Source organism: Zingiber officinale, chromosome 5B (assembly GCF_018446385.1).
Source record: "Zingiber officinale cultivar Zhangliang chromosome 5B, Zo_v1.1, whole genome shotgun sequence".
Taxonomy (NCBI): domain Eukaryota; kingdom Viridiplantae; phylum Streptophyta; class Magnoliopsida; order Zingiberales; family Zingiberaceae; genus Zingiber; species Zingiber officinale.
Window position 1 is genome coordinate 99,818,006 of NC_055995.1, and position 72,089 is coordinate 99,890,094.

Here is a 72,089-nt window from a genome sequence, read left to right on the forward strand (position 1 = left end):
TACGAGAAAAATACTCATAAAAATCATAAAATTAGTAAAATCACAGAGACTTACAGAAATGAAACTTTTTCATAAAACAAAAACAGAAACAAGTACAAGTTCGCACGTGGCTCTGGTACCACTGTTAGCGATTCGAGCCGCAAAAATCGCTTTTTGCGTTACGGAAACCCCGAATTCTAGCCACGGATCCGTGCGAAAAATTAATAAAATTCTTGTACTTATTTCCTACTCTAGATCGATCTACTTTAGATCTACATGGTGAGTGTTATACCTTTGAAGCGAAGCCCTTCGCAAATCTCGCTCGTCCAAGGTCCTTCGGATCTTGAGTGTGTTCAAGTGTACACACCTCTAGTAGTATCCACACGAACAAAAAGTGTTCTCTAACACTCAAGGATGGAGAAGAGAGCACCACAAATGTGCTAGCACTCCCTAGGGCTCTCGGGTGGGATTGGAAGAAAGGTAGGAGAAAAGAGAAAGATATAATCTCAAACGCTCCTCTTATTTTTCTATGTGGCTATCACTCTACCTTTCTTCTTGGATAAACTCACTAACTTTCTTGTCTTGCTTGGAGCTCTCGACAAAGAGAGGAGAAGGAGCAAGGAAGAAGTAAGTAAGATGATACAAAAATGAATGAATTAATTCAATGCCTATGAATCTTCCATTCATATGGCCGGCCACACAAGGAATGCAATTAATTGCATTCAATGAATCTTAATGCATTCATTTGGGCGGCCAATGAAACTTCCATTCATGTGGCTAGCCACACTAGGAATGCAATTAATTACATTCAATGAATCTTAATGCATTCATTTGGGCGGCCAATAAATCTTCCATTCATATGGCCGGCCACACTAGGAATCTTGCTCTCCCTTGATGATTTGGCAAGGATGTGTTGGCTAGCCATGCCATGTAGGATAAGTTATCCTTCATGAGGTGGCATCAAGTCAAACTTGATATTTCCACTTTCATATGGTCAAGTCAAACTTGATCACTCATCTTTCTTGGTGAGTTAAATCCAACCTAATTGAGTCTAACTCAAAAAGCCTAAATTAGATTACTCTTAATCTAATTTTTGATTCATCACATGAACCTAATCTAATTGGTTCATCATATGAACCTAATCTCCATTCACTTGTTCTTTGTGTGTGACCCAATAGGTTCTTGCAACATTAGCAATATTTCTAAATCTTATTTAGAAACATAAGCAATGAGCGGCATCTAGCAATACATCATTGCTACCCAAGTTGCAAGAATATTGAGATCCAACATTACCTTCGTGACTACTAATTATGACTCTCACAATATGTGGCAATGTCGTTCTAACCACGATATCTAGATTGATCAAATGAGGCATAGACCGTGTCATCCTCTAATCAATCTATGTCTTGAACTCCAAGTAGACTCATTCTAATCAAATGAGCTCAATATCTCATATCGACTCATTTGGACATGGTCATGCACTTAGTGGTCTCACTCTATCAAGAACCAAGATATCACTCCCGTCATATAGGAGGGATAGATCCCATCTACATTACTCACATCCCTCCGCATAATTTGTTACATACCAAGTAATCGCCTTTATAATCCACCCAGTTACGGGTGACGTTTGACGAAGCCAAAGTATGTAACTCCTTATGTAGGGAACCATGGTGACTTCAGGTCCAAGGACTAATAGTCATACTAATAACCACATGAGAAAGTATATGACACTCATATAACGATCCATGATACTTTCTCATGGCGAGTCATTCAGTATACATTCTCCAATGCATACCCATGTGTCAACTTGATATCTCCATATCCATAACTTGTGAAATCAAGTCATCGAGTTGACCTACATTCTAGTCTCGTCGCATTAACATTGTCCCTGAACGTTAATACTTGACTAGGAATGATTAAGAATAGTGTTCTCTATGCCATCTCACTATCGATTCAACCAATCGATTGATATAGATAAGAATATTCTACTCTAGGACGCTATTATATTTTGTTATTTGGCACCAATATAAGTAAGTATAATAACCAAAAACAAATGTCTTTATATACATAAGAATATGATACAATGAGTCCATACAACAATCATCATATGATTGGCTGTAGGGCTCTAACTAACAACAATATCAATATTAATGTTAAAAGTGTTACAATTTAAAAATATAACGATACTTAAAATGTCAATAAAAATCATATTTTAAGGGCATTTATATATGTGTTGTTATTATCATAATAAGGACAAGTTAAATGCCACTAAAACTCATTTATTATGAAATTTATATTTTTATGAAGATAATAAAAAATGCCAATAAAAATTATTTAAAAGATGATTTTAAAATTAAATGCCACCTTAATTAATTTATAATGACATTAATAAATATTACTATAATAATTTATAAATATATTTAAAATAATCATTGATATTTATTTAGAATATATAATATGAATTCAATATTTACACATTATCACAATTCATCCATCATTTAAAATAAAAAAAACTATAAAATACAATCCATTATTTAAAATAGAAAAAAATTATAAAATACAATTTAAAGTGCAAGTACATAATTTAAATTTATCCAACGAATATTTAAGTCAAAATTGTAAATACAAACTAATAACGAGACATCTACATCCAAAACTAACTAAATACTGTACTTAAAAATTAAGTTTTAGAAGTGAATCATATATCACCTCTGAATATGAGGCAGCACGTCTAAGGACTTTCATGTAGTTGGCTTGAACACTAAGAGCTTTGTCGTAATTCATGAGTCTCTCAAGCCTAATTTATCTGAAGCTATACTCTATCATTAAAAATTTAGAAGTGGGAGTAGTATTCCTGAACTCTGGGGATAATAAAAAAAAATCAATACCTGATGCCGAACTTCTGGGATCAAACTCATCAAAACCATTGCTATTACCGTTGTTTGTTAGATAGAGCATATGAAACATTGCCTGAACCATGGTTTTCAATTTTGACAGTGGAGCTAGCAGCTGGCACAGGTGGTGAACCCTGATTCAGAGTTTGGTGGAGGAGAGTTTGTGCTTGGTACAGAAGAAGGTTCTGTTGGTGCAGCTCCTTTAACTCCACTGATATTTCTACCAGTGGAGTTGTTAGAAAAAAGAATTTCCATAACAGGATATGATTGTATGCAAGGTGTACCTATCTCCTTGCACATGGTTGTGGACATCTCTTGTGGCTTCTTCATAGCTTGGTGGTGCACCACTACTCTGCTCAGAAAGTCTGCGGTCCAGCTCTCTGGTGTTTTATTAAAATTTGTCAGTCGAGAAAGGCACATAGATATAAGATTCACAACTACAATACAAAAGAATTCGAACTGCTCACCTTTCGTCCCGAGGAACATGGTCAACTCTGCCACCCACACTTCAACATAAAAGACAACATAAACAAACATGATTTTTAAAACATTCTTTAATGAACATGGTTAAAGAAAGCTTACTCAATGGAAGAGGACAATACAATATTTACTCAGCAGACTAGCATCAACTCATTAACACATAACAATGTAACTAAAATCCAGATTGATACGGTGCGTATTTTGTGGGGTCAATAAGATGACGTGGCTCGGAGTCAAGGCCACAAGAGGATCAGAAATCAAGCTGACCTGTAGGATAGGAAGGTCATAAGTCAAGCATTCGGGGCCGGTCAACAGCCCAGCTGACGGGGAGGTCAAGAAGGGAAGAAGTCAAGCCAACGTGGTCGGTCAGTAATCGCGCTGATATGGACGGCAGGGAAGTCAAAGGTCCAGCTTACGTGGCCAAAGTCAAAAGGGAGAATTATAAGACCCAGCCCTGATAGTAAGTAGTAAATGAGCTCGTGGGCCAAGTATAGCTAAGGATGGAAACTATCAGCAGGTCTGTTTACAGACCCAACATGCAGGTCGGGACGGACATGCCTTGGATAGCAGTAAGCAGATGAGGGTCGGGAAGCCGACCCAGCGTGCAGGTCGAGACGTACATGCCTTGGATAATCAGACAGATGAGGGTCGGGAAGCCGACCCAGCGTGCAGGTTGGGACGTACATGCCTTGGATAGTCAGACAGATGAGGGTCGGGAAGCCGACCCAGCGTGCAGGTTGAGACGTACATGCCTTGGATAATCAGACAGATGAGGGTCAGGAACTAGACCCAGTGTGCAGGTCGGGACGTACATGCTTTGGATAATAGCAGACAGCAGCAGACAGGCGGGTCAGGAACCAGACCCAGGGTGCAGGTCGGGACACCCAAGCCAAAGATCACTGGTCTGGACACAGACCCGGAAGGTGGATCGAGATAGCAAACGACAAAGGCAGATCCGGGCACGAGCTTAACACAGATCGGGACATACAAGTCGAAGGCAACAGTATATAAAAACAGGGCAAGTTCAGATCCTGGATCGGTCAGGGGCTACAAGATAAATCAGCCAAGGAATCGCAACCGCTTGTCAGAGGGAATAATCAAGGTGTCAGGGAATATGCCAACAGTCGGGGCCCAACACACCTTTGGTTTTGCCGTCAGCCTATTAGGAAGAGCCGCGTGTCAACCACCGCCAGACAAAGCCTGACAGACGATATTCCCTGACACCCGTCAGACCCAAGAATCTTCATTGCAGTATAAAAAGGGATGCCTTGTCCCTTATGCAGGTACGCTCAGTACTCGTCATTTTCTACTAGTCCTTTACTTTTCGTCCGTTTTTCTGCGATTTCTGGGGGAAAAGTACTTGACTTGAGCGTCGGAGGACCTGACCCCGGGACTTTTTCCCTGATTTTTGGTCTCTAACGACCGGTGGACTCGTCTGAGTGTACGCAGAAAGAGATAGCGTCATCGTCTTGACCACCCCTCTCCGTCAACCACCTGTGGGAACCTTTCCAGGTGGGCACCCGGTTCATCCATCACTTGAACGACTCTCCGTCAACTTTCGACACAACAAGACCCGTCTTCATCCGACTTAGCTTCCGGACGGGATCATAAATGATTTACTGATTATGAGAAGCAATACTACAGATGTAGTAAGAGCAAAAAACTAACCTGATTGAGCGGTCATCATCATCAAAGGAACACTTTCTACTGAAGCCTGTATTTCTTGAACCATAATCACCTTCCTGACCTCCTTTATGCTCATCATCCTTATAACCATCTCTGCCATAACGTTCATCTGAGTACCTACCATAATGATCTTCCTATCGACCATATGGATCGCTAACCCTGACACTTCTATCATCATCTTTGTAACCCCAATCTCGTTCCTTCCAATTACCATACAGGTCATCATCTCTGCTAGCATAACGACTATCAGAATGATCATCATCGTAACGGTCACCATAATGCCTCGGGCTTGGATATGAATCAGGCCTACTTGAATGTGTACTTTGAAATCTACACGAGAACAGAAGAACTGTTAATAGACAGAGTGAGTGAACCATACCATAATTATTTTAGAATTCAGTAAGATTGCTTGTCCCGGTTAGCTGCTGCTTTTTGCCTAACTTCCTGTATCCTTTCTTTATCATTAATTAGAGCTACGAGGGCTTGGGATTTCCTTCTAACATTATGTCCCTGATCTCTTCCACTTGAATCAATGTACTGGAAGTCGGATAAAATCTGAAAGATAAGCATCATTTCCAGTTAAACAAGCACAATGTACAACACTATAACATCAAGGCTATGTACATTATTGTGGAAGAAGAATAAGATTATGAATATTGCACTACCAATATCTGGTAAGCATGCTCCCTCATGTCGTCAATTACTCGCTCAGATCCATTTCCAACTAGGTACTCCAAAACAGTCGATGCCTGAATCTCACAATCAAAATAAGCATATTAACTAAAAAAAATATTTCATCAAAACAAAATGAAAAAAAAAAAAAAAAACAATGGTGCATTTCATGGACAGTATAAAAATTATTGAAAGAAAGATTTCCACAAGATCCAATCGAATAAAAAGAATTGTTTAAAACACCTTGTAAACATGACGCCAGTTTTTCCAGTATCATTGATCCTCTTCCAAAAATTCAACAGGATCAGGCTGTGGGCAATAACAATGTTGTTTTTTTATCTTCTTATTGAAGGGGAACCTGAGAGAAGATGAATGTCGGGAAACGAAAGGTGGATCGCTCAGCTTCGTGCAGCGCATGGCTACGTGCGGAAAAGCGGAGAAGGGAAGACCAGTAATTAGGTTTAGCCATACATTTATTAATAGAATAATACAACATTTATTAAATATGTGATAAACCATCTAATTTGATATTTACATTTTTTAAATGGTAACCTCAACCCGTTTGATGAGAAGTTATTCTTAATAATCTTAATTATTCATTTAAAATTATAAACATAAGTTCTATTTGATTTAAGTAATTGATGATTTTTAAGTAATTTTTCATGTCCGATTCTTAATACAGTAAAAGAGACATGTAACCTAGAATCAGAAAATCTTGGAAAACTAAGATTTTTCTTTATTATGAGGTTAACAAATTTTCTTTACCAAAAATACCTAGAGAAAAACGTAAAAATAATAAAAATAATAGAAAAAAGTAAAAAAAAATGGAAAAATTAGAAAAAACATTAAGAAAATAAAAAAACGTTAAAAATAAAAAAAATGTAATAAATTAAAAAATGTTTAAAAATAAAATATAAAAAAAGTTTAAAAAGTTAAAAAAATAAAATAACGTAAAAAAATAAAAATAGAAAAAACGTTAAAAAACCAAAAAATAGAAAAAACTTTAAAAAATAGAAAAAAAATTGTAAAAAATAAAAATAAAAACTTTAAAAATAATGAAAAATAATAAACAATAATAAAAAATAAAAATTAAAAAGTTAAACAAATTTAAAAGTGTAAAAATAATATATATAAAAAAAAATTTAAAAACGTAAAAAAATAAAAAAAATAAAAAAAAATAAAAAAATAAAAAAAAATGTAAACAAAAGGAAAAAGTAATAAAATAATAATAAAGAAAAATGTGAAAAAAAATTTTAAAAAGCACAAAAATAAGAAAAAGTAGAGTTTAAATAATAATAATAATAATAATAATAATATATAGTTGATTTTATAGCATAAGTAATACAGTAACATATTAAATTAGATTATTCATTAAAATCTTTAAACAAATAAATTTTTATTACATTACTCAGGTTGACCAAATAACATTTAGTTATGTTTTAATCTTCATAACATTAATTATTTAGTTATGTTTTAATCTTCATAACATTAGTTATATGATTATCTGGTAATCATATAACCAAGATTATACATGATAATTTGAACGAAACTCACCTCCAATTTGTAGTTTATCCTTCCTTTATCTGACTATAGAATGGATGTTGAAGAGTACTTAGCTAGAAAGGTATCATGTTTTTGCATCAGTCAGGAGGAGTTCCCATCGCTTCTCAACCGTCTATATTTATTGAAAATGTGGGGTCCCCAGGCGTATGATTTCGTGGTTGAAAGGTTCAGGGTTTGATCCTTGGGGTGTCATTGCTTGGGGTTAGCATCCCGGTTATGCGCTTTTAGCTGTGTACTTGCATTTACCTTCCTTCATATTCATGGGACCGGCTTAGGGGGGTCGCTGATGTGACGATTTCACTTTTTTTTTTTTGAAAATATGGGTGTGAACAAATACGAAAACAAATAAAGAATATGAAATTAGAAAAGAAATTTAAGTTTTTTCCTTTTTTAAATAAACAATTTGAATTGGAATACGATGAGTAGAATCTTCAATCACAAATATAAAATGAAAGGAATACTCATCTTCAATCACAAATATAAAATGAAAGGAAAAAAAAAAAGAGAAAATTTGTTAAGAGCTTTGAGGTGTGGAGGAGGTAGGGTCATGCTGAGCTTATGTGATTGAATAATTTTTCTTTCGATCACAAATACAAATGGAGGTCGGTCATGGATCTAGTATGCAAGCTGTTGAGATCGTGCCACAACAAATGAGAAGAATCATCGGAGAAGAAATCGAAAAGGAAGAAGAATTGAGAGAGGAGAGAAGACGATAATGAATTATCATGATTCGATAGTGTGCCTATTCCACAAAGGACTAAGAACTCTCTATTAGAATTAGGTTTAGAGTTACAATAATTATATATATACAACCCAAGTCATACATGGTATTTTGGACTAAAAATATCAAGTAAACCTAAAATCCTGATCAAATCGGCACCTCTAGCACGGGGCACGTTCATGTCTGCACCTCCAGCACGGGGCATGGCTAGGTTGTGCCCTGGGACACTCCCATGCCTAAGTGTGTCGACTTTCCTAAAATAGGGCATGACCATGTCGTGCCCTTGGGCATGTCCGTGCCATGGGCATGCCCTTTCTCTCAGATTCGTACATGGTCAGGTTGTGTCCGATGTCACGCCCATGCCCATATTAGTTGACATGACTAAGTCGTGTCTCTTGGCACGATCGTGCATGTGCCCACAATGGCTAACACGGATAGGCCATGCCTCCTGGCACGCTCGTGCCCTATGTCAGCCCAATACGAGTCATTTCAATAATTTCCACATTGACAAGTATCACCTCTTAGGAGAACAACAGGCATCTGAGAAGAACTCCGCCTAGAACATGTCTCTAATATTTTTAGAAGTGTAGTCCTTCTTAAATATTATTTTCTTGGAAGAAATCAACTCCTTGAACTTGTAAAATCTCATATCAATATGCTTGGCTATCACAATACACCTTGACTTAACCTTATTGAACACCCAGTTCTTTGACCAACTTGCAAGCCACAATGCTTCCTTGATTGTTTCAACTACTACTATATACTTTGACTCAGTGGTGAACAATGACACTATATGTTGTATCAAGGACTTCCAACAAATAGGTCCTCTCGTCACAGTGAACACATATTCTGTAGTAGACCTTCTGTTATCCATATCCCCTGCATAGTCTGCATCAACATATCCTATAATTGAAGGATTATCATGTTATATGTCAAACTCAATGTTAAATCTATCTAACACCTTCTTAACATAATTCCGCTGAAATAGCCATAATCTTCCAGAGACTGTCTTTATGTATCTACATCCCGAGAATCTTTTAGACTACACCTAAATATTTCATGTCAATTTTCTTACTCAACGACTTCTTCAATTTATTGACTTCATTCATACTCTTCACAACAATTAGTATATCATCAACATAAAGTAGTAAGTGTTGGTGCAAGTTGCACTAACAGTCTGGTTTTGATGTATGACAAAGGGTTAAAGTTAGATGAGTTGTTTGTCTAACGTTTCTACCAAGTGTGCAGGAGTTGACTGATCTGAAAGACCTGACACCAGGCTGAAATCCAACTAGGTCCGCGGGGTCCGATCGCTGGTGCGAAGTCCAGATAGGTTCATGGGGCCCGATATCTGGTGGGAAGTCTGGTTGGGTCCACGGGACCTGACAACCGGCCGAAGCCCAGTTGGGTCTGCGGACTTGACAACTGGCGGAAAGGCCTAGTGGATCAAAGGCAAGTAAAGTGGCTGTAAATGGTAAGTAAAGGTAAGCAACTGGAGGAGAGATCCAGTGATGACGCATTCCCTATTGAGGGAATTGTAGGTGTCGGTCCAGCTTAGGTCCATTTGGAAAACCTAAGTTGAGACCTTGACTATATCCTGGTTTCGGAGAGACAGGATCTAATTACTACTCATATTCTATTATATTGTGCTAACTATGTTTTGCAAAGAAAAATCTATTTTTAGGCTGCCCAGGACTAACCCTTTATGCAGGGGAAAGCTGCTGAAGAAAAGGGGTCTGGGCTCTCGGAAGGAGTCCGGGCGCCCGAAGTTGGTCCGGGCACCCAGACCAAGCTCGCTAGGGCAGGCCGCAGACGCCCAAGTGGTCCGAGCGCCCGGAGTCAGTCCAGGTGCCTGGACCTAAAAACTCATCCAAAAGTTGATGTGGAGCATGTCAATTGGTCGAGCCACGTGGTTCAGGCTCCTGGAGGGGTTCCAGGCGCCTGAAATTGACCTATTTAAAGGCCTTCGACCTGAAGCTTTAAAAACAATAACTACTACAAATTTTATTCTTGTTCGGTGCTTCGAAAAAGCTCTCGCAACGTTGCTACACTCCACTGATAAACGACGACCAAGACTTTTCCATTTTATTGTTGTTATTGGTAACCTTTGTTTCCAGTTCTTGTACTTAACGCCCGTAATCTTTTGCGAACTGTTAGTAGATTGTCCAACGAAAGCACTCGACGAGTGCAGACCTTGGAGTAGGAGTCGTCGAAGGCTCTGAACCAAGTAAAACTCGGTTTGTTAGCATTGGTTCTTTTTTTTTTGCTGCGTACTTCGATTAATTCGCTATTAATTCTCGCGATCGCTATTCACCCCCCCCTCCTCCTCTAGCTCATATCTCCGAGAATTTTCGCGATCCTACAATAAGATGATAAATGAATCGTCGTCAAGGCTCTTCACATAAATGTAGTAGTCATACTCATATCTCATTTGTAGGATCGAAAAGAATTTAGATATCTCCACAATGGTATGATATTATTCACTTTGGGCCTAAGCCCTCATAGTTTTGCTCTTGGGCTCTACCCAAAAGGCCTCATGCCAATGGAAATATCTTTTTCTTATAAATCCATGATCTTTCTCATGTATTTTTAATATGAGATTATATTTGCAATCTTACAACTCTAACATCATTTACCCGTTTTAATTATATAGGAGTTAAACACTTGTACCTTGAAGATTACTTTAACCCATAAAGTGACTTCTTCAATTTACAGACTATATGCTCTTGCCTAAGTTGACTAAAACCTTGTTGTTATGACATTTAAATTTGCTCCTCCAAATTACCATAAAGAAAAGTTATCTTCACATCTATTAGTTCCAATTGCAAATCATAATGTGCTACTAATGTCAACACGATCCTGATAGATGCATGTCTGACCACCGGAGAAAATATCTCATCATAGTCAATCCCCTTCCTATATGAATAACCTTTTGCTACTAGCCTGTAAAATACCGGAAAAATAGGGAATATTAATAAGGGATTTTTCCGAAATTTTTGGACATTTTTCGGGAATTTTTCGGAGCTCGTACGGACGAGTTGACGGGGATAAAAACGAGGCCCGGAAAAACCTGTTTAGGCTACCCCATTTAAGTGAGGAAAAGTTGATTTTTCCTTTTTAAATTCTTTTTCCTTTTCTCTCTCGCCGAACCCGTGCCGCGCCCCTTCTTCCTCACACGCGATCACCGTGCCCTAACCGGCCGCACGGGCGGTTTCTCCTCCCCGAGTGCACAAAAACCCTCGACCTCCTTTCCCACTTAGCCGCCGGTGACGCACCGAGCCACCCCGAGCATCTTCTTCTCTACCTGACGCTGCCGCCGGCCGCCGAAGCCTTAACCCTCGGCCACTTCCCCTTCTCCACGTTTTCTTCCTCCTCTCCTCTGCCGACGCCGGCGACCCATTCTTCCCTAGTCGAGCACACCGCCGACTGCCCCTATGCCTGGTTTCACTGCCCGGTGTTTACTCCGATCGCCGGTGCCCTAGCCTCTGCCTCCCGATCCCTCTTCCCTGCAGCGACGCCAACTACTCACCCGTGCTCTAGCACAGAAGCCGAACTCTAGCGCCTAATGCCATCTTGCCGGCCGAGGTTTAGCTGTGCCCTAGCTCTGAGCATTTCTTTCTCCTCAGAGCATTGGTGATACGATATTGTGATAGAAAGGTGAGGGTTTAGATCGTGATCTAGTGTTCTGTTCTTGTTCTATAGCTACTGTGGATCATATCATTATATCTGTATCTTTTGGTTTTTTTTTCAGATCCTTGATACAACAGATCGGCGATATTAGAGGTAAGTATTGTGTCTAGCTGTGAATTGGGGTTTGATTTCTGTTTGGGTGTTGTTGCTTAATCGCACTTCGACCCGGAATCACAGCGGATTGGCTCACTCTGTTCTAATAGCTGCTTACCTTGAATTACAGCAGCAAACAACCCTTCATTGGCAACAAGAATGGTTGTGAATTGAGGTAAGGTATTGGGTTTTGATCATTTTGTCGATGATTGATAGATAGGTTAATAACTAATGTTAACCTAGGTATATGTTTTGAATTAAGGAATGGATAAGATTATTAAATAGGTTTGGAGATTTTTATTTAGCTATATAGCTAAATACATTATCTATTTGATATTACAGGACTTTGACGCGAGACGCGTATCTCGACGTCGTGTTTGAGTCAGATTGGACCTTTCTATTTTCGGAGGCGGGTACTTTTGACTTATGTCATTTGATATGCTTAGTAATTAAATTAACATGTTGCATTAATTGTGTTTCTTATCTGTTTCGGTTAATCACTACCCAAATCTTACATGCTTGATTGATTGATTGATTTTTTTGCATCTCGGGTATATTTTACCTGTTTATACATGCTTATAGGGGTAGTGATATGCCATGTTTGACCATGTTCAGGACCTAGGTTTTATACCTTCTGTATACCTTTGGATTGTTTTGGATTCGTTGACCTTTGATGCATTTTTTATATATATGTGGATTAGGTCAGGATATTCTTGTGGTTAGTGCCATGCACCATTTGCATGATTGCATGCTGTGCGATAGTCCGCTCCATTATTGTTGAGCACATCGTCAGTTACATGGATCTGCACACACCACCACTCATGGGTTAGTGGTCGATTCAGGCTGAGTGTGTTGCAGCAGGGACTCTGTTAGGCACTCATGGGTAGTGTGACACAACGTGTTATCCGGCAGGGATTCCTCCCCGTCTTTGAGTACCGGGAGTTGAGAGCATTGCGCTCCCCCATCTATGATTTGGGGTAGGAGGATAGGTGTACTCCGACAGCATCCCGTCCACTCGGTCACTCATCAGGAGTAGTGACGACAGAGTGCACGGTTGTCACAGCCCTACCCACTCGGCCTCACTATGTGTGTGAGATGATCGACTGGCGTCAGGGGTGACCAGGACGCATCATTGGCATCATATGCATGATGCATTTATTGCTTGTGTTTGTGTATGCTGCATATTGTTTGGATACCTATGTTTGACATGCATACAGGATTTCCTTATCCCTCGGACTGTTTGACCTTATACTCAGGACCTGGTTGGTACAGTATTCTCCTGTTTATTTCAGATGCATTCTTATCTTTCTTATCAGGAGACTGTACGCATAATTAGTGCTAGGTGTTGTTTTCTTTACTTTGCATATCATCTGTACCTGCTGAGTGTTGGACTCACCCCGCCTCCATTGTTGATATTTTCAGGTTGATGCTGTCAGGAGGGAGTTCCAGTCGCTAGTCCTCACTGCACGTAGTGCTGGTCCTGCAGACCTCCAGGATATGTTTGGTTTTCTTTGGTTTCTTTCTGTTCTAGACTGTTTGAACTCGTTATATTCTGGATTTATTTGCTTATGGATATGATATAGATTTTATTATATCGATGGATTTGGATTTGGTTTTTATTCTACTACATGCCTGCCTGGATGGCAGAAGAGGTGAGTTCGTCGGTTTTGAGCTTTACGAGTGTAGTTGAGTAGGGTGGTTTTTGAGTCAGAGTATTATTACTGCGTGGTTGTGTCAGCCAGAGGCTGAATATATATATAAACTGCGTGGTGATTGATTTTTATTATTGTTATGATTCCAGCCGCCTGTGGCTGAGTATTTAGTGCTTGTAGAAAATTTTTGATTGTTCGCCGTACAAGGGAGATGCTGCCGAAATTTTCTCGGACAGGGACTCTTCTGGGGCGTGACAATTTAGTGGTATCAGAGCACAGGTATACGATCTTTTGTTTTCGTATTTTTGATGTTTGGGATAACCTGATACCAATTTATTTACTTGGTATCAGAGCGCCACGTTTGGCGATACTTGTTGGATTTTTGTATTATGGATTTTCGGAAATTATCTGATACTAATTTATTTGGTATCAGAGCGGGTTATGATACCTGCTTTTGGTGTTCTGGAGATTTATCGGATACCTGTTGTTGGTATTCTGGGTATTTGGTTAGCCAGGTTTGCGAGTCAAACTGGGCATTTTCGGATTTTCGATATGGTTATGTTTCGGATTTCCGTTTCGGATTTATTTGGATTTCCGGCGATGTTTCTCGTTCGGAGTTTGAGGTCAAAGGTTGGGGACAGGACAGCGACGGAACATCTCCAGACGGCATATAGGTATGATGTTTATTTTATGATAGTTAGGACATCTATTAGCACTTTATCTTTATTACCTGTCTGGATGTTGTCGCTATATTATATGTGATGGGTTAGCCATTGATCTTGCTCAACCCTAATAGAGATCAAGGATTATAGTCTCTGGTGATTTTATATATCTTACCACTAGTAGTTTTAGCTTTTGTTACTACTAGATGGTTAGGAAATGGAGGCACATACCAGCCTCTGCTATTGTTAGCTGGCTAATGGATGATACCTACATATTTATGTTGTTTTAGCCAGTGGAGGTTTTATACTCATATCTTTTGGATATTAGGATACCCGATATGATGAAAAATTGTTCATTAGGGGAGTTACCATGTTTGATCATTGTTGAGAATGGTTTGAGGTTGAGGGATATTGTGAGATCAGATATTTTGATGTATTGATTTCTAATGATTTAGGAGAGTAAATGTTATGTGGTTGTTGATGATCTTTTAGTGGATAACTATTTTGATGATCTTTTATTTGGGTTGTCATTGATGGTGATATAGTGAGTATCATGTATGGTGTTCATAGGTTGATGTTTATAGTTGGTGATCAGATTATAAATTGGAAGCTAGAGAGTTTATGTGCCTATGAGATTTTTGATTTTAATAAATCTGGTTAATTGTGGTTAGTTAACAGGATGATAAAATTGATATTTGTTTCATCTGATATTGAACTATGTGGATAAATAATGATTTGATGTTTTGAATGCTAACTTACCCTCATGGAGAGTAGAGACTTATTCATCTGATATTAGTGGGCTGATATTTTTGAGGATAAAAAAAAAAAATGAGGGTGTCTTGATGATATTGAATTCTAGCTTTTTCTTTTGGGTCGTACACATTTATTCATATGATATTATGTGGATTGACATTCTCTAGTTTGAGATGATGTATTAGTGTTGAATTGACCCATGAACTGATTTAGTTATTTGATAATGTAGTATACCATTTGATCGTGGTTTGATATACCTTAGTTGCTTGTGGAGGATTAAGGTATTCTTGATTAGTTAGTAGATGAATGATTTAGTTTTGTTGGTTGATCAGTAGAGGATTGTCATACTCTATTTTTAGAGGTTTGAACCTTTAGCTTATTTGTGCTTAGATATGTATCTAGAGCACCTTTGAGTACATGTTTTGTACTGACGTGGGAAGGACTGATTTAGTCAGAAATCATTTTCAGCTTGGATAGTTTATAAAGGATCGATGTATCCTATTCCATGAAGACTTTGACCGTAGACAGTATATACCTGGTGGGATAACTTAGAGGGTGCATTGGGATATGTGACTCCACTGATGTAAGGAAGTGTAGAGCAAATTGCTTAACACTTATCGGATATAATCGTTACTAGTGTATTCTGGGAGAGTACATTTAGATTTATGATGATAAAATTTTTTTTTTCCCATTGGATATAGTCTTGGTAGTGTATGACATTGACTGGCAATATTATACCACGGTGTGTATATCGTTCTTGTCCGATACTAGTTCCTTTGAACCTAGAGCAGGGTTGTTACTGGATGATTAGGCTGCTTTATTTTGGGTTGCTTTTGATTGATGTATTCATGCTTGATACATATGCATGAATTTTGTTTAGATATACCGGTAATCCATGAGTGTTAGTAGCATAAGGTTGGTCTTTTTGATTGAGCTGATATGCTGATTTTGCATGTATATCATGATTGTTTTGGGTTGTAGGAGTCCTGTGGTAGACTGTCCATTTGCAAGTAGTATATGTATCCATGTTCTGATATGATTTGAAGGTTCCTTATGGATCATAGATATGTAGTTCGGTGTATGTATCTGGAGGTATTATTGAAGATAGCTTGTTGATTAAATCCGAGATGTAGTATAAGTACATCGGTGGTGTTTTGATAGAGGCATTTTGTCGATTTAATCTGAGTTGTGATATGTACATATGTGTTTGGTGTGGTATCTGAGGTAACTTTTTGATTATGTTTGATTTGTGAGTGCACCTGAGTTTAGTATGCTTTATTGGAAGTATATGTTGGTTATACTCTTGGCATAGGTGAAGATATGTCATGTGAGTGTTGTTTGTGGTGTATTGTTGATTTTACCTACATTGATTTTTGCACACGTGTTCGGTATGTATTGTTGGAGGTATCATACTGAATATACCTGAGTTGTGAGTATGTTTGGTGTATAATAATTGGAGGATTTTGTTGATCATACATATGTTGTGTGAGCATGTGTGCTAGGTGTATACATTGGTAGCAGTATGATGATTCTACTTATACTGAATGCAGAATGTGGAGTGACTGCATTATGTCATTTGTTGAATTAACCCATCAATTAATTTTCCTATCAGTGGATGACCCACTAGGATGCTGATAGAGTTGATGATGGATTTGATTAGTTACTAGGTTGTTATAGCCTAGGCTAACCACAGTGAATTGTGGTAGAGAGATCTTGTACAACCTCTAGCTGGATAGTTAGGTGCCTTGGGGTACCTATGTATTATTTTGTGGTGGAGCGTTGCTCCCACATATCACGGATTGCTGGTAGCGGAGCATTGCCCCTATATTTATTGCAGATACATGTTTCAGATTATTTGTGGTGGAGTGTTGCTCCCACATATTGAGGATTTCTTGTGGTAGAGCGTTGCTCCCACATATGTGATGTTTCCTGTGATGGAGCGTTGCTCTCACCCTGGAGGATTTATTCTTTGGTGATTTATGTTATTGATGATCAGATTTTTCGATTTATTATTGGAGATCTTATGGATAGGAATGTCTGTGATACAGACATTATGTGTATTGGTTTTTGCCATATAGGCTTACAGTGCCTTAGATGTTTTCAGGGACTCGATGATCCTGGTATGTCGAGGATGTTTGGATAGGTGTCCATTATTTTTGTGGACGATGTTGTGATCTATTACGGATCCGAGGTGAGTCACGTACACTACCTTTGCATAGATCTAGAGATGATTCGACAAGAACATCTATATGTGATTATCAGTAGTGCTGGTTTGGATTGTCTTTTGTTATGATGTTTGGGACACACGGTCACCAGTAGGAGTGTACCGTGGTTCCACAGGAGATAGAGGTTGTTACCGTTGAGAGCAGCCGAAATCAGTGTAGGAGATCCGCAGTCTTTTGTGACTCGCAGGATATTACAGACCTTTCGTCGAGGGTTGCTTCCGCATAGCTATGCTACCTTCACGCGTGACTATGAAAGGCGTGAAGTTTACTTGGATTGAGGATTGCAAGACCAGCTTCTAGGAGCTGAAGCGGAGACTAGTGTCAGCTTTGATTTTTGGTTTTTACCTTCGGAAGAGGACGAATTTGTCCTCTACACCGACATGTCTCTAGAGGGTATAGGTGCTGTTCTGGTGCAGCACGGTAGAGTATTCTTTTATGCTTCTTGATAGTTGAGGGAGCCTGAGAAGAAAATACTCAGTTCATGATCTGGAGTTGGCCGTTATTATTTTTGCCCTGAAGATTTGGCGGCAGTACCTGTATGATATTACATTGAGATTCTTACTGACCATGGGAGTCTCAAATATCTGTTTACTCAGAAGGAACTTAATCTTCGATCGAGGACATAGATGGAGTTCCTGAAGGATTATGATTGTACTATTAGCTATCACCGGGGAAAAGCTAATGTGGTTGCCGATGCACTTAGCTAGAGGTCCAGAAGGACTTTAGTTTGCCACTGAGTTGTGGTCACAGATTTGATTCAGGATTTCTCTGAGTTAGACATTGAGGAGCAGGGACAGACAGAGCATGATATTCTTGTTACCATAGTTGCTCAGTCGTCGATCAGGACGAGAATCCGAGAGACCCAGTTATTGAGACCTCATAGAGCTCAACGTGAGGCAAAGTGGTCCATATTATCAGACAGAGGATGTCAGAGGCATAAGACTGCCAGAAGTGTTATGCTGACCGGAGTCGGAGACCCTTTGAGTTCTCTATTTGCGGCTATATATTTCTGCGAGTTTCGCCCACGAAAGGGGTGAAGAGATTTGACCTCAGAGGTAAGCCAGCTCCGCGGTACATTGGATCTTTCCAGATCTCGGAAAGGATTGGAGCAGTAGCTTACTGGTTGGCACTATTGCCGTCCTTGTCAGGCGTTCACGCCGTATTCCACGTATCTACGCTGAGGAGATACGTACCCGATCTGATACATGTGTTGATAGAAAATCTCAGTTCTCCTTTCAGCCTGACGTCACTTATGAGGAGATTCCGGTACGGATATTAGACCGGAAGGAGAGTCAGTTGCGGAACAAGACTATCCGGCTGGTTAAAGTCGGATGACAGCATCATTCAGACGAGGAGGCTACTTGGGAGCTCGAGAATATTATCCGAGCTCGATATCCCCATCTTTTTACTTGAGGTATGTGATTTATTTACCGTTCAGCATTTATACTTTATATCTGTTGTTGATACTTGCTGATGGTAGATAACGAAATTTGGGGACCAAATTTTTGTTAGTGGGGGAGAATGTAAAATACCGGAAAAATAGGGAATATTAATAAGGGATTTTTTCGGAATTTTTGGACATTTTTCGGGAATTTTTCGGAGCTCGTACGGATGAGTTGACGGGGATAAAAACGAGGCCCGGAAAAACCTGTTTAGGCTACCCCATTTAAGTGAGGAAAAGTTGATTTTTCCTTTTTAAATTCTTTTTCCTTTTCTCTCTCGCCGAACCCGTGCCGCGCCCCTTCTTCCTCACACGCGATCACCGTGCCCTAACCGGCCGCACGGGCGGTTTCTCCTCCCCGAGTGCACAAAAACCCTCGACCTCCTTTCCCACTTAGCCGCCGGTGACGCACCGAGCCACCCCGAGCATCTTCTTCTCTACCTGACGCTGCCGCCGGCCGAGTTCCATCTTCCCGCACGAAGCAGTGCAGCGACAGCCGCTTCTCCACCGCCGCACACCCTTTTCTTCCGAGCACACCGCCGACTGCCCCTATGCCTGGTTTCACTGCCCGGTGTTTACTCCGATCGCCGGTGCCCTAGCCTCTGCCTCCCGATCCCTCTTCCCTGCAGCGACGCCAACTACTCACCCGTGCTCTAGCACAGAAGCCGAACTCTAGCGCCTAATGCCATCTTGCCGGCCGAGGTTTAGCTGTGCCCTATCTCTGAGCATTTCTTTCTCCTCAGAGCATTGGTGATACGATATTGTGATAGAAAGGTGAGGGTTTAGATCGTGATCTAGTGTTCTGTTCTTGTTCTATAGCTACTGTGGATCATATCATTATATCTGTATCTTTTGGTTTTTTTTTCAGATCCTTGATACAACAGATCGGCGATATTAGAGGTAAGTATTGTGTCTAGCTGTGAATTGGGGTTTGATTTCTGTTTGGGTGTTGTTGCTTGATCGCACTTCGACCCGGAATCACAGCGGATTGGCTCACTCTGTTCTAATTGCTGCTTACCTTGAATTACAGCAGCAAACAACCCTTCATTGGCAACAAGAATGGTTGTGAATTGAGGTAAGGTATTGGGTTTTGATCATTTTGTCGATGATTGATAGATAGGTTAATAACTAATGTTAACCTAGGTATATGTTTTGAATTAAGGAATGGATAAGATTATTAAATAGGTTTGGAGATTTTTATTTAGCTATATAGCTAAATACATTATCTATTTGATATTACAGGACTTTGACGCGAGACGCGTATCTTGACGTCGTGTTTGAGTCAGATTGGACCTTTCTATTTTCGGAGGCGGGTACTTTTGACTTATGTCATTTGATATGCTTAGTAATTAAATTAACATGTTGCATTAATTGTGTTTCTTATCTGTTTCGGTTAATCACTACCCAAATCTTACATGCTTGATTGATTGATTGATTTTTTTGCATCTCGGGTATATTTTACCTGTTTATACATGCTTATAGGGGTAGTGATATGCCATGTTTGACCATGTTCAGGACCTAGGTTTTATACCTTCTGTATACCTTTGGATTGTTTTGGATTCGTTGACCTTTGATGCATTTTTTATATATATGTGGATTAGGTCAGGATATTCTTGTGGTTAGTGCCATGCACCATTTGCATGATTGCATGCTGTGCGATAGTCCGCTCCATTATTGTTGAGCACATCGTCAGTTACATGGATCTGCACACACCACCACTCATGGGTTAGTGGTCGATTCAGGCTGAGTGTGTTGCAGCAGGGACTCTGTTAGGCACCGTTGGTCCGCTCATGGGTAGTGTGACACAACGTGTTATCCGGCAGGGATTCCTCCCCGTCTTTGAGTACCGGGAGTTGAGAGCATTGCGCTCCCCCATCATGATTTGGGGTAGGAGGATAGGTGTACTCCGACAGCATCCCGTCCACTCGGTCACTCATCAGGAGTAGTGACGACAGAGTGCACGGTTGTCACAGCCCTACCCACTCGGGCTCACTATGTGTGTGAGATGATCGACTGGCGTCAGGGGTGACCAGGACGCATCATTGGCATCATATGCATGATGCATTTATTGCTTGTGTTTGTGTATGCTGCATATTGTTTGGATACCTATGTTTGACATGCATACAGAATTTCCTTATCCCTCGGACTGTTTGACCTTATACTCAGGACCTGGTTGGTACAGTATTCTCCTGTTTATTTCAGATGCATTCTTATCTTTCTTATCAGGAGACTGTACGCATAATTAGTGCTAGGTGTTGTTTTCTTTACTTTGCATATCATCTGTACCTGCTGAGTGTTGGACTCACCCCACCTCCATTGTTGATATTTTCAGGTTGATGCTGTCAGGAGGGAGTTCCAGTCGCTAGTCCTCACTGCACGTAGTGCTGGTCCTGCAGACCTCCAGGATATGTTTGGTTTTCTTTGGTTTCTTTCTGTTCTAGACTGTTTGAACTCGTTATATTCTGGATTTATTTGCTTATGGATATGATATAGATTTTATTATATCGATGGATTTGGATTTGGTTTTTATTCTACTACATGCCTGCCTGGATGGCAGAAGAGGTGAGTTCGTCGGTTTTGAGCTTTACGAGTGTAGTTGAGTAGGGTGGTTTTTGAGTCAGAGTATTATTACTGCGTGGTTGTGTCAGCCAGAGGCTGAATATATATATAAACTGCGTGGTGATTGATTTTTATTATTGTTATGATTCCAGCCGCCTGTGGCTGAGTATTTAGTGCTTGTAGAAAATTTTTGATTGTCCGCCGTACAGGGGAGATGCTGCCGAAATGTTCTCGGACAGGGACTCTTCTGGGACGTGACAGGCCGAACCTTAAATTTCCAATGAAAAAACATTTTTCTTCTTGTACAATCACTTGCATCCTATAGTCCTCTTCCATTCAAGAAGCTCCATTAGATTCCATGTGTAATTTGGTTCTTATACAATGACTCTATCTCCTTTGTCATAGTATCCATCCACTCATCTTTCTCTAAGTTGTGTCCAATCTCTTGGAAAGTTATAGGATCTTTGTTACTAATGATAAGTGCATAAGATACAAAGTTCTTAAAATCATACATAGTAGGTATTTGATTTTACGTCTGGTCCTCTCTATGACAATAGTTTGATGTTTCATGTGCTTTAAGCTATCACCATTAGAATCATGGATTTCTAGCTCCACATGTACAACATTCTTATTGTTGCTGTTTTTTTATATTTATTTGTCTTCCCCCTAAGTACGCTATAATATGACTTTTTCATCAAATATCACATCTCTACTGATCACCATCTTATTTGCTTTCGGATCCCAAATCTTGAAGAATTTCATCTCTTTCTGATAACTCAAAAGATACATTGTCTAGACTTCGCATCTAGCTTTAATTTATCTTCACTAGAAATGTGCATGTAGGCTAGACATCCAAAATACTCTCAGACTAAAGTAGTCAACATGATTTTTTGTCCACACCTCCTCTACAACTTTGTCATGTAGTGTTGTCTTTCATGATTGATTAATCAAGAAACATGTCATGTTTATTGCCTTGCTTAGAAGTTCTTCACAAGACCTACATTCAACTTAAGACATTGAGCTCTCACAATTATTGTCATGTTCATCCTTTCCACTACACCATTTTATTGTGTTGTCCTGCGAACCATGAAGTGTCTCTTGATTCCATGTTTCTTATAAAATTCCTGAAAATGTAAATCTATGTACGCAGTATCATTATCTGATCTAAAACATTTGATCTTTCTTCCCATCTAGTTCTCTAGTTTTTTACATCTTAAACTTTGAGAAAGTTTCTGACTTGTGACGCGTGAAGTACACCCAAGCTTTCGGTGAGTAATCATCGATGAAACTCACAAAATACACCTATCCTTCACGTGATGCTATACTGACCAGTACTAGAGATCCGTATGAACATAGTCTAGAATTATCTCCATCTTGTGTGTCACTGTCTTGAACTGCACTATGCTTTGTTTTTCAAAAACATAATATTTACAAAACTTGAGTTTGCACGTCTTGACACCCTTTAATAAATTTTTTTATGAAGCTCTAGCATTCCACACTCACTCATATGACTTAGTCGCATATGTCATAAGATTGTCTAATCTGATTCAGATTTCACAGCGGTATCTTCACCTACAACTGTAGTACCTGGTAACCTGTGAATGTTTCCTGCTAGTTTTTTTTCCTTTCATCACTGTTAGAGCACCTTTACTGACTTCCATTACTCCGCCTGTAGATTTGTAACTACAACCATTAACATACAGTGTGCTTAATGAAATCAAGTTCTTCCTCAGATTTGGTATATATCTAATATCACCTAATGCTCTAATTACACCATCAAACATCTTGATTCTGACAATCTTTATTCTAATGACTCTGCAAGATGCATTGTTACCCATCAAAATAGAACCAGAATTCACCAACCTATAAATGTTGAACCAATACTTATTAGGCATCATGTGATAAGTGCATGCTGAATCCAAGATCCAAGAATCTGACAATTGCTCTGAACTAGACAAAATAGAAAGCATATCACTATCACCACTCTTTAAATTTTCTTCTTCCACTATATTTACAGTCTTTGATGAACCATTTTTACTCTCTGCATTGACTTTCTTTTTCCCTGGACAATCTCTATTAAAGTAAGTCTTTACTCTGCACTTGTAGCACTTGATCTCTTTATTCTTTCTCGATTTAGATTGGGCCTTATTATCATTGCCTGACTCATATCAAGCCTTACTCCTACCACGTTTCTGATTACGTCTCACCATGAGCTCTTCACCTTGAGATGTCTCATCACTAGTTTTCTTCCATTGATGAAATCCCAAAAGAACACTTGTGACTTTCTCTAGTTTAAGGGTTTCCTTCCCTCACATAAGAGTCGTAACTAAATTCTCATACATAGGAGATGACGGTAGTCTGATCACTTACGATTTGATTAAAAGCATTGATATATTAGCTCAGATTTGTGCTCTTTGACATCTTAAGCCTAAACAACCTATGTTTAAAATAAAGATTGTTTGTCAGATATTTGGACATACCGATTTTTAATTTATACCAAACTGTCATGGGTGATTCCTCGTTCATAACGTGATATATCACGGCATCTGTTACACAAAGACTGATCGTTGGCCCCGCCTTCTCTTGTAGTTCCTCCCAATCTGACCTTTCCATCACTTCAACTTTCTTCTCGCCTAGCGTCTTCACCATGCCTTGTTACACCAGTAGATTTTAACCTTTCTCTGCCACAATAAAAAAAATTTAATTTTGTTAAACTTCACCATAGCAAATTCGCATAAGAGATCTCATATATGATTCATTTGCTTTGACACTAATTGTTGAGATCGTGCCACAACAAACAAGAAGAATCATCGAACAAGAAATCGAAGAGGAAGAAGAATTGAGAGAGGAGAGAAGACGATAATGAATTATCATGATCAGGTGGTGTGCCTACTCCACAAACGACCTAGAACTCTCTATTGGAAATAAGTTTAGAGTTATAATGATCCTATATATATAGCTTAAGTTATACATGATATTTTGGATCAAAAATATCAAGTAAACTTAAAATTTCGCTCAACTCGGTGCCTCCAGCATGGGCCATGGCTAGGTCGTGCCTACGCCTCTAGCATGAGGCACAGTCAGATCGTGCTTAGGTGTGCCAACTTTTCTTGAATGAGGCGCGACCATGCCATGATCTTGGGTACACCCGTGCCACGGGCATGCCCGTTCCCTTAACTTACAACGACTGGCACAACTAGGTCGTGTCTCCTGGCATATATAGTCGTGCCCATGGCCACAACGGGACTAGGTCGTGCTTTCTGGCATGGTCTTACGCCATGTCAACCAAATATGAATAATCTTCAACACAAGTTATGCTAAGTCCAAGTCTAGAGCATGGTATGCCTTGATGGGCTCATACATGGCTTGATCCACCGATCAAATCATATTCACCAAATCTACCCACGAACTAAGTTGGGCAATATGAAACCTACTCCGAATTAAGAGCATCCACAATTGAAACTCACTGTCGACGTGTAATAGAGAGCTCATGGGAGGGAGCTCCCTCCGTTTACACCTGCACCTTGATTTATTTTTTATTAAAATATTTTTTTTTGTTTTTTGTTAGAAAATAGAATATAAAAATATAATTTAGTTTTTAATGTTATTCCATGTTGTAGATGTAAATTTATGAATTTAAATTTTATAAAAATTTAATTATCTGTAATATAAAATATATAAAAATTTTATATATATATATATATATATATATAATTAAAAAACGTGAGATCTAATTGGTTAATAGTAGAAAGATGTATGATATCTTTTATTTTTAATGGGGTGATATCGTAGCTCCGACCACGATTAATATGGTAAAAGGCATGATTCGCACGTTCCCGTGCTCCGACCACGATTAATGCTCGAAGTTAAGTTGGAGCTCGTACTGCACAATCCAAATCTTATGGGGTGCGAAAAGCAGTCCTCGTCTGGAATAGCTGACAGTGGATAGAGAGAATAACAGCTAGCCCCTAACGAAAGCTGCAGAAGCATCTCCTCTATAAACTATTTCTTTAACGTTAAATTGAACTAACTCACTCCTCACTCTCCTTGCTTTGCATTTATTATTTATTGTTATCCACTGCGCGTGATGCTCACGCTCATCCTAACCAATTGAGCCATCGACACGCGAAACCCCCACAACAGATCGTGTGGTGTCAGAGTCCACACTCCGCTCCGCTGGCACTAATAGGGTAAAAGTTTTAGAAGAGTCCTTTTTAAAAAAAAAAAAATCAGGACGTTCTTTTTTTAAGATTTTCTTCCACTCTATTAGTTTTTTTATTACATCACTTTTACCATTTAAATCCTGAATCGAAATCTTTCCAAAATCTCATTGGTTTGTCCTATCTCATTTCCATGGATCTACCATCTCTTCAACTTTCTCTCTATCTGACTCATTTATTATCATATAATAGATTTATAAAATTTAACAAAGATTAAATTCTAATAAAGATTGAAAAATTATCTTTCCATACGATCATTAACTTCAGTTTTCTTGGTTTACTCATGTAGAACAGTCAAAAAGAAATCATTAGGATGATAAATTTCACCTTCTATAAAATCTTCATTAAATTTTTCCTCAAGTACCGTCTAACTTATCTTGACATACTAGAAAAAAATTCTTATTCTTATTTCTCCCCAATACTCTTTAAATCCTTGATTTTTAATTTTTGTTATTTTGATGATATATTTATAGTGTTGAATTATAATTCTATGTTATAATTGCTACAACATAAATGCTATGTGAAAAAAAAATCAAATTTAAATTATATTAGTTAAAAAATAGTAATTATTACGACGTAAATATTAAATGAACAAGTTATATTTCTTTGGTAACTGCTATGAAATTATAATTAATATAACATTATAACAACTATAATTTCATAGTTAATAAATGAATAAATCAGATATCTGAACCGTAAAAATTAAAAATAAAGAATAAAATTTACATAGAAAAGAAACTCTAGATTAATCAAACCGAACTAATATCAAAGGAGAGGAAACTAAAGAGATGACAAGCAAGTGATGCAATAGAGTTATAGGCAAAAAGGGGATGAGATTGACGATCAAGAGATTTTGGATAAATTTTGAAGCAACAATTAGAATTTGAAGGGCGCGTCTGATTTACTTTTCCTTTTAAAATAGCCGATTTCAACTCTAACCAGCCGGTTAAGAATTTAAATTCGAAGTTGGCCTATAAAAAAATTAAAATCGACCTATTTTGAAGATAGTTATATCATTTTACAAGATAACTAATAGGGTAGGACGCCCTTTTATAATAAAACATTAAAAAAAACACACCCGTTCCACGATTCCAATAAAAAAGAAATATGCCCTTCTAATTTTTGCCCTAAAACATTAAAAAAAACACACCCGTTCCACGATTCCAATAAAAAAGAAATATGTCCTTCTAATTTTTGCCCTAAACTCTTGCCAGCGGCTGTACAATCGAAGCCGCTGATTAGTCTAATTTTCTTGACGATGCGGGTAATCTGTCTCAAGGATAGACGACGACGTTCCTTCTCGGTTGGTCCTCAAAAGCTGGAACTGACGAAGCGAGCATGGTGTGGGTACTGTTCTGGGTCAACTTTCCACATGGAACTTGTACCTATCCACCTCAGCGGACCCCATTAAATCTGTTAAGTATATACGACGATCCTTGATCGACTCAGTTCCACGCTGGATTCAAATTAATTAATATGTGGTTCTAAATTGCACATACGTAATCATGGATACGAAGGAGATGCTATAAATAGAACTAAGATCTAGTCTTCTTAATCACGGAAACGGATGATTGTTGCTGATAAGGATCCACGTTGCCATCGACCTACGACCTAATTTATTACTTGGACCAGGAACCACAAAAATCGCTCCTTTTTTGTTTTTTGTTGAAAAAAAAATCTCAATTCCTTGCATTTCAGATCATTCCTTTCCGCGCCTCAAATCGAAGCATCGAATCGATTCGCGACGCGACGGGCGCTTGATCGACCGATCTGGAATCGATTCTGGCGTGAATGCATGCCTCTTTCATCCTTGCTTCGCTTCGTCGTGGCGTCGTTGGCTGCGGGGGATGGGGTCATGGATTTCGAGCATCGTTAGGGCGGAAGCGGGCGCCGAAGCGGGCCTCGGGGACTTGCCGGAGAGTTGCATCGCGGAGGTGCTGCTCCGCCTCGACGCGCAGGAGATCTGCCGGGCGTCGGGGCTCAACCGGGCTTTCCGAGTAGCGGCGTCGGCGGACTTCGTGTGGGAGGCGAAGCTGCCGAAGAACTATGTGTACTTGATGGAGATGACAACGGATCGGACGGCCATGGCATGTGTTTGCAAAAAGGAGATCTATGAGCGGTTGTGCCGGCCGAACCCCTTCGATGGGGGCACCAAGGTATCCTTATCTTTCTATTCGAACTAGGGCACTGTGAATTGAATCCAAATTCCTACAGTTTGAGAGTCTTGAGTCATCTTTCAACTTTATCTGACGTTAGCTTTAATCACGGTGAACTAGGAATTTTGGCTGGAGAAGAACAGGGGTGGAATCTGCATGTCTATTTCCTCAAAGGCATTACTGATTACAGGAATCAATGACAAGCGATACTGGAAATACCTCCCAACCGAGGAATCTAGGTACTGAGTCTTGTCTATGGCTAAACAAACTAACTCTTTGAATATTTCCTTTTACCTTCTTTAAAGTTTTTTCATTTCAATCTGATACCTTTATTGACTGCTAAATACCTATATGAGGTCTTATCATCCACTGAATGAGGGGCTTGAACCTTAAAGGGTGGGTTTACTGTGATGGAAAGATAGCTAGGAGGGGAAGGGGATGAAGAAGGAAAAGAGACTTAGAAATGTATGAGCGATGAAGCCTCATCTGTGTTTATTTTCATGTCTTTTCCACTCCTCCCTCCTAACTTTTCACCCAAACAAACTCAGCCTAAGATCGGTTTGCATAATTCTCTAAAGTATCAATATGCTTATAGCAGAGTTTTCTCCTCCCTTGAAGTGGTGGTTTTCTTGTGTTCAAGTCAACATTTGCTGCTGGCTTCAGTCTGTTCATATTTACCCACCATTGAGTTTGGAACCTTCACCGACTGTTGCTGATAATTGTAAGGAAGGAATTAGTATAATTAGTCGGTGCTAAAGATAGTACAAGTATAGCATCTGATCATGACCTACTATCTATGATTAGATCATAGTCATTGAACATTTATTCTATTATCTTAGAGCACGTATTATCACTGATGATTGCCTCGCCAGTTCCAGAATGGCACTCCTTCCTCATAACCTGTTTGCAGAATTGTTTGATTGCTTAGTCTTCTTTTCACAATATAGTCAATTCAACTTGTGTAATTCTATGAAGGACAATAAACGATACACTGCATGACGACCGTATAATAGTGGTAAAATTCTAGTTAATTCACTATCTGATTCGGATTTTCAGGGTGCATCTGTTATGATCAACATAAGTTAAATACTTTTGACAAGGATTTGGTCTCTGATATTGTTTTGGACTTTAAATATCAATATAGACTTCAACATCAATCAAATTCATGCTTTCCCTAAGGAAAAAGGTGTTTCCTTCGCAGGTTTAACACGGTCGCATACCTTCAGCAAACCTGGTGGTTTGAGGTGGCTGGGGAAATAGATTTCTTCTTCCCTGTTGGAACCTATAGCATGTTCTTCCAACTTCATCTAGGTCTACCTTCGAAACGTTTTGGTCGCCGAATTTGCAACTCTGAGCACATCCACGGGTGGGACAAAAAACCTGTGAAATTCCAGCTATGGACGTCGAACGGTCAAAAAGCTCTATCCCAGTGCTCTTTAAGTGATCCCGGAAGTTGGATAAACTACCATGTAGGAGATTTTGTGGTAGACAAATGTGATGTACCCACCAAGCTCAAGTTCTCATTGACACAAATTGATTGCACACACACAAAAGGTGGCATCTGTGTCGACTCTGTGTTCATATGTCCCAAATGTTTTATGTAGGAAAGATGTTTAGCGCACACGTAATTTTGTAGGTTGCAACATTTCCACAATAGATATGTAAGCAATGTATGTTGTTCATTGTTGTCTTCTTTTTTTTTTCCAACGGGGTTGATCATAAAAAGAGAAGATTTTTGCATATCATGAAGCTTAGCAAAATTCGATTACCACCTGTTTTTTCTTCTTTTTTATAAAGAAATGCTAACTACATAAATCAGTGAGTAATTTTCATTTGGTTCTTCAGAATCCACCTACTTGTTTTATTTTTTTTTTCTTTTTTAGTTTAGAATATTATATTTTCATCCTTTGCAATGTATAAAAATAAATAAAATAAAATAAAACATTATTTTTTCCTCCATCAACACTAGACATCAAGCAAAGTTTAGAACGGTAACGAATTAAAATTTTATGTTATATTTGTTTCTTGAATTATTTAGTGTGTTAAAAAGCTAGATGGTACTTTATTTCTATTTTACAATTTATGAGGTGGTAAACTGTGGAGGTAAAATAAAAACGATGTTAAAGTTTTTCATTTTTATAAGTTATAGTTTGTTTAGGAATATTTTTATTTTAGTTTTAAAAGAATGTAAAACAAATATTTAATATTGAATTTTAGCACTTTGAGATTTATTAAAGCTATGTAATAAAAGTTTTTATATTAAAATAATTTTAAAAACTTCTCGAGGACCGTTAGCATTAGTGGTTATTCCATACAACAACCATGAAGCGTCCAACAATAAAGATAGAGACATTATTCAAGAGGAATAATAAAGAGGGATAAAAATTAAATGTTGGACGAATATTTTAGAGATCGATATTTAAATACGCGTAAATTATACTCTTAGTAAGAAAAGAACATCTATTTTAATAAGATTCAGACCCCTCCTTTTATCAATGGAAAAAATTTCATATAAAATTAATTACAAGCATCAATGAAACTTAAATGAATCAACAATTGATATTCTATAAGTTGTAAATATAGTCAAATCATCTCGAATATAATTATTAAATTATTTTACTTTCTTAGGCTATGCCCAATTTTAATAAATGTTTCTATAATAAGACTTCGAGATGGGTACGACAATTGAATCATCACATGAATGCTTTTTTTTTGGTCAAATTGATTTTCCAACCTACTAAATCACATCCAAATTAAATAAGATTTTTTCCCCCTCATTTTCACAAACGTGCCACTTCAATTACTTTGCACATCCCCATTTTGATACCATTTTCATCTTAAAATATCCTCATTATGACAATTTGTCCTAATAATTTAATCTCAATTAGGTCCTTTTTATTATTCAGGCCTCTCCTAATTTAATTTGCTTCAATTAATTGTTACATGTATTTGAACCTTAATTAGGCTTCTTGAAATATTATTAATGTGTAATTGGTTAAAGTTTTTAATACAACATGAATTTTCCTTTATTCAACTGTATAAGGGAAGATCTACCTAAACTATATCATAACTATCCAATATTTAAAAGTTTGTATTTTGTCTTTTGGACAATGGTATAGTTTTTCAAATATTTAAGGATGGAATTATATTTTTGATAAATTAACGGATGATTTTCTCTTAATGGGATATTGATTTAATAATGTTAGTGCACTACTCTCATCCCTGCCGGCCTTATATATATAGATAACGCCGACGACAGGATTGATATATTCCAACTCCAATCGGCCGTGGAGTTACGTCGTAGGTTAATTATGGAGTTGGCGATGCAGAGATTTCTCACTTCTGTCGTCCTTCTGCTCTGTTTTCAGGGTTTCGGATTCTGTTTTCCTGATCACGATGCGGTGCCACGCTATAGCTTCTTGAGGCATGCGGCGGAGGCGCCACGAGTGTCGTACCACGATTACATCATCGTCGGCGGGGGCACGGCCGGCTGCCCCTTGGGCGCTACTCTGTCGGAGAGATTCGACGTGCTGGTGCTGGAAAGAGGCGGCTCGCCTTACGGGAATCCCAACGTTTCCGAGCTCGCTTTGTTTGTCCAGAACCTTGCGTACCAGACCCCGACCTCCCCGGCGCAGCGCTTCGTCTCCGTGGACGGCGTCATCAACGCACGGGCGCGCTGCCTCGGCGGCGGGACCTGCATCAACGCCGGGTTCTACTCTCGCGCCAGCCGCCAGGAGGTGGAGGAGATGGGGCTGAATCTGGAGCTGGCGGAGGAGTCGTTCCATTGGGTTGAGAAAGAGGTGGCGTTCCGGCCTCGGCTGACGGGTTGGACGTCGGCGTTGGTGGCAGGGCTCCTCGAGGCCGGAGTGACGCCGGACAATGGTTTCACCTACGATCATTTACCCGGGACGAAGGTCGGAGGGACGACGTTCGATCAAAATGGCCACCGCCACACCGCCGCCGATCTGCTCAAGTACGCAGACCCTGCCAGGATCACCGTGCTCTTGCGCGCCACGGCTCAGAGGATCTTGTTCAGGAACAGAGGTGCTTCCTCCGAAATTAAAGATCAATCATATTTATAATGATATTGATGAATGCTCTTCTCTTCTCTTCTCTGCTCTGCTCTGCTCGTAGGAAGGAAACATAAGCCGGAGGCATATGGTGTAGTATACAAGGATGAAGCTGGCAACGTGCACGAAGCCTACCTCAAGAATTCCTCCACCGGCGAAATTATACTGTCGGCCGGGGCCCTCGGCAGCCCACAGTTGCTCATGTTGAGCGGCGTCGGCCCTGCCCCTCACCTAGAGTCCTTAGGCATCGAGGTGGTGCTGGACCAGCCACTGGTCGGCCGTGGCATGTCCGACAACCCGTTGAACGCCATCATCGTCCCTTCACCACAACCAATCGAGATCACATCGGTGCAAGTCGTCGGAATCCGGCCGGACTACTACGTGGAGTCCGTGACCGGCATCAACCTTTTCGCTGCCTTTTTGGCTGGCAACTCCACCGGGCCGTCCGCAACTTCACCGGTACACCTAACCACACAAATGAACAGAACAAACAGATCGATTCTATCTCATCTCACACCAATTCTTTAATCTACATGTGTCAGATTAGCAACTCATTTCAAGGCGGCACGATAGTCGAGAAGTTGGCGCGCCCTCTTTCTCAGGGATTTCTTCGCTTGAGGAATCGCGACCCGGAAGAGAATCCATTAGTCACCTTCAATTACTTCATGGAAGCTGAGGATGTTCAGGCATGCGTCGAGGCTCTCAGGACGATTGAAAGAGTGATCGATTCGAGAGCCCTGTCGAGATTTAGATACCCGAATCAGTCGGTGCAGAGCTTGGTAGCCCTATCCGCAAGTGTATTAGTGAATTTTAGAGCAAGAAACGCCAATGACTCCACTTCATTGGAGCAATACTGCAGAGACCTTGTGATGACGATCTGGCACTACCATGGCGGATGCCAAATGAGAAAAGTGGTCGACCATAACTACAAAGTGCTCGGCGTTGATGCTCTCAGGATCATCGACGGATCTACCTTCACTTTCTCACCGGGAACAAACCCACAAGCTACTGTCATGATGTTAGGAAGGTAATCAATTTCATCTTAAAACTCTTGAACTGGCCATTCGACGGATCACTTCAATTTGACATTGTTCCTTGTGTAGGTACATGGGAGTTCGGATGCTGAAAGGGCATAAATTTCACTGACTAATCTGCCAGTAATAGTTTATCAATCTTTGGAAAGAAATTTCCAGCTTCACTTTCTTTCTGAACATGAACATTGAATGATATCAATCAGCATGTAACATGGCATTCGATTTCATTTTCAGAAAGATTGTACCAATATTATCTTTATGCAATTGGAGTTAAGATTTTATCCAGTAATTTGGTTAATTAGAGAGTTTTAATCTAAAAGTTCATTCTTCTCGAATGAATTGATAATTGTGATGGAGTATGTAATAGAACACTTGCAAAACTAAATACCTTGGGGAAAGTTTATCTTGCCAAAATGTTGCGGATGGTTTAGTTTGAATGTTTTCTAGAAGTTTGAACTGATCGCGAGATACACTGTGATCTTAAACATAAGAAGCCTGATATTAATAAACCTTATTTGCTTATGCAAAGATATCTTTTCACTAGTCTGCTAGCTATTAAAAAAAAAAGTTAATTAAGTTAGATAACATCGAATCTGAGATGATCGACTTAGATCTACATGAATTTTTCATCGACCACCTGGTAAATCAAGAAAATGCACATAGAAACTCATCCGGACAACTAACATTCTCAAAATACGTCGTAGTACTCAGAAAGAGTCATTCGGACAACTAACATTTTCAAAATATATATGATGTAAAGACATCTTTTCACTTGTCCGCTAGCTATTAAAAAAAATAGTTAATTAGGTTAGGTAATGTAGAACTTGGCATGATGAACTTGGTCCTACGAAAATCTTCCACCGACCATATGATAAATCAAGAAAGTATATAGAAAGACTCATCCGCATAACCAATATTTTTAAAATACATCACAGTTGAGTCCGAAACAAAATATATCACAGTTGAGTGAGAAATTTTAATTCATTTATTGTTCTAACTATTAGAATAGCTTGCCAATTACATCAATATTGATGAGAAGAAATAAAATATCATCGAATGTATATTTTTTAATATAATGTTTTAGTTTTTGAACCTAAAGTATTCATTTTTCATATTTTATTTAAAATCATTTTTTGTTGGGTGTAAAATTGTTAAGTTTAAATCTCTTCTAAAAGTAAGGATTTATCATTTACAGAGAAAAAGAGTGTGGTCCAATCCCTCTATGAGATTCTGTATTAGTGGGAGTTCTGTATATCAGACTATCCTTATATTATAAAATAATAAATACAAAAAATCAAAACAGCATCCAAAATTTAAAAATGATGTCATTTTAATAATAATAATAATAATAATAATAATAATAATAATAATAATAAAAATAAAGGATACTCCATCATATATTTTGTACCAAATCATCTCTTATTTTAGTGATGCAGCGGTAAGGAAGAGCTTACCTAACACGAGTAAATTATTACGGTATAGGTCAAAGTCAAAACGGTCAACATCAGGGAAGCATATCATTGATCGATCGGAGAGGCCCTTGTTCGATCGACCACCTGAGTAAACAATTATAGTTAGTCAGGTCAGTAGGAGATCAAGCTACACGGGTTGGGAGCTCGAGCTGAGTGAACCACCTAGTATGACTCGAAGAATGGTGTTGACATTACACACTTAATAAAGCAATAAAATGATAAAAAAAAAGGAAAAGATGGATAATTAAATAAAGAGAAAATCAAATAAAACACTCTATCTATCATTAAATAAGAAGAAATCAAGACAAAGATTACGTCAATGTCGAGGCAGGGAAGGGGTCCTAACATTGGCCCTCCGACGCTCAAGTCAGTCACCAACGATGAAGTAGAAGGCGGAGCAACAACAAGAATGAACAGTATAATGAATAATATCTATTGCATACCTCCGCCGATACTTGGATCCTCCTTTATATAGAGCTACTATAACGCGTATGCATGCTCCCCAAGACGAGTATGCTTTCTAAAGGTTTCCTGAAAAGACTTGTCAGTAAAGTATCCTTGATATAGTATCTTAACAGGCCGAGCATATATCTGAAGTGACAATGGAAGCTTCCGTCGTAAGATCTTCTGGTTATCCATGCCCGGTGTCAGTGGCACTAACTCCCAAAAGAATATCGATGGATAACAGAGGGAATATGTTGCTAGGCCGAGCGGGTTGACCGCTCAATTGGAACTTCGTTGCTTCTGTGTCTCGTCCGCTCGGTCGGAACTTCGCTACTCCTACGCATGTGTCTGCTCGGCTGTAACTCCGCTGTTCCTGTGTCTCGTCCGGTCGGCTGGAGCTCCACTGTGCCAATACCGAGTCCTATCGCAAGGCCGAGCGGGGTAGCTGCTCGGCTCGGCTTGGCTTTTGCACATCGCCTCCTCTTCCGTCTGGCGTCCACTACTCCCTTGAGCGTCGATCATTTGACACTTCTCAGTGTCAAAGGCGGGATCGGATCGGAACCTTCTCCCTCGAGATCGAACCGGAACCTTCTCCCCGCGATCAGGCATGATCACCCAACTGCCCGATGATATCTGAGCGTTGATCACCTTGACTTTGACCTCTATTATTGCAATTATTTTCTACGGGATGGGATCCCTCTTTATCACCGTATCAGAAATATATATATGAGATTTGATATGCTGAGTGACACTTTGTGCGCGATCGTGAGCAAAATCCGACATGGGCTATCTGACGCAGCCAAAACCTAATTTTTTCTCATCTGCATGCAACAATTTTTCTCTCTCATCTACATGCAACAACTATAAAATTATTTTAATCTTGCCCCTAGGGCGTAGCGCAGACGGTGGGCGCATGGTATCTCTGGCGTAATGGTTAGGGGTCGATTCTCAGGAACTGACGACCTGGGGTTTACCCCGCCATGCGCCTATGGCCTGTGTACCTGCATGAACCTCCCTCCATATCCGTGGGGCCGGCACTAGGGGGGCCGCTAAGGTAGCGGATCTACCTTTTTATAAAATTTTTTAATCTCTCTCTCATCTGCATGCAACAACTTTTCTCTCTCTCTTTTAAAATTAAAATGATATTTTATCTTCTCTCTCCTATTATTACATGAAAAAATTATTGTGGTAGTGATGATACAACGTTGTAGCAGCTATGATCCTGTCGGGAAGCTAAGAAGACGAACCTGCCGGTGTGACGTGTCTGGAATATTGACCACATCTCCATGACCCGGAAGGTGAGCTGTCTTCTTTGTTGACCGAGTCGCCAGAAGTCCTTTGGTCGACAATACCTGCAGCTAGTGACCAGGTCACCCCCGTTTCTGGTACCCCGATGCTCGAGGCGGGTCCCACGGATATATAAGCAGTCGAATAATAGCAACACAGTGAAATAAATAGATAAGAGGAGTACGGCGACGTACCCTCTCCCCGGGGGGGGGGGGCCCTCGGATGGATGGATGAGCTGACTGCGATGCTGATCGAGTCGTCGCGGCCGGGAAGAGTAGATAGACGTCCACCAGATGAATAACTGGATCCTGTGGCTCAAAGTCGGACGCGATAGGGATCCGTATGACGATACACGGTTTAATTACAACACCGACTCACAGGCCAGAATAGGGGCATGAAGGTCGGAGTACAATAACGACGCAAAGGCCAAATACTCTATCAGCTCGTCGGCTAGAGTAGATAAATAGTACGAAACCTGAGCATGCAGATGGTGGCTGTCCGGAGGGTGACGGACTGACGGTGGTTGTCGCCGGAGGCGACGCCCGCGGGAGGCAGTGTCGGCGACTGCTGGAAATGTCGGCGACGACATCTGTTGTCGCTGGAGGCAGTGGCGACGGTAGTCGCTGGAGGCGGCGAAGCTAGACGTCAAAGACAACGGCGCTGGACGCAGAAGGCGGCTGTAGCGATGGTCGCATGAGGCGACGGTGCTAGTCGCCGGAGGCGGCTGTTGATGCCGGAGGCGGCTGCGACAATTGCTGGAAGTGACGACGATGTCCCTCGATGGCGTCAGCGTTGGAGAAAGGGGGAGGAGACGTCGGTGTCGTACATCTAATGAGGGAGGAGGAGGTGGCGAGCTTCCCTCGTGGCGGCGACATGCCTCAGCCAACTGTGGCCGGGATCGAGGACGAGGAGAAGAGCGAGAAGAGAGGAGGCCATCTCGCCGACAAAGGATGGCCGGCATCGGAAACGCGGGGGAGGAGCAGTGTCGTGATCGGGGTCGGCGGCGAACTAGGCGGAGGCAGTAGCTCCCCGTCCCTCTGCTCGGTGGCGGCGGGAAAGCCAAACACGATGCCCCTTTTTCCTATTGAAGGCGCTGGAGCGAAAAGGAGGTAGAGTAGAGGAGGAGGGCAGCGCCGACGGCTTCGTCGGGCGCCGACGAAGGGTGTGAGAGGGAGAAGACTTCTCATTGGCTGACGGTGGCCAAAACATGAACCGACCTCTCCATTCTGCGTGAACAGTGTTCCTTAAAAATACTAAAAGCCTCAAGGTGTCAAAAGTCCCAACTGCACCCTCCTTCTCCTTAATTACCCCCATGCCCCCCGTTTACATCCAGATCACAAGTCTCTCCTTCAAGTCTAGTCGAAGGAGGCGCAAGTCTGACTGACTAGACCAAGCCCAAAACAAAATCGCTACCGAACGTGGAATCAGATCACTGGACTCATCTTATCACGTCGACCGAGTAGCTGTGGCGATGCCGAGCAAGTGACTCAAGTAATGTCGAGCGAGCGACGAGAAATAGCGCGGTCCAGGCACCGAAGATAATGCTAATCAGGTAGAAAGACGAGTGATCGAGGCGAACACGCGATCGAGAAGATGTCGCTCGGGCGATCGGAAAAAAGGCGAATCGAGTAATTGAGGGAGCGTTGTACGAGAGATGGTAGCGATGTTGAGCGAACTACTAGAAATAATACCAAGTCGGCCACTGGGCCGATGCCGAGAGAGCGGCAAAACGATCAGCGAGCAACGAGTAAAATGATAGTAGACCGAGCGACATGCGGGACCAAGAGTAGTTCGAGCGGACGAGCGATGCCGAGTGCGTGACCTCGAAGATGCCGACCGGGCGACTGAGAAAATGCTGACCCGGCGGACGAAAGGGCGATGTCGAACGGGTGATCAAGAAAATGCTGACTAATATGTTGTACAATGCTGACCGGGCAGACGAGCGACCGATGTCGAACGGGTGATCGAGAAAATGTTAACCTGACGACCACCAAGATGTCGTACAAAACAAGCGCGTGGCTAAGTGGACGATCGGGCGTAGGATCAGGCGGCTACCAAAGTGTCGACCGAGCGACGAAAAATAATGCCAAGAGGCTGCCAAGCAAGCTATCAGGCGAACACCCAGTGAGCGCTTGGACAAATACCGAGCGAGAGACGAAGCAGTGCTAGGCGGGAGTGGAGCCCGAAAACTGAGCGGGAGCATAGCCCGTGAAATCGGATACGTACAGAAACGAAAGTCGTGAGCCGAACGGGTGCGTCGCACATGAGCTGCACTGGAGTGTTGCCCGTGAGTAGAAGGCGCGTGGAAGGGAAAGTCGTGAGCCGAACGGGTGTAGAGCTTATGAGATATTCTGGTCCAAAACTAGTAGAGATACTCTAGTCCGTGACCATAGGAGATAGCTCGACCCCGAACGGGGGAGATAAGATGCTCTGATATACCCCGTGCCCAGTGAAGATCGCTCGACCCTGAACGGGGGAGATAGATGCTCTGCTAAGCTGATCGGTGAAGATACGGGTTTAAGGTCGTCGTCCGACCGCCAATGACGCGAGGGTTTAAGGTCGCCGCTCGATCGCCGATGACGCGAGGGTTTAAGGTCGTCGCTCGACCGCCGATGACGCGAGGGTTTAAGGTCGTCGCTCGACCGTCTTCAGGCCGGGGGTTTATAGCCGCCGGTTCAGCTCTGGCATTTAACGTCGCCGCTCGACGGTCTTCTAGCATCACTCAAACCCGACCGATCGGCACGGGGTCTTCGACATCGAGCCCGTGGCTCGGATAATATACGCCCGGCCGATCGGCACGGGATCTTCGACATCGAGCCCGTGGCTCGGATAATATATGTCCGGTCGATCGGCACGGGATCTTCGACATCGAGCCCGTGGCTCGGATAATATACACCTGGCCGATCGGCACGGGATCTTCGACATCGAGCCCGTGGCTCGGATAATATACGCCCGGCCGATCGGCACGGGGTCTTCGACATCGAGCCCGTGGCTCGGATAATATACGCCCGGCCGATCGGCACGGGGTCTTCGACATCGAGCCCGTGGCTCGGATAATATACGCCCGGCCGATCGACACGGGGTGTTCGACATCGAGCCCGTGGCTCGGATAATATACGCCCAGCCGATCGGCACGGGGGTCCTCGATCGAGGAACTATGGCAGATCATATAACTGAAAGAGAAAAGATAACGCAAAAACTGACTGAGGTCATGAGGATGGCAGAACTTTCCGACGTCGCCCATCTTCACGTTCCAGATCAGGTGCATTGCCACAGATGACGCCAATTTGATCCTGTCGGGAAGCTGAGAAGACGAACCTGCCGGTGTGACGTGTCTGAAATGTTGACCGCATCTTCATGACCCGGAAGGTGAGCTTTCTTCTGTGTTAACCGAGTCGCAAGAAGTCCTTTGATCGACAATACCTACAGCCAGTGACCAGGTCACCCCGGTCTCTGATACCCTGATGCTCGAGATGGATCCCACGGATATATAAGTATCAAAGTGTATTTATCCCTAAATGATATATATAACTATATCATAAGATTAATTTTAAGTGCATTCTCAATCTGATTAAAATAGAGTATCATATACACTAACAATGTAGATATTTATTATCTATTAATATATTTATTAATTGAATACATGAATTGGAAATGAAAGGTCAGTTTCCCCCCTCCTCTAATTAAAAATTATATTAAAAAAAACTAGCGAATAAACAATATTATTGTTTATTGTTTCCATGCATCCACGTAGATCTCGACGCACGTCTTCTCAATAAACAATAATATTCTGGGTGGAGCAGGTTGCTCGTGGAATATCAACGACGTTTTTTTTTTTTTTGTCTTCTCTGTTGCGCATGCATCAGTTTCTACGTGATCTTGGTTCATCTGTCCATTTATCCACGAGTTCCTCCTAAATCGAGATAAATGTATTTAGTGCACTACTCTCATCCCTGCCGGCCTTATATATATAGATAACGCCGACGACAGGATTGATATATTCCAACTCCAATCAGCCGTGGAGTTGTAGGTTAATTATGGAGTTGGCGATGCAGAGATTTCTCACTTCTGTCGTCCTTTTGCTCCAATCAGTGAATTTCGGTCAAAACCTATTGATTAATCTAGAAAATTCTGATTGCATCTATTTCAGTTCCTGTGAATTTCTAAAATTGTAAAGAGTCCAAATATGGTGTCCAATATTTATTTTGGCTTCTTCAAATGTATTAAAATGTGATTAAAGATTGACTAATGTTATTCCTATATTCTGCCGACAGAGGAGAGAGAGAAGTGAGAGAAATATAATGAAGAAAATAAAAACAATAGAAAAAGTCAAATTATCAGGAGGATAAAATAGGAAATGCTTTTAAAAAAGTGCGCTCTTTGGTAATGATCCTGTCCGAATGCTGAATCAACGGACGCTGGGCACGTGGCGCTCCCGGCTGCTGACGTGGATCTTCGACTGGTTGCACGAACCTCCGACGAACCTGCACAGAAGTCGGGCCGGGAAGGGGTTCCCGACGGCGATCCTCCGACGCTCAAGTCAGGCAAGCAAACAGTGAAGAAAGTGGCTCCAGAGGTCTTGAACGCGTACCTCCGGCGAAGTATGCGGCTCTTTATATAGAGCGGCGAAAGAGCTCCTGCACGTCCACCGAGGTGCATACGTGTCCGCAACCCATACCTCGGTATGTGTCTGTCAGAAAGCTTACCTGACGCCATACTGCTACAGTCCGAGTATGTTCTTGATGGGACAACAGAACACCTCGTTGTCAGACTTGGAGTATGGCCTAGCCATAGGACTTGACGGCTGTCAGAAGGTGTTCTTGTCTATCTCTACCCACCACAGGTCGGGACGTCCGTCCGTCCGGCTGGACAGGGAGTTCATGCTCCGGCCGGACGGACCTCATCTCACGCCCTGGCCGAACGGAACTCCCCTCCCGTCCGGACTGCCATTTACTTCGATATGCTGGGGAGAATTTCGGTAGGGTGCTATGTAAGGACTGTTAACTGTTAGGACCAAAAGTAGCTAGAGGGGGGGGGGGGGGGGGGGGAATAGCTCGTCGCGTGCCCGGTGTTCGGCGTTGCTTGTTTCTTCGAAGATGTGCAGCGGAAAATACAGAAACAAATACAAACACGCTAACACTTGGATTTTACTTGGTATCCACCTCCAAGGGAGGTGACTAGTCCAAGAATCCACACAACGCATGCACCCTCCACTAATGAAACTCTCTTTTATGGTAACTACCAAGGGCGGAGAAGCCCTACAAGACTCAATACAAGAAGAAGAAAGGGTAGTAAAGAAATACAAGCTTACAAGATTACAATGAGTGCACAAAGCCTAACCCTAGTTTCTTCTTCTTGCTTTGATCCACCTCTTGATTTGGAAGAGCCTCCAAGAACCTTCAAGAACTGGCGATCTCGAGGTTGAGAAGAACTGTGGAGGAGCTAGTGAAGATCTGAAATGAATCTATGAAGAGATGCCGAAGACAACGCTCGCCTGCGGCTCAAATACGACTCAACGGTCGGATCCCAATCGATTAGATTATTCCCAATCGATCGGGGAGGCTTTGGATCGATCCACGGATCGATCCAGAGCACCTCTGTGCTCTGGAAAAACGCCTGGATCGATCCACGGATCGATCCAGCGCTTATCGCGCGAAACAGCAGCGTCCCAATCGATCCACTGATCGATCTAGAGGCTTTCTGTTCGCTGGGAAAGGTCTGGATCGATCCACTGATCGATCCAGAGCCTGGATTTATCTACTGATCGATCCAGCACTTGGTTTTTGCCCAAAACCAAGTCCCAAACCTCCCAAACCAACATCCGGTCAACCTTAACCTGTTGGTTCGTCATGCCTAGCATCTAGTCACTCCCTTGACCTGCTAGGACTCCCTCACCAAGTGTCCGGTCAATCCCTTTGACCCACTTGGACTTTTCTTTCATGCCAAGTATCCGGTCACTCTCTTGACCTACTTGGACTTTCACCTACCTTCACTCACTAGGGTTTTCACCTGGCTTCACTCACCAGGATTTCCATCTGCCTAGCTTCACTCACTAGGACTTTCATCTGCCTAGCTTCACTCACTAGGACTTTCACCTGGCTTCACTCACCAGGATTTCCATCTGCCTAGCTTCACTCACTAGGACTTTCACCTGGCTTCACTCACCAGGATTTCCATCTAGTCAGGTATACCTACTTGACTCTTCTTCATTCACACTGATCAGTCCCTGATCAGAATCTCCCCATATGAACAACTGCACCTGCATTGTCCATGTGTCTACATGTATTGTCAAACATCGAAACTATGACCAAGACTCAAGCTTGGTCAAACCAGTCAACCTTGACATAAGGGATATTGCACCAACAATCTCCCCCTTTTTGATGTTTGACAATACCTTTAAGTTTGGACCATTCTGAGTTAAGCTAATCCCATAGCCTTAACTCCATTCATGCCAAAGTATGAATGTTGGTTCCCTTCATTCTCCCCCTATGACCTCCCCCATAGGTAATGAAGGCATAACTTAAACCACACATTCTCCCCCTATTGGCACACATCAACCCATCTTTGAGCACACATCAACCCGTGCCTCAATTTTGGGCACACTTCAACAAATGCCCCATTGTTTAAAAACTCTCCCCCTGAAGAGTTGCTCATCGTCGTTCACAACTTCACTCGTTGTGACCAACACGATAATGAAGGACTCATTCCCTTCATTTTCAAATAATGCTCGCTCTGGAGCATTAACATGGTCTAATGACCCAAATGAAGGTCTCATACCCTTCATTTATCCTTAACCCTACATTCTTCCTCAATGTAGGCAAATGTCCATCCTTGAGCATTATCCACTTAACGGAAGGTTAACCACCTTCCAAGGTTCATGAAAAATAATTTTCATGTCTTTAAAGAGTCCCTCCCCCTAAAGACATGGTGATAACTTCTGTCATTGCACCAACAATGACTTGGAATCCCTAATCCTTTAGGAAACCCAAATTTAGAAGATTTGAGGTTCAAATATTCAAAATTTGAAACAAATCTCAACCTAAACTTCAGCTTAGCCTTTCTTAACCAATTCATCCTTGTTTTCCACACGAAAACACCCTTTTTATGTATACAAATGCATTTTGAGGGGTTAGGAATGGTTACCTAGACTAAAATAGGTTCAAAATGCTGAAAATAAGCTTTCCCATCCAAAATCAGCATCTTCAATAGATTGGAGTTGGGTTCCAATCGATTGAACCCTGCTGAATCGATCCACTGATTGATTCAGTTTTCTTGGATCGATCGGCTGATCGATCCAGCGAGCTTCTGCTCGTGAGAAATGCCTTCTCAATCGATCGGCTAATCGATTGAGGCACTCCAATCGATCCACTGATCGATTGGAGGCCTGAAATTGCTGAAATTCCATTTCAGCCAATTTCAGAAACCCCTAGAAAATTCTACAAAATTTCAAAAATCGTAAAAATTTGTGTAGACATTATTTAGGGTATACTTTATCATGAAAAAATAGTTTTCTAAGAAAATACTTCATATTTTCAAGGATTGACACAAACTTGAAAACTTGCAAAAACTTTAGTGTTTTCTTCAAGTTTGTGTCTAACTATTCAATGATGATTACTATCAAAAGATAGCCTTCACCAAGGTTTTCCAAAAGCATTTTAAAAATATTTTCAAAACCAATATCCCACCATGTTCCTTGGGCTTAATGCACATGACTTGTACATTAGCTTTCCCAATGATGGGAAAACACATAACTATGTGTTTTGATGAACTTAAAACTCAAAAGAATGCACTAAATCAACATATTGAGTTTTGTTCATCATCCTAACATCTCACTTGTATCTAATGTGCACTAAAACACATACAAGTCATCTTATAGGTCTTTGTGAGATGTGAGATTTTGATTTTGCCCTATTCTAGGGATCATGCATATCTATCTAGGCATTTTAAAGATATTAGACATCCACCTAGGATGTCACTTGTTAATAAGTGTTGTTAAATGTCATTTGTCCTTAATTACAAGGAATTAAACTTAATGCATGATTATGTTATGGCATACATCAAAAGGAAATAATTTTTCAAAAGAAAATATCCTATAACTACATGATGTATGAATATCATGACATGGTATTTTTGAATTTTTCATAATAAAACATGAATGCAAAAATAGACATGATGTCATGGCATATGATGGGCAAACAATCATGGCAAGGTTTAGCATAAATAAAATATACCTAGATTTCCTATCTAAGTATCCTTAACCACTTAGCTATTTCCACTTGTTTTAACTTAAAACGTTAAACCTAGATTGCCCTAAATGCTTCAAAAAAGTGCCAAAACATAAATTGACATTTCTATTTCTCTTGATTTGTTTATGCCACTTAAAAATTAAGCATATCCTCAAATGTTGGCATATTCCATTTTTCCTCAAGAGTAAACACGTAAATCAAGGCCCGGATTGCCTTAAATTTTTTTTTTTTTAAAAGAATACCAAAATCTCAACTTGGTATTTCTCTAGGTTATCTCAATTTATGCCATTTAAGGTAAAATTAATTTTTCCACCATTAGGTACATTTTACTCTTTCAAAGAGTGAATAATAATTCCATTTCATTTTCAAAGGTTAACAAAAACCTTGAAAATGCTCCTTGAGTGTCAATTTCTTCAAAGTTAGGTTAACTACCCTTCTTCTTAGAGTTGACACTCTCTAACCCATTTATGGGGTAGAGAAGATGCTCCTAGGAACCCAACACCTATTAGAGCTCCTTGGATACTCTAGGTACTCACTAGGGATAACTTCCCTAGATACCTTCCTAGTGACCTTGTTGGGCTTCTTAGAAGCCTTGGTCACATTTCCTAGGTCAACTCTAGGGATAGCCTCCCTTGTGACCTTGTTAGTGACTTTCTTAGACTTCTTAGAAGTCTTAGTCACTTTGGTTGCAAAGATACTTCTAGGGATATATTCCCTTGTATTTTTGGCTTGCCCACTAGACTTAGGGCTTGTTCCATAACTATATGGAACCCTATGATAACTAGGCACATCCTTTTTGGCTTTGAGTTTGTATCCCAAACCTCTATGGCCATTGGATGACTTTTGTACCCCTAGACCTAGGCTATGCTCATTTTGCCCTTTTAGGATATTTTTCATCCTTTTTAGGGTCTTTTTCATTTTATCAAGCCTTGACCTCAAGACTTGATTTTCTATCACTAAGTCCTTAGTCTTTGGTTTTCCATTAAATTTATGAGCATTTTTATTTCTAGGCTTGTAGCTAAAATCCTTAGAGTTTTTGCCTAGACTTTTACCTACATTCCTAGCCCTAGGTATAGTGGTTTTAGCATGAAAAGCTATATGTTTTTCCTTAACGCTATCATGCTTCCTATTTTCATGGTAAATAGCATTAAAATGATATAAGTTAGAACTATCATGCTTTTTACCATAATTTAAAGGGGTAGGCTCAATAAAAGTTACCTTCCTTTTTACCTTAGAGGCTCCCCTTGACTTGAGCTTCCTCCTTGAGCCTTGACCATCTTCTTCCCCTTAGGGCATTGACTCCGGTAATGCCCCTTTTGATTGCAAGAGAAACACACAATGTGCTCCTTGCTCTTCTTTGTTCCGGGGATGGTCTCCTTGGGCTTCACCTTGCCCTTTTGTGCCACTTGGCCCTTCTTATTGGCCAATTTAGGACACTTGCTCTTGTAGTGCCCATGTTCCCTACATTCAAAGCATATAATATGATTTTTATTATTAATTGAAATATTTATACCTTTGCTTGTAGGGGTGACATCTTTTCCTTTGGATCCGGAGGTGGAAGCTTCCTCTTGATCGGACCTTGATTCCCCTCCATTTGATTTTTCTTGACTTGTGGAGGTAGAATCTTCTTCCTCCTCTTCGTCTCTTGACCCGGATGTAGAGGCTTCTCCTTCTTCTTGATCCGGCGTCACCAAGGATCGCTCCCCCTCAATCCTAGAGGTGGAGGCTTCATCATCTTGAATATGAAACAAGGAGTATGCTCCCTCCTTGTTCCCTTCGATGCATTCCCTTGAGGATGAAGCTTCTTCTTGGACTTCTTCTTCGGAGGTTGAGCATCTCTCAACCTCGGAGTCCTCCTCTTGGTCTTGCTCCAAAGAGTCACCCTCTCTGGATACTTCTTGCTCTTGTACAGTGGAGGGGATCTCTTCATGAAGCTTGGCCAATTTGCTCAATAAATCCTTTGCATCTTCAAATTCTCCAATTTTGCAAAGGATGGTGCTTGGCAATAAATTTACCAAAAGCTTGGTCACTTTGTCATTTGCCTCGCAGCTTTGGACTTGCTCCGAGCTCCATTTGCTTTTCTTGAGAAGCTTGCCCTTGGAGTTTGTTGGAGCCTTGAAGCCTTCCATAAGAGCAAACCATTGCTCTATCTCCATCATAAGAAAATTTTCGATTCTTGATTTCCAAGAATCGAAGCTCGTGGAAGTGTATGGTGGAGCCACCCTCGTGTCGAATCCGAGCCCATCTCGGAATTCCATTGTAGAAGTTGAGCTTTTGAATTTCTTTGACTTTGACAATTTAGCTTCAACTTCTTCACCCTATAGCTTTGCTTGTTATGTTTGCCCCTTCCGGCGGTGATTCTGGTGAAGAGCAACCTCGCTCTGATACCACTTGTTAGGACCAAAAGTAGCTAGAGGGGGGGGGGGGGGTGAATAGCTCGTCGCGTGCCCGGTGTTCGGCGTTGCTTGTTTCTTCGAAGATGTGCAGCGGAAAATACAGAAACAAATACAAACACGCTAACACTTGGATTTTACTTGGTATCACTAGTCCAAGGATCCACACAACGCACACACCCTCCACTAATGAAACTCTCCTTTATGGTAACTACCAAGGGCGAAGAAGCCCTACAAGACTCAATACAAGAAGAAGAAAGGGTAGTAAAGAAATACAAGCTTACAAGCTTACAATGAGTGCACAAAGCCTAACCCTAGTTTCTTCTTCTTGCTTTGATCCGCCTCTTGACTTGGAAGAGCCTCCAAGAACCTTCAAGAACTGGCGATCTCGAGCTTGAGAAGAACTGTGGAGGAGCTAGTGAAGATCTGAAATGAATCTATGAAGAGATGTCGAAGACAACGCTCGCTTGCGGCTCAAATACGACTCAACGGTCGGATCCCAATCGATTCGATTATTCCCAATCGATCGGGGAGGCTTTGGATCGATCCACGGATCGATCCAGAGCACCTCTGTGCTCTGGAAAAACGCCTGGATCGATCCACGGATCGATCCAGCGCTTATCGCGCGAAGCAGCAGCGTCCCAATCGATCCACTGATCGATTGAGACCTCTGGATCGATCCACTGATCGATCTAGAGGCTTTATGTTCGCTGGGAAAGGTTTGGATCGATCCAGAGCCTGGATCGATCCACTGATCGATCCAGCACTTAGTTTTTGCCCAAAACCAAGTCCCAAACCTCCCAAACCAACATCCGGTCAACCTTAACCTGTTGGTTCGTCATGCCTAGCATCTAGTCACTCCCTTGACCTGCTAGGACTCACTCACCAAGTGTCCGGTGAATCCCTTTGACCCACTTGGACTTTTCTTTCATGCCAAGTATCCGGTCACTCTCTTGACCTACTTGGACTTTCACCTACCTTCACTCACTAGGGTTTTCACCTGGCTTCACTCACCAGGATTTCCATCTGCCTAGCTTCACTCACTAGGACTTCCATCTGTCTAGCTTCACTCACTAGGACTTTCACCTGGCTTCACTCACCAGGATTTCCATCTAGTCAGGTATACCTACTTGACTCTTCTTCATTCACACTGATCGGTCCCTGATCAGAATCTCCCCATATGAACAACTGCACCTGCATTGTCCATGTGTCTACATGTATTGTCAAACATCGAAACTATGACCAAGACTCAAGCTTGGTCAAACCAGTCAACCTTGACCTAAGGGATATTGCACCAACATTAACAGTATATCACCTTCTCTTAGGCCTTCCGCTCGGCTCCTTGCTACTGTTCCACTAAGCGTCGGAACCCCGACTCCCGCCGGGGCGCCTCTTACCGTCAGATATTCCTCGGTCGGTCGGCCAGGAGGTTCCGACCGGCTCACAAAACATCTCCGGTCAGCCACCTGACCCTTTGACTTCCGCGGGGCGTTGACCCCTCAAAATAGGGGTCCCCGGTTCTAACCGCCGGATCACTTGCCTCCCCCTCGAGTCTAGTTGAAGGAGGCGAAGTCCGACTGACTGGACTGCCGATCTGACTGAGTAATGACCGCTATATTTGTTGGTTGCTACTCGGAAAGCCTAGAGGTTCCACTGTACAAAAATTTTGTACAAAGGTCTGAACCTTTTCCTAGCTACCATGTGTTCTTTTAAATTAAATTTTGGATCGCCTGCAGAACTTAACACGTTTGATCCAAAACTTAATCTATTTGTTCTTTTAGGTTTTGACTTGGATCTCCTGCGAAACTTAACACGTTCGACCCAAATCACCTTAAGTTATTAATTCCATTAAATATTAATTTTCATAATTGGTTCCCAGTACTGACGTGGCGAGGCACATGACCTTCTTGGATATGGGAGCAACCACCACCGACTAGACAAAACCTTTTATGGAAACCTAATATTTAATTTCCTAAAATAACTTTAGGTTAACCGAAAAGAACAATCAAATCACAAGGAAAAATAAAACAAAAGAACACAACTTCGAAAAACATATTCGAAATACTAGAATCGTAAGCCTCTTGTATTTGGTATTATTTCCAAAAATAACTAGTATGATGCGGAAAGAAAAAATACTAGTTATACCTTTTAGAAAGACCTCTTGATCTTCTACCGTATTCCTCTTCTAACCTCGGACGTTGTGTGGGCAACGATCTTCCGAGATGAGAATCCACCAAAGCACCTTCTTCTCCTTTCTTCAAGTTTCGGCCAAGCACAAAGCTTCCAAAAGATGAAGATCTTTTCCACCAACCAAGCTCCAAGGGATACAAGCTTTCTCTCCTTCTTCTTCTTCTCCAAGTAGTATCCGGCCACCACAAGAGCTCCAAGCAAATAGAGAAGGTTCGGCCACCACCAAGAGGAAGAGAGGAAGAGAGGTTGGTCGGCCACAACACCAAGGAAAAGAGGGAGAGAAATAATAGAGGTTGTTCACCATGAAGCCTTCTCTACCCCTCTTTTATAATCCTTGGTCTTGGCAAATAAGGAAATTTAATTAAAACTTCCTTAATTCTTTTGCCATGAAAAGGAAAATTTATTTAATTAAAAATAATTTTCCTTTTCTCAATTTACATGGCCGGCCACCATTCAAGCTATAAACAAGGAGAGTTTTAATTAATTAAAACTTCCTAATTTGTCTCCGAAATTTATAAAATTTCTCCAATAATTTAATCCTTCATGATTGATTTATAAAAAGGAAATTTAATAAATTAAAATCTTTCTTTTAAACATGTGGATAAAAAGAAAGTTATATCTAAAAATTAAAATCTCTTTTAATCTACAAATAAGGAAAGATATCAAATCTTTTCTCAATCTTTTGTAGAAACTAATAAAAGAGAATTATTAATTTTTAAACTTTCTTTTAAATCATGAACATGGTTAAAAAGGAAAGTTTTCTTAAAATTTAAAATCCTCATTTAATCAACAAATAAGGAAAGATTTCAAATTTTAAACTCTCTTTTAAATATGTAGATGATTTACAAATAAGGAAAGTTTTTACCAAAAATTAAAACCATCCTTTTAATCTACAAATAAGGAAAGAGATTAATCTCTTCTCTTAATCTTTTGTAGAAAGTTATAAAAGGAAATTTTAATTTTTAAACTCTCTTTTAAAATCATGATATCCACATAAGAAATAATTTTAATAAAAATCCTTTTTAATATTCTAGTGGTCGGCCACCTAAGCTTGGGACCCAAGCTTTGGCCGGCCACCTACATGGCTCATCCACTTGGTCTTGGCCGGCCCTAGCTTGGGTTCCAAGCTAGCTTGGCCGGCCCCATTGGATGGGTAAGAAGGTGGGTATGCGGTGGGTATAAATCTCTATATACTAGAGGCTACGATAGGGACCGAGAGGAGGAATTGGTTTTGGTCTCCTGATAAAATTAAGCATCCCGTGTTCGCCCCGAACACACAACTTAATTTTATCAATAATAATTCATTCCACTAAAGAACTATTATTGAACTACCGCACCAATCCCAAATTACATTTTGGGCTCCTTCTTATTATGAGTGTGTTAGTCTCCCTGTGTTTAAGATATCGAATGTCCACTAATTAAGTGAGTTACTGACAACTCATTTAATTAATATCTAAGTCCAAGAGTAGTACCACTCAACCTTATTATCATGTCGGACTAAGTCCACCTGCAGGGTTTAACATGACAATCCTTATGAGCTCCTCTTGAGGACATTATCAACCTAGTATCTCTAGGACACAGTTTCCTTCTATAATCAACAACACACACTATAAGTGATACCATTTCCCAACTTATCGGGTTTATTGATTTATCGAACTAAATCTCACCCATTGATAAATTAAAGAAATAAATATCAAATATATGTGCTTGTTATTATATTAGGATTAAGAGCACACACTTCCATAATAACTGAGGTCTTTATTCTTTTATAAAGTCAGTATAAAAGGAACGACCTCAAATGGTCCTACTCAATACACTCTAAGTGTACTAGTGTAATCATATAGTTAAGATAAACTAATACCTAATTACACTACGACCTTCCAATGGTTTGTTCCTTTCCATCTTGGTCGTGAGCTACTGTTTATAATTTATAATGAACCGATAACATGATCTTCTGTATGTGACACCACACACCATGTTATCTACAATATAAATTAATTGAGCAACTACATTTATCATAAATGTAGACATTTGACCAATGCGATTCTTATTTCTAGATTAATGTTTATACCAAAAGCTAGGCTTTTAGTATACACTCTAACAATATTAATCCGCTCGGCCAGGCTTAGGGAGGCTCGTCCGTTCGGCTGTATTTTGCCCCTTCCTTGTATTCTCTTGGAATCTATGCCCACTTCTTTCCCCTACTGCTCCTCGCGTGTGGTGCGCACGGTAAGGGGCGCTCATTAAATGCGACCAGTATCATGCTGACACGTGGCGATCGTGCGTTTGTCAGAGTATGGAGGTGGCGTCACTTCCGATGGGACATCTGCCGTTTGAAATGAACGGCTGGATGATGGCCTCATTTTTCATGACCTGGATCGGATGGCTACGGCCGTTCGACGCGAACGTTATAAATATCGCGGCCTCTTCTCTCCGCCGCCTTATTGTTTCATCGACCTCCGCCCTCACGCGACTCTTTCTGCTCCGGCAATCTTTATTCCCCGTCTGCTTGGTGCGCTCGCCATCTTCTTCCTTTTCTCGATCTTCCTCGTACCCGTAAGCCTTCTTTTCCAGCTACCCGCCTCCTGTACTGCTTCCTTTTGCATTCTATCGACATCTTCTTTTAGTTTTTCTGCCGATTATCGCTTCTGTTTCGCCCATGGCGAGCACTTCTACGCCTACGGTCGGCGCTCCTAGTCTCTGGTATACGACTATGGAGAGCCGATTCGATGAAGAAGACGCATTTCGTCTCATTCGAACGTATGAAATTCCGGCCGACCACGAAATAGTTATAGCCACTCCTTCCGATCGGCCCAATGATCCGCCGCCCGACACCATTTGCTTCTTCCGTGATCAATTTTTGGCCGAGCTGCGCTTTCCTCCACATCCGTTTATCATCACAATATGCAATCCCCCCCCCCCCCCCCCGCCCCCCCCGCTCGGCCAATTAGTCCCGAACTCGATTAGGTTGCTGAGCGGGGTGATAGTCCTTTTCAAGTTGAATGATATCCCCTTGGACCCCCAAATCTTCCACTATTTCTTCTACCCAAAACAATCCGAGTGGGGGACCTTCATATTTCAATCTAGGTTGGGTTTCGTCTTATTTACCAACATGCCGAGCTCCAATAAGCATTGGAAGGAGCATTTCTTTTTTACGAGTCTCCCCGAACGGCCGGCCTTCTGAACGAAGTGGCAGACGGCGGTGCCGAATCAACCGGGCCTGGGCAAATACAAGAGCCATCCGGCGTATCTTCATGCGGCCAACCAGCTGGTCGGCCAACGTTACGATATTGACAAGTTACTCCTTCCTGGAGTAATGTACATATTTGGCTTGTCTCCCATTGAAGACGATCTGCTTTGTAGCATGAGTAAGCGATTCTTATCCCCCTTTTTCTTTTGTTCTAACTGATTTATTCTTTGTTTCTGCAGCTGAAGTTATGTGGCGTGCTAAGGCAATCGAAAAGCTCAAGCTGAAAGCCGCCAATATTGAGGCGGTAAAGGACAAAGAGGTAGCCGAATGGGGTTTGGTTCCGACCGGCGCTGCAACTGAAGGGAGCGAGGGAACTCAAGTTGCTCCCGAGGCATCGGCTGCCCGCATCTCCACTGACGAGGTTGCGGTCAATGTCACAACTTCTGCCCAGGGTGAGGAGGAAGGCCGATCGGCTGACGAGACACCTTTGGTGACTCGAAAGCGCCGTCGGCTAGAGCAAGCCGCTCAACAGCGTTCACTGAGGGAAAAGCTTTCCGAGCGGAGTGATGAAGCTCAAGCGGTTTTGGAGGCGGTCTCCTCGGAGCACACTCCGACTCAACTTGATTTGCCTCCGACCATCCCTGAGGCGCAACCTTCCACCTCTCGGACTATACGTCGCCTTAGGCGACTGGGCGACCGTCCGGTCCCGATCGGCGAGTCTTCTGGCCATGCCGCTGCATCTCAAGATGATTCGAGCGGCCCGAGGGTGATTAAAACCGTACTAAGATTTCCCTCGGAGGAATACCTTCAGGCCGCCGATCGGCCATCAGCTCCCGAACAGCAGATCACCCTCATCGGTCCGCTCGCTAAAGTTTGGGAGGACGCGCGCTTACGCGTCGCGCTCATGTCCCCCAGTCAGTTAGGGGACAGTAACCTGCAGCAGGCGACCGGGGTATGTCTTTATGCTTTACTGATGCTTTTTGTTTTAGCTTTTAGCCTAACAGCCTTTGTTCGCAGAGTTGGGTAGAGCAGATCGCAGTCAGCAATCGACTAGCTGAGCTGGAGGAAGAAATGAAAAAACTTAAACTTTCGGAGGCAAACCAAGGGCAATCCACGGCTGCTTTGGAGAAGAGCAAAAAGCTTTTGGAAGCCGAACGGAAACGCGCTTCCGATCTGGCAAACGAGGTCGCTCGGCTTGAAGCTGTGGTCAAACAACGGGATAAAGAGATCAAGACGACGACCACTCGGAAGCGTAAGGCTATCGACGACATGGACCATATGAAGGTGGAGATCAGAGGGCTAGAGCAACGCATCAAGGATCTGGATGCCCTTCTGGCCACTGAGAAGGAGAGCCGCTCAGCCGATCTGCTCAAATTTGAAGGGGATTTAAAGGATCTCCAGGTTGTTAACGATGCTTCCCTAGCCGCGCTCAAAGAGTATCAGGATGGGGAGTCGGCTCGCTCTGACGAAGTGAGGAAGGCGTTTGTCCGCTCGGACGAATTTAGAGAGAAATTGTTGGAACCCCGAGGTATTTTGATGTGATTAAACAAGTTAAGCTAGGTCCTGTTGTGTTTAACTCTGTGTCTAAGTGTGCAGGAGCTTAGGAACACAGGAAGTCGAGCGGAAGACGCGGCTAGCTAGAAGGACGGCACGGGAGAGAGCCGACGGGCTCGGTGCGTCCGAGGGACGAGGTGTCCGCGGAAGAGTACACCGGTGGACGAGAAGAGCGTGCGCGGCGCTCGAGGGACGAGAAACCGGGAAGGAAGGCTGCTCGAGGAGAAGGCCGGAACATGGGTTCGGGTGAGCCCTATTCCGGAAGGCCGAGATCACCCAAAGCAAGCGGAGCCGGAGCGAACAGACCCGGACCGAGTCGAGCCGAACTGAGACGAGCTGAAACCGGAGCGAAGAGCCTGGACCAAAGTCAACCTGTGTTGACTTGCTTGGTCCGGGCGCCCGGACCTCCGGGCGCCCGGAACCATTCCGGGCGCCCGGAGGTTCATATTTGACCCGATCGCAGGTTATCGCGATCTGACCGTTGGGGGATAAAATTATCCCCCCCAGGGCGCCCGGAACCCTTCCAGGCGCCCCGACCAGTGCTATAAATATAGCACTGGTTAGCACAGAGTTTTCATCAAACTTGTAATTCACTTTCTCTGTGCTCTCATTTTAATTTGTGCTGTCAACGTTGTAAAGAGGCTACTCCGCCCAGAGGAGATCATCATAGTGCGCTTACATTCCTTGGATTAGCAATCTCCTGATTGCAAACCAAGTAAATCCTTTGTGTTCAGTTTAATTGCTTTTATTCAGTCTCTGTTTCTTTTAAATTACAAGTATCTATTAATTAGTTGAATATCCGAGAAGGGTTTTTGGTTTTAATTTGTAGGGCAATTCACCCCTCCCCTCTTGCCGGCCTCCAAAGGGACCTACAAAATTCACAGACAAAATTTCCCTCACTTTCGAAGAGGCGATCAAGGCGGCAGTGGATTACTTGAAGACTAAAAGCCACCTTCCCGCCGAGCTGACCATCCCTCCAGAGGATCTGGCTACCGTGATGGGCGCCATTCCTGATGCTCTTTTTGATTTTGACGCGTGAGGAGGGTTTTTTATCAACTTTTTTGTACCCTTGCCTTTCGGCCAAACTTATTTCTGCTGTAACATCTTTTTTTTGCCCAGTGTTTGCCTTAAATAGATCATCTTTCCGTTCTCGCAACTTTTGTTTTGGCAAGAAATTTTTCTTTCGACATGTTTGAAGTGTTCTTTAAAACTCCTCCGCTCAGCTTCATACGTTAACATGAGCTCGAGCCGGTTGTTTTCAAAAAACGCCCTTCGCCATGCGACTGCACAGCCGCTCGGCGCGCGAGCATTATTCTCACGTGCTCCCATCTTTAATTCGTATCAACCATCTTTTGCTTTGCACCTTACCTCAAAGGGGTTTTTCATCTATTTTTGCTAAGCGAGCCGATCGGCCGTATGTTGGCCTTAAAGGACCGGATCTGTCGTCGATCAGCCCTTACCGCCAGAATGTATCACTTGGATGGCTATCCGCTCGGACGTTTATAGACGCCGGCTCGTCTCTCGATATTTAACGTCGGAGCTCGACGGTCTTCCGCTCGGACGTTTATAGAAGCCGGCTCGTCTCTACGTTTAACGCGTGAGAGCTCGACGGTCTTCCGCCGGACGTTTATAGACGCCGGCCGCCTCGATATTTAATGCCGAACTCGGCGGTCTTCCGCCGACGCTTATAGACGCCACTCGTCCTCGATATTTAACGCCGAGCTCGGCGGTCTTCCGCTCGGACGTTTATAGACGCCGCCGTCTCGATATTTAACGTTGGAGCTCGGCGGTCTTTCGCCGGACGTTTATAGACGCCGACTCGTCTCTCGATATTTAACGCCGAGCTCGACGGTCTTCCGCCGGATGTTTATAGACGCCGGCTCGTCTCGATATTTAACGCCGGAGCTCGACGGTCTTCCGCTTGGACGTTTATAGACGCCGGCTCGTCTCTCGATATTTAACGTCGGAGCTCGACGGTCTTCCGCTTGGACGTTTATAGACGCCGGCTCGTCTCCCGATATTTAACGTCGGAGCTCGACGGTCTTCCGCTCGGACGTTATAGACGCCGGCTCGTCTCTCAATATTTAACGTCGGATCTCGACGGTCTTCCGCTCGGACGTTTACAGACGCCGACTCGTCTCTCGATATTTAACGTCGGAGCTCGACGGTCTTCTCAAGGTTAACTTTAGTACAGCCGCTCGGAGAACCCATTGACCATCCTTTGAATTAATTTTGCTTCCTGCATTACAAGGACATGGGCGACCACAATATATGCAAAAATGAGTTATATTAATTCACCTTTCACCCAGCCCGATAAGGCTGGAGATGATTCGCGCTCCACGGCCGGTCCAGCTGACACCCGTCTCCATCCTCCAAATAATAAGCGCCCGAGCGGAGCTTTTCAATAACCTTGAAGGGGCCCGCCCACGGTACTTCCAGCTTGCCGACGTCGCCGACCGGCTTGACTTTCTTCCAGACAAGATCGCCGACCTGGAATGATCTGGGGATTACGCGGCGGTTGTAGTTTTACTTCATCCCCTGCCGGTACGCCATCAGCCGAACGGACGCCTTGGCTCTTTCTTCTTCGATCAAATCCAGCTCCAGGTTTCTCCGTTCGGCGTTGTCCTCATCATAATTTTGGATCCGAGCGGACTCGACGCCGACTTCAACAGGAATGACCGCTTCTCCACCATACACCAGATGGAAAGGCGTGACGCCCGTCCCTTCCTTTGGAGTCGTTCGGATGGCCCATAAGACGCCTGACACTTCATCTACCCAGCTTCCTCCCAAGTGGTCGAGCCGAGCACGCAGAATACGAAGAATTTCCCGGTTGGCTACTTCAGCTTGACCGTTGCTTTGGGGATAGGCCACGGACGTGAAGTGCTGCTCGATGCCATAGCTTTGGCACCAATCTTCGAGCAACTTTCCAGTGAATTGCCGCCCATTATCAGAGATAAGTCAACGGGGGACGCCGAACCGACAGATGATGTTCTGCCAAATAAATTTCTTGACCATCTGCTCGGTGATCTTGGCTAGCGGCTCGGCCTCCACCCACTTGGAAAAATAATCCACCACCACTAACAGAAATTTTCGTTGCCCGGTCGCCATAGGAAATGGACCAACGATATCCATTCCCCACTGATCGAACGGACATGAGACTGTGGATGCCTTCATTTCCTCTGCCGGTCGGTGGTAGAAGTTATGGTACTTCTGGCACGAAAGGCACGTCGACACGGTCCGATCGGCGTCCGCTTGTAAAGTTGGCCAAAAGTATCCAGCTAGCAGGATCTTCTTAGCTAGTGATCGTCTGCCCGGATGCCCTCCGCACGATCCTTGATGTACTTCTTGGAGTATGTAAGCCGAGTCATCCAAGCTCACGCATTTCAACAGCGGACGCGAGAAAGCCTTTTTGTAAAGCTGATCGCCGATGAGTGTGAACCGACCGGTTCTCCTCCTTAGCAGCTGGGCTTCATTCTCACTGGATGATGTGGCGCCCGAGCGGAGGAACTCTACGATTGGTGTCCGCCAGTCGCTTGGAAATGTGAGGCCTTCCATCCGGTCGACGTGTGCCACCAACAATACTTGTTCAATTGGCTGCTGAATAGAGACCGACATTATTGAGCTCGCGAGTTTGGCTAACTCATCGGCTGCTTGATTTTCTGCACTGGGTATCTTCTGGACAATAACTTCTCTAAAATTGGCTTTAAGTTTCTCAAACGCTTCAGTGTAAAGCTTGAGCCGAGCGTTGTTAATTTCAAAAGTGCCAGAGAGCTGCTGCGCGGCCAACTGCGAATCCGAATGAAGCGTTACCCGACCGGCGCCAACATGCCGAGCTGCCTGCAAGCCGGCTATGAGGGCCTCATACTCTGCTTCATTGTTTGTAGCTTTATAATCTAGCCGGACGGATAAGTGCATCTTTTCTTCTTGAGGGGAGAGCAACAATATTCCAATCCCGCTTCCGAGCCGAGTGGACGACCCATCCACATATATTCTCCACATAGCTTCCGGCTCCGGCTTTTGCACCTCAGTCACAAAATCGGCCAAGGACTGCGCTTTGATCGCCGAGCGGGGCTGGTATTGGATGTCAAATTCACTCAACTCCGTCGTCCATTTGATGAGCCGCCCGGATGCTTCTGGATTCAGTAATACACGCCCGAGCGGGCTATTGGTTTTGACAATGATGGTATGCGCCAGGAAGTACGGGCGAAGGCGCCGAGCGGCGAGGATCAGAGCAAAAGCCAGCTTTTCGAGCCCAGTGTAGCGAGATTCAGCATCTTTTAAAATATGACTAAGGAAATACACAGGCTCCTCTTCGCTCGCCCTCACTAGTGCCGAGCCGATTGCTTGCTCGGTGGAAGACAGGTAGATGCAAAGTGGCTCACCTACAGCCGGCTTGGCTAATACTGGGAGGGAATTCAGATATGCCTTCAAATCTTCGAACGCCCGATCACATTCTTCATCCCAGTGAAATTTAGTGGCCTTGCGCAAGATTTTGAAGAAAGGCAGGCTCCGGTCGACGGTTTTGGATATGAATATGGACAAAGCAGTTATCCGACCGGTCAAACACTGCACTTCCCTCAGATTTCTTGGGGGCGGCATGTCTTGTAGGGCTTTTACTTTGCTGGGATTTGCTTCAATACCCCGCTCGGTCACTATATACCCCAAGAAACGCCCTCCTTTCGCTCCGAACAGGCACTTCTGAGGATTTAGCTTGACTCCATATTTGCGTAGCGTTCGGAAAGTTTCTTCCATGTCCTTGAAGAGATCGGCCGCTCGGACGGACTTGATGAGAATGTAGTCCACGTACACTTCCAGATTTCGCCCGATCTGCTCTCTGAATACTTTGTTCATCAAGCGCTGATATGTGGCCCCCGCATTCTTCAATCCGAACGGCATCACATTATAGCAATAGGTGCCGTCGGCCGTCACGAAGCTGACTTTTTCTTGATCTTCGCGGGCGAGCGGCACTTGATGATATCCTTGGTAAGCGTCAAGCATACATATTAATTCCTAGCCGGTCGTAGAGTCCACCAGTTGATCTATCCGGGGCAGAGGATAAAAGTCCTTCGGGCAAGCTTTGTTGAGATCCCGAAAATCTATGCATACTCTCCACTTGTTGCCCGGCTTGGAGACTAACACTACGTTAGCCAGCCAGCTTGGGAACTGCACCTCGCGTATATGGCCGGCCTCCAGAAGCTTCTCAACTTCCGCCCGGATGATGGCATTTTGCTCGGTGCTGAAATCTCTTTTTCTCTGCTTCACTGGCCGAGCGTCCGGCCGGACGTGGAGCTCATGCTACGCTACACTTGGTAAAATTTCGGGCAGCTCATGGGTCGACCAGACAAAGACATCATGGTTTCTTTGGAGGCATTTGATCACTTCCTCCTTCTGGTTGGCCTCCAGATCGGACGCAATAAAGGTAGTGGCCTCCGATCGGATTGGATGAATCTGCACTTCCTCCTTTTCTTCATAAATTAAAGAGGGTGGCCTTTCAGTTATGGCGTTTACCTCGATCCGGGGTGCCTTCCGAGCGGAGTTGGCTTCTGCTCGGATCATCTCGACGTAGCATCGCTGAGCCGCGAGTTGATCTCCCCGTACTTCACCCACTTTATCCTCCACGGGGAACTTGATCTTCTGATAGAAGGTGGAAATGGCTACTCTGAACTCGCTGAGCGCCGGTCGTCCCAAAATGACGTTGTAGGACGAAGGAGAATCGACCACCACGAAGTTTGCTGTCCTCGTCCTCCTGAGCGGCTCTTCTCCCAGCGAGATAGCCAGCCGGATCTGTCCGACCGGCTGAACTTCGTTACCCGTAAACCCGTATAGGGGGGTTGTCATGGGTAGCAGCTCGGCTTGATCAATTTGTAGCTGATCGAACGCCTTCTTGAATATGATGTTGACTGAGCTTCTTGTGTCAACAAATACGCGGTGAATAGTGTAATTGGCTATTACCGCTTTGATGAGGAGAGCGTCGTCGTGGGGTACTTCAACCCATTCCAAGTCCGAAGGTCCAAAACTGATTTCGGGTCCGCTCGCTCGCTCTTGGCTGCAGCCGACTGCATGGATTTGGAGCTGCTGGACACTCGCCTTCCTTGCTCGGTTAGAGTCACCTCCGGTCGGCCCGCCTGCTATGATGTTGATCTCGCCTCGGGAAGCATTGCTTCTATTTTCTTCTTCCCGAGCGGACGATCGGGGGCATTCCCTTGACATCCGGAGATTCTCCTGTCTCGGAGAGCGATGCCGCTCGGGAGTTTGTCGTTGTCTCCTGTCAGCTACCGTTCGCTCGGCTTCACGAGGCTTCTGTTGTCTGTCGTCTGATGGCGATTGACGACCGCCACCTCTAGGAACGGGGTGGGCGATCAGTGGAAGGCTTCGACAATCCCTGGTGTTATGTGTGTCCGTCCGGTGAAAGGAGCAGAACATTGGAGTCCATCTCTTCCTCGTCCTTGGCCGCTCGGCTGCTACTTCTTGAACATGAGGTCTTGGATGAGCATGAATTGTTTCGGCCCGTGGTCCTCTGGGTGGCTGATGAGCAGCGTGCGGCTTCCGTTCGACAGGGGGAGCCCGCTCGGCTGGAGTTTCTTTTTTCCGGGCCGCTTGCGCTTCCTCCACGTTGATGTATTCGTTGGCCCGGTGTAGCATGTGATCGTAGTCTCGGGGCAGCTTCCGAATGAGCGATCGGAAGAAATCCCCGTCCACGAGGCCTTGTGTGAAGACATTCATCATGGTCTCCGAGGTGGCCGTTGGAATGTCCATGGCCACTTTGTTGAACCGCTGGATGTAAGCTCGGAGCGATTCGCGGGCTTCCTGTTTGATGGCAAACAGACTAATGCTAGTTTTCTGGTAGCGCCGACTGCTGGCGAAGTGGTGGAGGAAGGCCGTTCGGAAGTCTTTGAAGTTGGTGATGGATCCGTCCGGCAGTCTCCGAAACCACCGTTGAGCCGATCCCGAGAGAGTGGTAAGAAAAACCCGACACTTTACTCCATCTGTGTATTGATGCAGGGTTTCCGTGTTATCAAACTTGCCCAGATGATCATCCGGGTCGGTTGTCCCATTGTATTCGCCGATCGTCGGAGGTACGTAGTGCTTGGGAAGAGGGTCTCGTAGAATAGCCTCTGAAAATTGCCGATTAATCCGCTCGGGCGATGAGTCCGTGCGGGGGGCTTTTCCTTTTCTGTCATTCCGTCTAGGCATTTCATCCGAAGAAGATCCCCGATCTCTATGAGTTGCTGCGGCTTCGGGGGTGCGGAATAGGGCTCGATGAAATGCAACGGTAGCCGGTTGTGCTTCCGCTCGACCACCAGACGCTGACGTTGCTTGCTGTTCCGGCCGCTCGGCTGCTACTTTCTATTTTTGCTCCACAAGCTTGGCGGCCCTCAATTCGACCAGAGCGTCGAGTTCCTCCGTCGAAAGCGTCACCGTGTGTTGTCGTCCAGCCTCGTCCATTGTTTCCGTTTGGATGCAGGAGCGTTCCCACAGACGGCGCCAAATTGATCCTGTCCGAATGCTGAATCAACGGACGCTGGGCACGTGGCGCTCCCGGCTGCTGACGTGGATCTTCGACTGGTTGCACGAACCTCCGGCGAACCTGCACAGAAGTCGGGCCGAGAAGGGGTTCCCGGCGGCAACCCTCCGACGCTCAAGTCAGGCAAGCAAACAGTGAAGAAAGTGGCTCCAGAGGTCTTGAACGCGTACCTCCGGCGAAGTATGCGGCTCTTTATATAGAGCGGCGAAAGAGCTCCTACACGTCCACCGAGGTGCATACGTGTCCGCAACCCATACCTCGGTATGTGTCTGTCAGAAAGCTTACCTGACGCCATACTGCTACAGTCCGAGTATGTCCTTGATGGGACAACAGAACACCTCATTGTCAGACTTGGAGTATGGCCTAGCCATAGGACTTGACGGCTGTCAGAAGGTGTTCTTGTCTATCTCTACCCACCACAGGTCGGGACGTCCGTCCGTCCGGCTGGACGGGGAGTTCATGCGCCGGCCGGCCGGACCTCATCTCACGCCCTGGCCGGACGGAACTCCCCTCCCGTCCGGACTGCCATTTATTTCGATATGCTGGGGAGAATTTCGGTAGGGTGCTATGTAAGGACTGTTAACAGTATATCACCTTCTCTTAGGCCTTCCGCTCGGCTCCTTGCTACTGTTCCACTGAGCGTCGGAACCCCTACTCCCGCCGAGGCGCCTCTTACCGTCAGATATTCCTCGGTCGGCCGGCCAGGAGGTTCCGACCGGCTCACAAAACGTCTCCGGTCGGCCACCTGGCCCTTTGACTTCCGCGGGGCGTTGACCCCTCAAAATAGGGGTCCCCGGTTCTAACCACCGGATCAGGTAAATACCAAAATAATATACGCCTTTTGGTAAATTCAGATTTTCAAGTGCGCCCTTTGGTAAATTGCCGAGATCAATTCTATCCCATCTCACACAAATTCTTTAATCTACATGTGTCAGATTAGCAACTCATTTCAAGGCGGCACGATAATCGAGAAGTTGTCGCGTCCTCTTTCTCAGGGATTTCTTCGCTTGAGGAATCGCGACCCGGAAGAGAATCCATTAGTCACCTTCAATTACTTCATGGAAGCTGAGGATGTTCAGGCATGCGTCGAGGCCCTCAGGACGATTGAAAGAGTGATCGATTCGAGAGCCCTGTCGAGATTTAGATACCCGAATCAGTCGGTGCAGAGCTTGGTAGCTCTATCCGCAAGTGTAATAGTGAATTTAAGAGCAAGAAACGCCAATGACTCCACTTCATTGGAGCAATACTGCAGAGACCTTGTGATGACGTTCTGGCACTACCATGGCGGATGCCAAATGAGAAAAGTGGTCGACCATAACTACAAAGTGCTCGGCGTTGATGCTCTCAGGATCATCGACGGATCTACCTTCACTTTCTCACCGGGAACAAACCCACAAGCTACTGTCATGATGTTAGGAAGGTAATCAACTTCATCTTAAAACTCTTGAACTGAACATTCGACGGATCACTTCAATTTGACATTGTTCCTTGTGTAGGTACATGGGAGTTCGGATGCTGAAAGGGCATAAATTTCACTGACTAATCTGCCAGTAATAGTTTATCAATCTTTGGAAAGAAATTTCCAGCTTCACTTTCTTTCTGAACATGAACATTGAATGATATCAATCAGCATGTAACATGGCATTCGATTTCATTTTTAGAAAGATTGTACCAATATTATCTTTATGCAATTGGAGTTAAGATTTTATCCAGTAATTTGGTTAATTAGAGAGTTTTAATCTAAAAGTTCATTCTTCTCGAATGAATTGATAATTGTGATGGAGTATGTAATAGAACACTTGCAAAACTAAATACCTTGGGGAAAGTTTATCTTGCCAAAATGTTGCGGATGGTTTAGTTTGAATGTTTTCTAGAAGTTTGAACTGATAGCGAGACTCACTGTGATCTTAAACATAAGAAGCCTGATATTAATAAACCTTATTTGCTTATGTAAAGACATCTTTACACTGTCTGCTAGCTGCTATTTAAAAAAAAATAGTTAATTAGATTAGGTAAGGTAGAATCTGAGATGATCAATCTGGTCCTATAAAAAATTTTCATCGATCACCTGGTAAATCAATTGAGCAAAAGACGATAACGCTCATCCCCAGCGCCCCCGCCGTACCTTGCCCAAGGCCATCACGAGGGAGATTAATCACGGTAACCGGAGAAGCTAGTGCGCAGTGGGAAGAGATATATGGGGACCAGGAATTTACGCCCTGACTACCTCGCGATTCGAACCCACGATCTCATTGGGCAATCTTCTACGCACTAACCACTCCGGATAACCCCGCGGGACGATCACCTGGTAAATCAAGAAAGTACACAGAAAGATCCATCCGGACAACTAACATTCTCAAAATATGTCGTAGTACATAGAAAGACTCATTCGGACAACTAACATTTTCAAAATATATCTGATGTAAAGACATCTTTTCACTTGTCCGCTAGCTATTTAAAAAAAATAGTTAATTAGGCTAGGTAATATAGAACTTGGGATGATCAATTTAGTCCTACGAAAATTTTCTACCGATTATCTGATAAATCAAGAAAGTATATAGAAAGACTCATCCGTATAATCAATATTTTTAAAATACATCACAGTTGAGTCAGAAATAAAAATACATCATAGTTGAATGAGAAATTTTAATTCATTTGTTGTTCAACTATTAGAATAGCTAGCCAATTGCATCAATATTGATTAGAAGAAATAAAATCTCATCGAATGTATATTTTTTAATATAATATTTTAGTTTTTGGACCTAAAGTATTCATTTTCCATATTTTATTTAAAATCATTTTTTGTTGGGTGTAAAATTGATAAGTTTAAATCTCTTCTTAAAGTAAGGATTTATCATTTACAGAGGAAAAGAGTGTGGTCCAATCCCTATATGAGATTCTGTATTAGTGGGAGTTCTGTATATAGACTGCCCTTATATTATAAAATAACAAATACAAAAAAAATAGCATCCCAAATTAAAAAATGATGTCATTTTTTAACAACAACAACAACAATAATAATAATAATAAAAAGGATACTCCATCATATCTTTTGTACCAAATCATCCCTTATTTTAGTGATGCGGCAGTAAGGAAGAGCTTACCTAACACGAGTCAATTGTCATGGTATAAGTCAAAGTCAAGACGGTCAACATCAGGGAAGCAGATCATTGGCCGATCGGAGAGGCCCTTGTCCGATCGGCCACCTGAGTAAATAATTATAGTTAGTCCGGTCAGTAGGAGAACAAGCTACACGGGTCGGGAGCCTGAGCCGAGCGAACCACCCATATGGCTTGAAGAATGGCGTTGCCATTACACACTTAATGAAGCAATAAAATGATAAAAGAGGAAAAGATGGATAATTAAATAAAGAGAAAATCAAATAAAACACTCTATCTATCATTAAATAAGAAGAAATCAAGACAAAGATTACGTCAATGCCGAGCCAGAGAAGGGGTCCTAGCATTGGCCCTCCGATGCTCAAGTCAGTCACCGATGAAGTAGAAGGCGGAGTAACAACAAGAATGAACAGTAGAATGAATAGTGTCTATTGCATACCTCCGCTGATACTTGGATCCTCCTTTATATAGAGCTACTGTAGCGCACGTGCACGCTCCCCAAGACGAGTACGCTTTCTAAAGGTTTCCTGAAAAGACTTGTTAGTAAAGTGTCCTTGATATAGTACCTTAACAGGCCGAGCATATCTCTGAAGTGACAATGGAAGCTTCCGCCGTAAGATCTTCTGGTTATCCATGCCCGGTGTCAGTGGCACTAACTCCCAAAAGAATGTCGATGGGTAACAGAAGGAGTATGCTGCTAGGCCGAGCGGGTTAACCGCTTAGATGGAACTTCACTGCTTCTGTGTCTCGTCCGCTCGGTCGGAACTTCGCTACTCCTACGCATGTGTCTGCTCGGCTGTAACTCCGTTGTTCCTGTGTCTCGTCCGGTCGGCTGGAGCTCCACTGTGCCAATACCGAGTCCTATCGCAAGGCCGAGCGGGGTAGTTGCTCGGCTCGGCTTTTGCACATCGTCTCCTCTTCCATCTGGCGTCCACTATTCTCTTGATCGTCGGTCATTTGACACTTCCCAGTGTCAAAGGCGGGATCGGATCGGAACCTTCTCCCCCGAGATCGAACCGGAACCTTCTCCCCGTGGTCGGGCATGATCACCCAACTGCCCGATGATATCTGAGTGTTGATCACCTTGACTTTGACCTCTATCGTGGCAATTATTTTCTACGAGATGGGATCCGTCTTTATCACCGCATCAGAAATATATATATGAGATTTGATATGCTGAGTGACACTTTGTGCACGATCGTGAGCGAAATCCGACATGGGCTATCTGACGTAGACAAAACCTAATTTTTTTTAATCTCTCTTTCATCTGCATGCAACAACTTTTCTCTCTCATCTACATGCAACAACTATAAAATTATTTTAATCTTTCTCTCATATGCATGCAACAACTTTTCTCTCTCTTTTTTTAAATTAAAATGATATTTTATCTTCTCTCTCCTATTATTACATGGAAAAAATTATTGTGGTAGTGATGATACAACGTTGTAGCAGCTATGATCCTGTCGGGAAGCTGAGAAGACGAACTTGCCGGTGTGACGTGTCTGGAATATTGACCGCATCTCCATGACCCGGAAGGTGAGCTGTCTTCTGTGTTGACCGAGTCGCCAAAAGTCCTTTGGTTGACAATATCTGCAGCTAGTGACCAGGTCACCCCGGTCTCTGATACCCCGATGCTCGAGGCGGGTCTCACAGATATATAAGCAGTCGAATAATAGTAATACAGTGAAATAAATAGATAAGAGGAGTACGACGACCTACTCTGGCCCCCGGGGGGGGGGGGGGCGCCCTCGGATGGATGGATGAGCTGTACTGCGACGCTGATCGAGTCGTCGCGACCGGGAAGAGTAGATAGACGTCCACCAGATGAATAATTGGCTCCTGTGGCTCAAAGCCGGACGCGATAGGGATCCTTATGATGATACGTGGTTTAATTACAACACCGACTCGCAGGCCGGAATAGGGGCACGAAGGTTGGAGTACAATAACAGCGCAAAGGCCAAATACTCTATCGGCTCGCCGACTAGAGTAGATAAATAGTATGAAACCTGAGCATGCAGATGGCGGCTGTCCGGAGGGTGACGGTGGTTGTCGCTGGAGGCGACGCCCGCGGGAGGCAGTGCCGGCGGCTGTTGGAAATGTCGGCGACGACATCTGTTTTCGCCAGAGGCAGTGGCGACGATAGTCGCTGGAGGCGGCAAAGCTGGACGCTGAAGACGACGGCGTTGGACGCCGAAGGTGGCTGTAGCGATGGTCGCACAAGGCGATGGCGCTAGTCACCGAAGGCGGCTGCTGCTGCCGGAGGCGATTGCGACAACTGCTGGAAGTGACGACGATGTCCCTCGACGACGTCGACGCTGGAGAAAGGGGGAGGAGACGACGGTGCCGTACATCTAATGAGGGAGGAGGAGGCGAACTTCCCTCGCGGCGGTGACATGCGTCAGCCAACTGTGGCCCAGATCGAGGACGAGGAGAAGAGCGGGAAGAGAGGAGGCCATCTCATCGGCCAAGGATGGCTGACACCGGAGACGCGGGGGAGGAGCAGTGTCGTGATCGAGGTCGGCGGCGAACTAGGCGGAGGTAGTAGCTCCCCGTCCCTCTGCTCGGTGGCGGCGGGAAAGCCAAACACGATGCCCCTTTTTCCTATTGAAGGCGCTGGAGCGAAAAGGAGGTAGAGTAGAGGAGGAGGGCAGCGCCGACGGCTTCGTCGGGCGCCGGCGAAGGGTGTGAGAGGGAGAAGACTCCTCATTGGCAGGCGGCGGCCAAAACATGAACCGACCTCTCCATTCTGTGTGAACAGTGTTCCTTAAAAATACTAAAACCCTCAAGGTGTCAAAAGTCCCAACTGCACCCTCCTTCTCCTTAATTACCCCCCCCATGCCCCCCGTTTACATCCGGATCACAAGTCTCTCCTTCAAGTCTAGTCGAAGGAGGCGCAAGTCCGACTGACTAGACCAAGCTCAAAACAAAATCGCTACCGAACACGGAATCAGATCACTAGACTCGTCTTATCACATCGATCGAGTAGCTGTGGCGATGCCGAGCAAGTGACTCAAGTAATGTCTAGCGAGCGATGAGAAATAGCGCAGTCCAGACACCGAAGATAATGTTGATCAGGTAGAAAGACGAGTGATCAAGGCGAATGCCCGATCGAGAAGATGTCGCTCGGGCGATCGAAAAAAAGGCGAATCGAGTAATTGAGGGAGCGTTGTACGAGAGACGGTAGCGATGCTGAGCGAACTACGAGAAATAATACCAAGTTGGCCACCGGACTGATGCCGAGCGAGCGGCAAAATGCTCAGCGATCAACGAGTAAAATGATAGTAGACCGAGCGACACTCGGGACCAAGAGTAGTCCGAGCGGACGTGCGATGCTGAGTGCGCGACCTCGAAGATGCCTACCGGGCAACCGAGAAAATGCTGACCAGGCGGACGAGAGGGCGATGTCGAACGGATGATCGAGAAAATGCTGACCAATAGATCGTACAATGCTGACCGGGCGGACGAGCGACCGATGTCGAGCGGGTGATCATGAAAATGCTGACCTGACGACCACCAAGATGTCGTACAAAACAAGCGCGTGGCTAAGTGGACGATCGGGCGTAGGATCAGGCGACTATTAAAGTGTCGACCGAGGGATGAAAAATAATGCCAAGCGGCTGCCAAGCAAGCTATCAGGCGAACGCCCAGTGAGCGCCTGGACAAATACCGAGCGAGAGACGAAGCAGCGCTGGGCAGGAGTGGAGCCCGAAAACTGAGCAGGAGGATAGCCCGTGAAATCGGATACGCACAAAAACGAAAGTCGTGAACCGAACGGGTGCGTCGCACATGAGATGCATTGGAGTGTACCCGTGTGTAGAAGGCGCGTGGAAGCGAAAGACTTGAGTTGAACGGGCGCAGAGCCTATGAGATATTCTGGTCCAAAACCAGTAGAGATACTCTTGTCCGTGACCATAGGAGATAGCTCGACCCTGAACGGGGGTGATAGATGCTCGTGAAGACTTGCGACCCTGAACGGGGGAGATGGATGCTCGTGAAGACTGTGCGACCTGAACGGGAGAGATGGATGCTCGTGAAGACTGTGTGACCCCGAACGGGGGAGATAGATGCTCTGCTAAGCTGATCACCGAGCATAACATGAACCAAGTGTCATATGTTATTGTTCCGCACGACTTCAGAATATTTTTAAGTGATTTTATTTTCGAAAGAAATTTCAATACGCATGTATGTTTCCGCAAATAGATAAGTAAAGTAACCCCGCCTCACTAGAAGGAGGGGCGGGCGTTACAGGTTGGTATCAGAGCGAGGTTAGCTGTTCCGCCACACACACATCAAGCCTCCATCCTGCCACTCCAAGTAAGACTTTCTGTACTTACTCTATGTATGATAGGATATGTTTTAGTATCCATGAACCTAGTTATAACTGATATGGACTTTCTTCATGTATGATAAGCAATGTTTGATGTGTAAGAATATAAGTAGGGATGACTCTAGACTTATGCTAGCCTCATTGTTATTTATGAAAATAGATATGACTAGAAGACGCGGTAACCGGGCTGATGAGACAGTGACCCCACCGGATCTGACCCAGGTAGTCATCGATCTTCAGCGTCAGATCACGGAACAACAACAAGTAATCACTGCTCTGATGAATCAGCAAGGAAACCCTGTCACCCCACCAGTAAATCAGAATGCAGCGCCCGTCATACCACTAGCTGCACCAGTACCGCCGGTAGCCCCTGCCCCAGTGGTCCGACAGGAGACTTATTTGATACAGTGACTAAGACTGAAGCCGGAGAACTTCTCGGGTACTTGTGAGCCATGGGACGCTCAAGCCTGGTTCAAGACAGTGGAAAGTATTGTGGAATTCCTAGACTGGCCTGTATCGGAAAAGATCAAATGTGTGTCATTCTGTTTTTCGGGAGACGCAAGAATGTGGCAGGAAAGAGTTAAGTCTAAGAGACAAATTAATCTGATGAACTGGACGGATTTCGAGACAGAGTTCTATGAAGAATTCTTCCATATGCAAGTGACGAACCGGCATTACGACGAGTTCACCGAGTTCCGGCAAGGCGATCTGTCGGTTAATGAAGCTGTGAAGAAATTCAACAGTCTAGCGCGCTTATGCCCAGAATTGGTTGGCACTGAAAGAGAAAGGGTTAGGCTGATGCTAAAGATGCTCCGACCCGAGATAGCATTGAATGTGGCCGGCGGAATTAATAGACCGCAGACTACAGAAGAACTGGTCAGCAGTGCCCTGATCACCGAGCATTATCAGAAGGCGATGAACGAGAATAAGAATCAGGCACAGACACAAGGGCAGAAATCTCAGAGTACCAAACCCAGCTAGAAAGGAAACTCTAATGGAAAAAGGAAACAATGGGACAACACCAAAGGAGGATCAGCAAATAAGCAACCTAAGTACCCTCAGTGTACCATTTGTGGAAAGCAGCATTCCGGAGTATGTCGCAAGGGTACGAGAAAATGTTACAGTTGTGGACGGGAAGGACACCTGGCCAGAGACTGCCCTACCCAGTCCCAGACACTGTTCCAGAAGAATGACCAGAACAGAAGTGCTCCCTCACAGCTACACTATATGCAAGCTGCCATTGAAGGGACTCCGATTAGCCAAGGGAGATTGGAAGCCCCGCCAATTATGACGATCGCCAGGGTTTTCTCGCTTACCAAGGACGATGTGGCGAGTGCCTCCACCGTGGTTACAGGTCAGCTACCTATTTTCAGTCAACATGCTAATGTGTTATTTGATACTGGGGCAACACATTCGTTTGTCTCTACACCTTTCATGGAGAAGTTAGAGATACCACCACAAGCTTTAAATGGCAAATTCTTAACAACCCTACCCTCGGGAGAAGTAATGCCATCTACCCATATGTTGCGAGCCGCACCTATCAGAATCGCAGACAGAGAACTCTACTGTGACTTGATAGTGCTGGACATGTAAGATTATGACAGTATATTGGGCATGGATTTCCTGAGCAAGTACGGCGCTTCAATCGAGTGTCGTCAAAGAAAAGTGGTTTTCCGACCTGAAGCGGAACCAATATTCGAGTTCGTAGGGGAACCTAGGGAAAATCAGTGCTATGGGGCTGAAGATGTGACTGGACAACTCTCTACCCTGACTATAGCACCGACGTTGTTCGATGATGTATTAGAGAAGCAGACTCGTGACTTGAGTATCCAGCGGATAAAGCAAGAAGTGTTAGAGGGAAAGAATGATGAATTCTGTATCGCTGACAGTGAGATATTATACCTCAAGGATCGCTTATGTATTCCCGATGACCCAGAGTTATGGAAGAAGATACTAGAAGAAGCCCACGCAACACCCTATGCAATGCATCCTGGATCTATCAAAATGTACCAAGATTTGAGAAAGAAATTCTGGTGGTCCAGTATGAAAAGAGATGTGGCTCAGTACGTCAGTACCTGCCTGACCTGTCAGAGAGTCAAAGCAGAACACCAGAGGCCTGGAGGATTACTGCAGCTTGTCCAAATTCCAGAATGGAAATGGAAAGATATCTCTATGGACTTTATTTCAGGACTACCTAAGACAACAAACGACTATGACGCTATATGGATAACCGTGGATAGATTAACCAAATCCGTCCACTTTCTAGCAATCAAGATGACTTATTCAATTGAGCAACTGGCTCAGTTATACGTCAAGTAAATTATTAGATTACATGGGATTCCTAAGACCATCATTTCTGACAGAGATGATCACTTTATTTCACATTTTTGGGAATGTATTCAGAAGGCTCTTGGTACAAAGTTATTATTCAGTACTGCCTTCCACCCTCAGACCGACCGACAAACAGAAAGGGTGAACCAAGTACTAGAAGACATGTTACGGGCTTGCGCCTTAGACTTCAAAGGGAGCTGGTGCCGATATTTATGCTTAGCGGAATTCACCTACAATAATAGTCACCAAGCTACTATTGGAATGGCGCCCTACGAGGCTCTGTACGGGAGGAAATGTAGATCTCCTATATGTTGGTACGAAGGCTGTGAAAAGAAAGAGATGGGGTTCCAAACAGAATTCATCGATAACACCACCCGTGTTATATAGAACATCCGCCAAAGAATAGAAACTGCGCAGAGTCGGCAGAAGAATTACACGGATAAGCGACGAAGACCATTGGAATTCAGTATCGGAGACTCAGTATTCCTCAAAGTAGCGCATATGAAAGGAGTAATGAGGTTTGGTAAAAAGGGAAAGTTAAGCCAGCGCTATGTGGGACCATATCAAGTTCTGAAAAGAATTGGCAAGGTCGCTTATGAAATAGAGTTACCTCAGGAGATGTCAGCCATCCACAACGTGTTCCACGTTTCAATGCTCAAGAAATGTATTCTGAGCACGGACCAAGTAATCGAACCACGGACAGTACAAGTGCAGGAGGATCTAACCTATGAGAGCTGACCGGTTCAGATATTAGATCGAGATGTCAAAAGACTGAGGAACAAAGAAGTACCCTTAGTAAAAGTCCTGTGGCAAAATCAACAGTTCGAAGAAGCCACTTGGGAACGAGAAGACGATATGAAACGGAAGTATCCGGAGCTATTTTAAGTTCGAGGATGAACTTTCTATGAGGTATGAGGTACTGTAACGCCCACAAAATGCTAAGCTATACCTAGGAGTATTTTTCTTTAAAATAGAAGAATAAAAGAAAGAAAGAGAAAAATAGAAAAATAGAAACCAAAATAAAAAGAGGTGAGGTCAAGGATTGAACCTTGAACCTCCCACAAATGATAGAATTAATTTGGTGCATAGAACCACTAGAGTAATGAATGATATGTGAATAGAAAAGAATAGAAATATTAGTTAAAGGTGAGAGGATGGTTAAGTAAAGGAACAAGAGAAAACCAAGTAGCTTACTTTCTCTTCCTCTTGGTTAAGAGAAGAAGCAAGCAAAAGATAAGTTGCTTGCTTCCCTCCTTCTCTCTATTTTCGTGGAATTAAAAGAATGTAGAAAATAGGAGGGCTAAGGGGGATGAATGAAGGTATGTTCATTACATAGGAAATAAATAGGATGGAGAGAAGAAAAGACAAGTGATTAATCCTTTCTTCTTCTTCCTCCTTCCTTCTCCTTCTTCATTCTTCACCGAAACCAAAAGCTCTCCCTCTCCTCATTTCTGAAAGCTA

At 43.3% G+C, this 72,089-nt stretch overlaps 3 protein-coding genes and 1 long non-coding RNA gene across 4 annotated transcripts; 3 read left to right on the plus strand and 1 right to left on the minus strand.

The window, feature by feature from the left end:
- Positions 1-5,173: 5,173 nt before the first annotated feature.
- LOC121986866 (clathrin interactor EPSIN 2-like) lies at positions 5,174-8,869 on the minus strand. Its single transcript, XM_042540796.1, has 4 exons — positions 8,684-8,869; positions 5,705-5,788; positions 5,476-5,594; positions 5,174-5,369 (listed from the first exon to the last, which is right to left on the minus strand). Exons 1-4 carry the CDS (start codon positions 8,867-8,869, stop codon positions 5,174-5,176), a joined length of 585 nt encoding a protein of 194 aa, XP_042396730.1.
- A 2,704-nt stretch (positions 8,870-11,573) lies between these two features.
- LOC121987683 lies at positions 11,574-12,171 on the plus strand. The gene is made up of 4 exons (XR_006113689.1): positions 11,574-11,652; positions 11,747-11,778; positions 11,909-11,953; positions 12,121-12,171. It is a non-coding gene; the product is annotated as an uncharacterized LOC121987683 (long non-coding RNA).
- A 14,678-nt stretch (positions 12,172-26,849) lies between these two features.
- On the plus strand, positions 26,850-29,219 carry LOC121985170 (F-box protein PP2-A13-like). The gene is made up of 3 exons (XM_042538467.1): positions 26,850-27,446; positions 27,567-27,685; positions 28,648-29,219. The coding sequence occupies exons 1-3, from the start codon at positions 27,138-27,140 to the stop codon at positions 29,048-29,050; spliced, it is 831 nt and encodes a 276-aa protein (XP_042394401.1). The 5' UTR covers positions 26,850-27,137; the 3' UTR covers positions 29,051-29,219.
- A 1,524-nt stretch (positions 29,220-30,743) lies between these two features.
- On the plus strand, positions 30,744-32,829 carry LOC121985168 (protein HOTHEAD-like). The gene is made up of 4 exons (XM_042538466.1): positions 30,744-31,490; positions 31,581-31,975; positions 32,059-32,543; positions 32,620-32,829. The coding sequence occupies exons 1-4, from the start codon at positions 30,758-30,760 to the stop codon at positions 32,660-32,662; spliced, it is 1,656 nt and encodes a 551-aa protein (XP_042394400.1). The 5' UTR covers positions 30,744-30,757; the 3' UTR covers positions 32,663-32,829.
- The last annotated feature ends 39,260 nt before the right edge of the window (positions 32,830-72,089 follow it).

Bases quoted from the DNA above. Each gene is read 5' to 3' on its own strand.
- LOC121985168 (XM_042538466.1), top strand. From the start codon at position 30,758: ATGGAGTTGGCGATGCAGAGATTTCTCACTTCTGTCGTCCTTCTGCTC. The intron at 31,491-31,580 runs GTGCTTCCTCCG...CTCTGCTCGTAG, and splicing joins GATCTTGTTCAGGAACAGAG to GAAGGAAACATAAGCCGGAG. The intron at 31,976-32,058 runs GTACACCTAACC...TACATGTGTCAG, and splicing joins GGCCGTCCGCAACTTCACCG to ATTAGCAACTCATTTCAAGG.
- LOC121986866 (XM_042540796.1), bottom strand. From the start codon at position 8,869: ATGGATAACAGAAGGTCTACTACAGAATATGTGTTCACTGTGACGAGA. The intron at 5,595-5,704 runs GTAGTGCAATAT...CTTATCTTTCAG, and splicing joins AGCATGCTTACCAGATATTG to ATTTTATCCGACTTCCAGTA. The intron at 5,370-5,475 runs GCAAAAAGCAGC...GTTCTCGTGTAG, and splicing joins GAAAGGATACAGGAAGTTAG to ATTTCAAAGTACACATTCAA.
- LOC121985170 (XM_042538467.1), top strand. From the start codon at position 27,138: ATGGGGTCATGGATTTCGAGCATCGTTAGGGCGGAAGCGGGCGCCGAA. The intron at 27,447-27,566 runs GTATCCTTATCT...ACGGTGAACTAG, and splicing joins CCTTCGATGGGGGCACCAAG to GAATTTTGGCTGGAGAAGAA. The intron at 27,686-28,647 runs GTACTGAGTCTT...TTTCCTTCGCAG, and splicing joins CTCCCAACCGAGGAATCTAG to GTTTAACACGGTCGCATACC.